Source organism: Parus major, chromosome 2 (assembly GCF_001522545.3).
Source record: "Parus major isolate Abel chromosome 2, Parus_major1.1, whole genome shotgun sequence".
NCBI lineage: Eukaryota > Metazoa > Chordata > Aves > Passeriformes > Paridae > Parus > Parus major.
In genome coordinates, this window is record NC_031769.1 from 116871558 (window position 1) to 116942408 (window position 70851).

Sequence of the window (70851 nt, forward strand, 5' to 3'; positions counted from 1 at the left end):
AAAGACCCAAAACTCTACAGCCTTCTTTGCCCCAAAGAAAAACGGCACTCTGCAAGAACGTCCAAACTCTGTCTGGTCACCTCCCAGTAAAGAAAGCAAGCAAACAGTACATCATTAAGCACATATACGCACATACTGTGACATGTATTGCTATTGTTCACACTGAAGAGATAAAGGAAAGGGAGAAAGGGAAAGGGAGAGCAATGATGAAATTGTTTAATTATCTATGGATTTTAAGTGCCCAGAATTAGCTGTTGTCAAGTCCTATAGCTGAGCACAACCCACAGGCAGTCTGTGAAATGTGATATTTGATATGCCAAAAGGAAAACAGGAGCCCAAGAACAGAGATAATCAAAATTAATAAACACTTCTAAAAAATAATTATTTTTAAAATTGCTGGAAAAGTCTTTTTAAAAAGCTGAATTAAACATGAGATAATAAAAAACATTAATTTCCTAAAAGCTGTTTCTATAACTGAACATTGGTATTACCCTTTCATCTTTTAGAAAGCCCAGATTTACGGAAGTACACACACAGCTATTCCCTTAACAGAAGCCATGTACCTGTCTAAAATCCCCAGCCCTAAACTGGGAGTACAAGCTCAAAGCATGGCTATGATTACTACAGCAAGCTCAGAAGCCCCTCCTCAGAATGGGACAGTTTCCCAAAATATCCATGACTATTTTTATATAAATATATATAAATATATGTAAATATATATATATAACTATTTCTAAATTTCTGTTTACAAATCTTTTCCAAAATTCTTCCAACTACTACCTTCCCAGCCACACTGTGAAATCACAAACTGCAAACGCCAAAAGCAGGGTCATGCTCTGAGGTGCAGATTCTTGGAATACACAAAAAGGCTGGAAATCAGATCAACACAGCTGTTTCCAGAAAGTAATTTTTACCTTCTGAGATTCTTCTACATGTTTTCAGGTAAAACAAGATCAATTTCTGGCATGCACTCCTTCTGCTATTCCAGTGTTGATCATTAACAGTACAAGCAACTTTGGAAGTGCAATTGATATTACCAATCATGTCCTCTCAGCCCAACCTGAAGCATTCTAGACTTTGTACAAATACAGACCAAAGGAACTCAGAGAGGCAGCTGCATAAGGATACAGGAGGGTACCTAGAGATCAGCGTAGAGGTATTAACCAGACTGCCAAAACAGTGGACTTTCCAGTTCAAAAGCTTAAATTTATGCCTAAATCTAGATAGCGCCTATGCACCTCTTCAAAGAACTGTCTTTAAAATTAATTTTATCTGCAATTCCAGATGAAAGTATGAGCTTTCAAGACAAGGTACAAAATATTATCCAATGCCACCTTGTGGTAAACAAGAAAATAGTCCATGCCAACCAGATTTTATTTAAATACACAGGGATTCTGTTGCTCCATAGTATACAAATAATGCTCAAAATGGCTCATTTGGGAAAAATAAATTTCCTGGTTAGACTGTGGGAAAGTTGTGTTATGCTAGTCATTAGAATTTGAGAATCAGTTATTTGTTCTATCTTACATACACAACATTTTGTTTCATTTTGACAATACTGCTGTGGCATTACACTCAGAATAATTTCCATGACTCCAAAACTAATGTAAAGGCAAAGATGAGATAATAACTTACAAGAGAACTATACCTTATATAAAAATACCTATCAATTCCCTCCAATACAGCTAAGTGCTATCATGAGCTTGTTTTTTGGGCACCAGGGATCAGCTCAAAATATCATGGCCACATAAGCCAAATCACTGTATAGCTATAAAAGGATTCTTCTGTAGCCCATTTGTTTAAAAATAGCATGGAGGTATCTTTGACCCAGCTGACCTTTGGGAGCACACCATATCACCCCAATCACCTCACTTATAATTATGTCTGTTGAGACATCTGCCAGATGATACTGCTTCCCAAATGCTGCTCCTCCCCTCCTTCTCTGCAGGGAGATTTACCCACAACACCTGTCTCAGACTCGGTGGAGTTGCAATACAGCACTTGAATTTTGATCCTGCAAGGAGCACTTAGTGGGACTATTCTACAGCAAGGTGCATCAGAAAGAATCATATGCTTAAAAACACACACACCAGGAAAAAAAAACAACAACAAACAAACCACCAAACATGGGAAAAGTATGTTCCTGTGTCACAGTCTCAGTGTTTGGATGCCATGGCAAGTCCCTAGAGCAGGTAAAGGCAAGGGAAGCTGCAGGGCCCCATTGACTCTACGATGGTTCTACCTCTCTGCTTTTGGCATTTGCCTCCCCTCATGTGCTGACTCTTCCCACAGAGTTTCCACCTCAGCACCACTCATGGTGGCAGCAAGAGGCAGATTTGGGGCCACCCTGAACCCCACACAAGCCGAGCCTGGGAGTCACTGGGGATTTCATCAGTATCACTGGTGATCATCAGTATCAGAGGTGAAGGGTCCAGAAGGTGAAGTCCCATGAGGAATGACCAAGGGAGTTGTTTTGCCTGGAGAAGAGGCTCAAGGGTGATATTATCCTTTTCTACAACTAGGTGAAAAGAGGTTGTAGCCAGGTGGGGTTTGGCCTCTTCCGCCAGGCAACTAGTGACAGGACAAGAGGATGTAACCTTAAACCCCACCCGAGGAGGTTCAGGTTGAGTATTAGAAAGACTTTCTCCACAGAAAGGGTGATTAAACACTGTAATGGGCTGCCAGCGGAGGTGGTGGAGTCACTGTCCCTAAAGGTTTTTAATGAAAGACTGGACATGGCTCTCAGTGCCCTGGTCTAGTCGACCAGTGATGTCTGGTCACAGCTTGGACTTGATGTCCTCAGAGGGTTTTCCGAGCCTAATTGATTCTGTGATTCTGGGACTGGAAGTGTATGCCCACAAGCCACGGCGGCAGGTCCGCTGGCAGAGGAGCTGAGGCGCGGTGGCACCACAGCGGCGCCCCTGCAGGTCTCCGAGGAGCCACGGCTCCCTCTGGCGGGCGGGCAGGCGGGACTACATTACCCGGCGAGCATTGCGCCCGCCCTGCCCCAAGGACTCGGCGCTTCCGGGCGCGGCGCTTCCGGCGCGCTGACCCGGCGGAGCTTTGCCGCACTCCCGGGGCAGCGGCGGCGCCGTTCGCACGTGGAGCCGCTGCCATGGCGGCCGTGCGGGTGGAGACGGTGCTGGCGGCCGCCGAGGAGCAGGAGGCGGAGAAGCGGCGGAGCATCACGGTGGAAAAGGAGCTGGAGCTGGAGTACGATCTGGGCAATTTGCTGGCGGTGGACCGCAACCCCCCGCCGGCGGCGGCGCTTCGCGGGGCCGGCCCTCGGCGGGAGGCTCTGCTGCGGGCGCTGGCCCGCGACAACACGCAGCTGCTCGTGTCTCAGCTTTGGGAGCTGCCGGCCGAGCGCGCCGGCGGCGCCGGGGGCCCGCTGGTGGCGCAGCTGCCCGAGCCCACGTTCCGCCTGCCACGGGAGAAGCCGCCGCCGAAGCCGCGGCCACCGACGCGCTGGGAGCAGTTCGCGCGGCTGAAGGGCATCCGCCGCAAGAAGAAAACCTCGCTGGTGTGGGACGAGCAGGCCAAGGAGTGGCGGCGGCGCTGGGGCTACCGGCGGGCGGGCGGAGACCCGTCCCGCGCCTGGCTGGCGGAGGTGCCTGCGGGCGCCGACCCCGAGGAGGACCAGTTCGCCCGGCTGCGGCGGGAGAAGCGGGAGCGGGTGGCGCGCAACGAGCTGAACCGGCTGCGCAACCTGGCCCGAGCCCACCGCGCCGGGAGCGCCGTGCCCGCCGCGCCCCTGCACCCCACCGGCCACCAGGACCGCGACGAGCTGCGCCGGGTCGCCCGCGTCGCCCGCACCTCCACCGCCTCGCTCGGCCGCTTCCAGCCGCGCCTGCCGAAGGAACCGGCGGAGCCGCCTTCCCGCAGCGGCGGCAAGAAGCGCCGCTTCGAGCCGCTGCTGGGCAACCTGGCGGCCGAGCGCAGCCGGCAGCTGGAGCTGCTGCGGGACATGGGCAGCAAGAAGCCGGTGCTCGACATCACCCGCGCCGTCAACAAGCAGCTGCGGCAGGAGGAAGCCGAGGCGGCCGCTGCCAACAAGGGCAAGAAGCAGTCGAAGCGGGGCAAGCGCGGCCGGCGGCAGCAGCGGCCTGGGCGCAGCGGCAAGAAGAGCGGAGCCCGGCGGCAGCCACAACAGAAGCCTGCGGGCGGTGGCACCGGCGGGGGCAGGAGGAAGAAGGCGTGAGGGACAGTGTGCAGCACGGGCTGGGGATGCCCACCGAGGCGTGGGAAGGGACTGTCACTGCCAGCCTCCTGCCCGGCGCTCTATTCACACACGTATCTGTCAATAAATGCGTTCTGACCTTTCTAAAACATCCTGCGTTTGGCTCTTAGCTGGTAGAAAGAGTGCCGTGTTCTCCATCCAAGGGAAATTGATGTCCTGTTAAGGGGGTCGGTAGCCCCAGTTCTCCCCACGGATGGGGGTTTCACAGGAACTTGTTTCACAGGTAATGTTGCTTCTAAGTTAGCCTGCAGCATTTCTGCCAGGACAAAAGCTGAGCAAAGCTGTCTCGGTTTTAGGTAGCTGGGACTGGCACTGGATGTGACCTGGAGTTTTGATGGAGTAGCAGCCGCAGGTCCATTTAAAGGATGTGGCTGCTGCTCTCTCCCTTAGGCAAGTGGCCTGACGATGGAGCTCTTGCTCTGTAAGTCAGCTAATGCCGTTCAGCTCTATGGTATTCAGGTTCAGTTGCAAAAGGAATGTGTAAACTTAGTGTAAGATTTACTGCAGGGCCTAAGAAATTGTACAGATTTTCTAGAGCATTTTGTTGATGAAAAAAGGAAGTCAAAAATTGCTTACCAGCCATTGAGTTCAGCAGAAAAATGTTTGTATTGTACAGGTTAGAACCTATACAATAAATCTGTCCCTGTAGTAGCAGTAATGCATCGTTTTATACAAATAATCTTACAGTGTTTACCTAGCAGTTTGAGAGCAGGTAGTAGAAATTCTCTCAGACTTCTTCCCGTTACTCTTTTGAACTTTTGTAGTGTCACATGTACACTTGAAAGAGAAAATCTGCTGTCTCGGATGTGTGGCTTAGCTACAGGGAAGATGTTCCATGGTAAGAAAGTTAGTAAAACAAGTTTCAGTAATCTCAATTAAATTAGGTTTTTAAACTCTGAGGTTTTTGAGTGGTTGATGATATTGTAATGCCTCGCTGCAAGTGAGTTTTTGAAAAAGCTGGGTGACTTTAGCAGTTCTCTTATCTCGTTCTGTAGCACTTCAGTTAGGATGGCAGCTTTGGTAAAAAAGCATCAGAAAGCAAAAACCTTTGTGTAGGGGAGCTGCTGTGGGCAGAAGGGGTATGTACACCTTGGAGCTTGGGTGGCAATGATAGACTGACCACTGCCCAACCTATGGGCCTTGCATAAGGTGCGTGCTTTGGACTTGTCAGTGGCTGGAATGATCTTGTGGGCACAACTCTCTGTTAGCAACCTTTGAGTGTAAGTATCAAGGCAAAGCAGGGGCAACAGACATTTGGACAGGTGGAAAAGGTGGTTACAGAGACATTCCAGACCTCTGATCTTCCAGGCATTTCCATAGGGCACGTCTTGTATGTGCTCAGCCAGAGAGAAGGGCTCTTTTCCCTTACATATCCACGCCTGATGAGAATTCTGTGCTGCTCACAAGGCTTCTGGTCAGTTTTCTCCACCAAAATCCCATCAAGTGGGTTCATCTCCAGCAGCAAAGTGGTTACCTGAGCAGAGGTGCAGATGCTCCTGTGATGTTGTCACTTTCTGGCTCTCACAAGTGGATAAACATTTTGCGGCTTCATGTGGGGGCCTGAGCAGGCCACTAACCTGCTTTCCCAAGCTCAATAGCTTGCAAAATTTTGAGTTTTAGACTCATCTGATCTGCTTATAGTCATTGAATGGTATGAGTTGGAAGGGACCTTAAAGATCATCTAGTAAGACATAAAGACTATGCAAAGGCAAAATACTTTTATCTGTTACAATAGAAAAACAACACTTTTTTTGTCAGAATCCAATGTTTCCTTTGCTTAATATTGATATACTACTTGGCTGGCAGCAAAGCAGCATATCTTACAGTTTAAAAATTTGGTTAGAAAATTTTGATCCATCCTGCGCTGTGATTTACTGTGATTCCATAGAATTACAGAATTTTTATGCTTGGAAGAGACCTCTGGAAATCATCTCATCCAAGGCCCCTGCTAAGGCAGGGTCGTCTAGAGCAGGTGACACAGGAACGTGTCTGAGTTGATTTTGAATGTCTCCAGAGAGGGAGACTCCACTGCCTCCCTGGGCAGCCTGTTCCAGTGCTCTGCTGCCCTCAGTGTGAAGAAATTCCTCATGCTGAAGTGAAGCTTCTTGTGTTTCAGTTTATGAACATTCCTCCTTGTCCTGTCACCGGGCACAACTGAAGAGTCAGAAAAGTATTTCACCAAATTTCAGGACCATGGGGTTTTTTTTATTATTTTCACTTTGCGATTCCATTACTTTCAATATTTTTCTGTGCCAAATACACGACACGGGCTGGGTCCTGATTAGATTTTAGTCGCTCTTCATCGGCATTCTGTGCTTTATATTTCAGCAACCAGGTTTTGCTTGCCTTAAAACAGGCGTGAGTTGGGTTTTGACACGGCTGACCGTAGTACCGTGGGCTGAAGGCGGACCCCTCAGTTTGGGTCAGCCGTGTGCGGGGCCTGGCAGCGGCGCTGTCCCGGGAGGAGGCGCTGCCGCCAGCCCGGCCCCGGCCCGGGCCGTGCCCAGATCCGGGCCATGGCGGCGGGGCGGGCGCGGGTGTCCCGCCTGCTGCGGCAGCTGGAGCGGGCAGCGTGAGTGCGGCGGGAGGGGGCATGGGGGTCCCCCCGGGTCCCTCCCGGGGCAGCCCGGGGGCCGCGGCTGGAAAGGGAAAAGCGAAAAGCGGCGGCCGCTCCGCCCCTGCGAAGCCCCCGCCGTGCCCGCTCCCGCTGCACACCGCCCTTGGAATGGGTGCTTACAAGGAGACTTTCGTTTTTCTGCTTTAGTTTCCCCCTTTTAACCATACCTTTTTTTTTTTTTTTTTTTTTTTTTTTTTTTAACATTTTAACTAGTTGTCGGTGCCCGAGCCATGGCCACACTTACTCCCAAGGTAAGACTTAATTTGTGTCTACAGAATAGTTCTGTAGGAGACCATGGCCCCGCAAAGGGCTGTATGTATCCATGTAACCTGGGCAGAGGGTGCAGGTAACAGGTGGGAAGGAACAATCTGAAGGAGAAGGTAAAGAGCCTGTTATTTTGCACCTGTACAACGGTAGTGGTTATTGTTGGAGTCACTGTTGCCACATAAAGCACAGCTACTGCCTCCTGTCCCCTCCCTCCCCATACCATGTTGATCTGAACTTTGCTCTGGCTGTCATCACCTGAACCAGCTCAACTTCAGATCTGCTTTAGGATACACACCTGTTACGTCAGAAAATAAACAGGGAGCTGTATGGATAAAAAGTAGCCTTTCACAAAGGTGTGTGTTGACCTGGGGAATAAAATCTCCGTAGGGTTTTTATACAGTCAGTCCCAAGAATGCAGCTCACTTGTGCCAGTTGTGGACTTTGATTAGGGGAGCTGCGCTGAGTAACCCAAGTCACCCTGGGAGGAGTTTCTGTTTGCTTGGTCTGTAGGGTGGCTAGGAGAATAACTATCTGTCAGCCTCTAGGTAGTTGGTCAGTCTCCAGATCCACTAAAAACTGATGTTTTGGGCAATAATTTCAGTAATGTGTAACTCCAAGTATCATGCGTAGAACACTTAGTAAAGAATTGGCGTTGTCATTTTACATGCAGAAAAGCTATTTATATGTTCAGATACTTGTTTTACCCAAGACCATCGTACAGCAAGACAATAGTGCAGCTGAGAAATAGAATTTCATTCTTTCATTTGTCTGCTTGATAACCTACTCAGTCAATTCAAGCTAAACTCTTGCTAAACTGAAGCCTGAATTAAGAACCCTCTCTGAAAGTTTTAGGCAGCAATAGAGTCTATAGTGTAGCAAGATGATAGCAGTTCAGTAGATCTCTAAATAGTGGGAATTGATTGAACACTGACTAGAACTGGGGAAAAAAAAAAAAAAAAGTTATTTGTGTTTCTTGGCAGTGTTCAAGGAAATAGTGGAATTTTTGAATGCAGTAAAATTTGCCCTGGAAGTTAAGTTTGGTTCGAGAATGCAACGGCAGGGCACCTATTATACTATCAGAAAGCAAGAGAGTAAATGGTTTGGACATGTCCTTAGCCTGACAAATTAATGACTGAAAGTACAGTAGACTCCAGCTCCAGGAGAGGTCAAACATGTACAGCCTGGCAAGAGGTGGCAATGAAAGAGCTGATAGCAGCTGGCCTGTGTTTGAATAGAAAGTACGTAATGGGTTTTAATGTATCTATCTGTTACTGGTGTGGGTCAGTGCTTCAGTGCACCCCAGCATGTCTAAGACTCATTGTCATGGCTTCACTCGTTGGATTGGAATCCAAATTACATATTTTCAATTAATGTAGCAAGGCATGTCTTCAACAGGAAGAGCAGAATGCTTCACCTGATCTTTTCTTGGAGAATAATGGGCAATTTCAGTTGATGTTGTTTGCTTCACTCTGTGGAAAAATCAGAATATGCCAGAAATTGAGTTTTATGATAATTCATGCAAAAAATGACACGGCAGAGAGAAGCTGTGACTGAAATACTCTCCTTATAAATATATTCTAATTGAAGTTAAGAGTAACACATTGATTCTTATTTATAATTAGCAGTGCATGCGGTAATTTTCTAGCAAATAATTCAGTTTCACCTGCAAGTTCAGGACTACGCAGAAGTAAAAAGAAGTGTAAACACCTTTTAGTATTGTTCCTATGCATGCATAAGGTGTTCTCTATTCAGGTGCATAAAGAAGATGTCTCACAAATTTCTCTTAAACATTGTTTTGAAGGTTATCATGTAGCCCCTACACATTTCTAGCACCTCTTAGCTTGTAGGTAGCAGTTTGAGTGTTCTACACATGCTCAGTTCTACGTTTTATGTGCTGTTCTTGTCTTTGTAGACTGCAAACAAATTCTTATGCAACCTTCCTGCTAATTTATTCATCTTTTATAATAAATACTTCATTCTTGAAAGAACTTGAAGAAACTCACTTGTTTTGTTGAATTATATGTGTGAAATCAAGTACATGGATCATTTAATCTCATAAACAGCAAAGGATGAAATGGGTAACTGTTATCCAGACAAGATGAGATGAGCTGTGGAAATTAGTGATTCTAAAGTGTGTGAAGTGTGTGAAAATTAGTGATTCTAAAAGCAAAGGAATCTATCAACTCTAGAGCTGAGAAACAAATTTAAATAACTTATTGTTCCCTAATTCTGCTGTTTTATTTCCATTACAGTCCCTGAACGGTCCACCCCGGGGAGTACAGACTATGCATTTGAGGTAGATTTAATGATAAAATATATTTCATTTAAAATTTGTATAAGCAATACTTCTTGACCAATATGGCATTTAACAAATATTGACATTATTAAATATTTATGTTTCACTTTGGGCCAGTAGGGCCAGATGCCTTTTTTGTTGAGAAAAATAAATGTGGGTTGTTTTTTTTTCTTTATAGATGGCCATTTCAAACATCCGATATGGAGAAGGAGTTACAAAAGAGATTGGCATGGTAAGCTGCTGTGGTGTAAGTCCATCACTGGTGAAAAGCTGTTTTCTAAAGGGCTGCCGGTGCTATCAATCCACTTAATAAAGGAAAGCTTATAAATTATGTGGTCCTATGTATCAGTGTGAGAAGGCTGGAGCATAATTTTTGGTTGAAGAAAACCAAAATGGTGCATCAGTGCTGCTGTGATATATGAAATGCAGCTCAGGGGACAATTTGGTTATTGATAACTTGCTAGAATTACACAACAATGTTTTTTCTCTGGCAGGGAATTTAATTCAGAAAGTTTTGAATCCTGGTGACTCACCAGGATTTTCTCAAGATCACTTTCATCTTTCTAGCGCTCATTAAAATGAATCAGAGACTTTCTTTAAATTATCTAGATATTAATTCAGCTCTCAGTTTGCCCTGTGTAAGTGCAGAGTTTTTGTTTCAGCAGTATGTGATGGTTCACCTAAATACATTGTTCTGGTATGCTTTTATCACTGTTTTTTTCATGTATAATTTTTCCTCCATTTTGGCATTACTGGCATTAATAAATCTCTTTTTTATATGAAAATTTGTGAAGTAAAATTATATAGTAAATTAAATTAGACAGAACCTATCTTTAAACAGCACTAGAATAATTTATATGTACTGTATAGCTATAGTGACAATTCACTTAGCAAAGGTTAGGATGTAGAATTATTTTTTTTTTCCTTTTGCCACCTCATTTTGATTTTTCATCAGTAAGTTAATATTCAGTATTACATTTTCATGATTTTAATTCTGTGCTTTGGTAGGTAGTGTAGACAACCTCTAAAAAAGCTTTTTTCATTCTCACAGGAACTGAGGAAAAATATTTTAAACAATGTTTTATATTTTACTATAGTTTAAAGTGGTTCCATGTGGTTCAACAACTTTAGTTTTCTGCTGTCATAGGATTTCAGTTATATAAATTTGGCAGCCTTAAACTTAATTCTGCTTTCTGTATTCTACATGTGTGTGGCTAATGCTCTTTTTCTTCAACTGGTTTTAAATTTAATGGTTTTAAAAATTTTACAATAGCCAACTAGTTTTAAGCCAGGGTTTTATTATTATCAAATGGTCCCATTTATTTGGATTAGTGTTAAACGGTGAAGTGTATGATTTTATACCGGTTGTTTGGTTTTTTGATTTGTTACTGTAGGACCTGCAGAATCTTGGTGCTAGAAGAGTTTGTTTGATGACAGATAAAAACCTCTCCAAACTGCCTCCTGTAAATGCAGTATTGAATTCCTTGGCAAAATATGGTATAAACTTTCAAATATATGATAATGTCCGTGTGGAGCCAACAGACCAAAGGTACAATTTCTTTCTGATAGTGCACTTCTCCAGGTAGTGCCTAGGCCTTTACAGGGTTCCATATGGCTTTTTAAACACCTCCTTGTGGCCTGTATGCTGGTCTTAATACTTAGTTTCCCTGTGTACTGGTTTTATCCTGACTAATTGGAAAATCTTGCTTGTGTTCTAAGTTTCCTGGATGCCATTCAATTTGCTAAAAAGGGAGAGTTTGATGCCTACGTTGCTGTTGGAGGTGGGTCTGTAATAGACACCTGTAAAGCTGCCAACCTGTATGCAGCCAGCCCTTCATCAGAATTCCTGGATTATGTCAATGCTCCTATTGGGAAAGGGAAGCCTGTCACTGTGCCCCTCAAGCCACTTATTGCAGGTAAAGCATGAGGAGAGTGTGCGAAGAGTTTGGGCAAAGGGAAGGTGGGTCATTCTACTCTCTCTGATATTTCTGCTGGAATCAGTTTACTGTGACTGTTTCAGCTTCCTTTGGGTTTACTTCTCCTCCAGTTGTATTCAGCAGTCATTTTGCTGTTTAATTCAGTGGAGGTAAAATCAGAGGTTTTATCATTACTTTGTTTTGTTTAGCTCAGTTAGAGTCCTTGATTGACAAAAGAGATCAAAGTAGAAGTTTCCCTTTGATCTGGTGGCTTTTGATCAGGGATACCCCCAAGATTTCCTGGGTCCTGTATTTTGGATGGTGTTACTATTGTGGTTTTATTATTTATTTTGCAGTATTATATATTTATTATTTGTTGTTATCCCCATTCTTCCCTTTCAGTTCCTACGACATCTGGCACTGGAAGTGAAACTACTGGCGTTGCCATTTTTGACTTCAAAGAACTAAAAGTTAAAACGGGTGAGGTTTTGGTGCTTTTTGGCGGGTTTTGTTTGTTTTGTGGGGGTTTTTGTGTATTATTCAAGACAATTGCTTTTCCAATGTCTTTGTTATTTCCCTGCCTTGAAAGGAAGGAATACTGCATGTCGTTTCAGGTGTCATTTTGTTTGATTCAACTGCCACAGGCAAATTTTAAAAGCTTAAAGGTTTCCTCCTTGAATTAAATTTATAACATATTAACATAATGAAATACCTATGTAATACGGTGGATTATAGTTTGAAGGCAAAACAGGAAACTAAAATCTTTCAAGTCCTTAAATGGCAGAAAATGTTAATTTGCAAAGGAAATTTCTACTTATATTCAAGTTCAACCAACTGTTCCTTATTTCCTCTGTATTTTTCTTTCTACTTTTAAGATTTCTGCTTCTTTATTGTGTAATTGCAACCAAATGTTCCTCTTCCTGACTTTGGAAACCTCAGGCCTGGGATGCTTTGCAAGTGAGGGACACTATCTTCCTTTGGCCTTTTCATCCCTGGCAAATAGAGATTAAGGCTAAAATGTCATCTTGAGCTTCAAACTGTTTTAAGTTTTGCTTCTCAACATGTGGATTTTATATGCCACACAGTCTGCAGAACTTGGGACCCAGATGGGTGTGCTAAGGAGGTTTAACAATAGCTCAGGAGTTTTCTAGTCTATACGTAGTCAATCTGTCTGTCTGTCTCAAAGCTACATCTTTGCAGCCTTAACCAAAATACAAGGACATCTGGTTATTACAGATTCTGAAGACAGCAATTGGCAGTAGCAATTGATAGTAGATACAAACCAGTTTTTGCATCTTACATCCACAGAAGATGCAAATCTAAGAATACTGCAGATGCCACAGATGTCTTACAAGGTTGCAAACAGAGAGAACATTGTCTGGTATAATTCACTTCAGGCAAAAGTCTCAAATCATATAAGTCTTCTAGAGAGACTTCATCATCAGTCTTATATTCATAAATAGTCTCTACCCTCCCTTCTCTCTCTTTGGGTTCATGTTCATGGTTTCAAATATTTTTTCCCTTCTCATTGTCATGTTCTGATCATTAAGCTTATCTTGTCCTATTTTGTTGCAAACCATCTTTGACTGATTTTCCTCCCTTTACACATTGCAGGTATTGCTTCAAGAGCCATTAAGCCAACATTAGGCATCATTGATCCTTTACACACGCTGTCTATGCCTGAACGAATAGTGGCCAACAGTGGCTTTGATGTGCTTTGGTGAGTTTTCTGCATAGGCTGCTACTTGATGTTATTTTCACTATAATGATTGTAGTAAAAATGTATTTTGAGAGCACTAGAAGATGGTCTTTTTTTCTCTGTTTGCTGTTCTTGTTAAGGTGAGCTCTTGCAGACTTTCCTCATCGTTACTTTCACTGCCTCCCTCAGAAAGTACGGAAACAAATCCTGCATTTGCAGAAATTATAATTTTTTTGCAGTGCACTGGAGAAACTGTTTGCTTCCAGAATAGCCATTGTCAGGAAAGAGTCCAAATGCCCCTTTTTAAGGGATCATGGAGATAGATGATTAATCACAACTGTAATAGCATTTATCATGAATTACAGACATGGCAGGAAATAGAGAACAAGAATTTTCTAACAAAAGCCATGATGTGTCAATAAAAATTTGTAAAACTTGTGAGATACTAGCAGAACTTCACCCAGATATGGTCACCTTTGGAACCAGTCTCATACTTTGCTTTTCACTTGGCACAAAATTTTATTTGTCTTAAACCAACAGCTTAACTGCACAAAATGCATTGGCATTTCTATTTGGAGAGCCAGAGCTTACTTTGCTTCTGGGTGCTATGTATATTAAAGTAATAGATATGTGATGAAACTGTGACTTCTCAACTGTGGTGAAGGACCCTGGCCTGCAATGTCTGTAATGAAAAAAAAGGCATTTGTTCATCAATGAAATTGATTTGTCTGTAGTTTTGTTCATCTTAGTGGAGCCATCTTAGTAGGCAGTGCCCTTTTAAGTGGTCAGGCTCATGAGTATCTGGGAGATGAGACTACTGGCAGTTCCACTTAGGTTAAATATTATACCCATAATTTTTTCAGTACTTCTAAAAGAAAAGTACCTTATGAAGTTTCCAGTGCTTTAAAGCTTTTTAAAGCTTCTTACGATTCCTGTCCTACAGAAAGGAAATGCACTCATTGCACACATACAGCCCTCTTCAGTAGAAAATTCTACAAGTGCTGGTGCATCCAACCAGGCTTTTAGCATGGTGTGAACTGATAGAAGGGGACTGAGTTTAGATTGCCTTCTGTGTGTTTGTTGGAGAGGAAGTGCTCTGGAGGTGCTGGCCCAGCATTCTTCCAGTTGTCTGTGAGATTGTATTTCTTGTTTCAGCAACTCTTAGACACCAGAAATAAATAAGAACCTGCAGTCAAAGGGCAGCAGGGCGGTAAAATGGATCTCTCCCCATTAAATAATTAATTTTTTAATCTTTCTGTTAGCCATGCCCTGGAATCATACACTGCTCTCCCTTACAACAAGCGCAGTCCCTGCCCTTCCAATCCCATCAACCGCCCAGCCTACCAAGGCAGCAACCCCGTCAGCGATGTCTGGGCTCTGCACGCTCTGCGTATTGTCGCTAAATATCTGAAAAGGTAACACATTTAGCAGCCATCTCCCATGCAGTGTGCTCAGTCACCAGTGCCCTAAAAGACATGCTTGCAAGAATGTAAATTTTGGGCTAGAATGAGGCAAGCTTCAAGATTAAGCTTTTGTTTTCTACCCTGGATTTTTTGTAAATAAAGGAAAATATTTTTCAAATAAAATTCAAAATAAACTTGGGATTTCTAGTTTGTCATAAGGAGGCAGCTTTTTAATGCCTCTGTGAATCTATTTTAGAAGTCCTCAGTTAAAGGTATTTCAAGCTGTTCAGTTAATATGGGAGCAGCATTTACCTATTTTTTTCAAGAAACTCCTTTCTATGACAGTACAAGGGGAATATGTAACAAACAGAATAAAATACTGCTAGTGTTATTTCTGTGGCCTCCAGTGTAAATTAAGATACCTGCACATCCATCAAGAAGGTAATGACATGCACTTATGGATGTGCAAAATTATGCATTTATTGCAAACCTGCTCATTCTTAAGAGACCTTCAGTTTAGAATAGGTATTGACTTAGCTGGGAGTTGGTTTTGATCCCTGTCAATACCATTTTGGCCTCTTTACCGCTTTTGCATACCATGTGCACTTCTATTAAAGATCAGTGTGGGGGTTTTTAGTAAAATCTTTTCACAGTACCTAGTGAGTCAAAATAGTTGGCTTTTGTTCCTTTAGAATCTATTCATGAGATGTTTTCTTCTTACTGTCAAACTACACAAGGATCAGAAGGCACAGGGAGGCAGGGAATCCTGTCTTCTTCCCACACTGGTGGTGGGGTCTAGAGCACCACCTAATGAGGTGGTGAGAAAGCTGAAGTGATACTGGAGCCATGCATGGAAATACCAGAGATTCTAAGTAGAATGTTTTAATTCACCACTGAATTGAATATGGTTAAAGTCACTCTTTTTTTGAAAAATGAAAGGAAGCTTGCCCTTCACTGAACCAGTATGATCTACTTAAGTGATCCAGATGCAAGATTGTTCTTTCACCGAAGTGTGACTTGATTCTGTTTCCATCATTTTTATCTCAGCTTATTTTTTAGATTTTTTGTATATCTCTCCATAAAGATGCCTTCTCTCCCTTCTCCCTCCTGAATCACCTGTCTGTCTGTGAATTCATTGGTACCATTTGCCTCCATGGTGCACAGAGCCATTAGAAACCCTGAAGACCGTGAAGCAAGAGCCAACATGCACCTGGCAAGTGCTTTTGCTGGTATTGGCTTTGGCAATGCTGGTGTTCATCTCTGGTGAGTACAGAGAAATAGCAACCCCATGTGAGGTTAGCTTATAGCTAGTGTTTGTTTCAGATTGTCAAAGATGTTGCTGCCCTTGTTGCTGAATGTAGGGTGATTGTAGCCTGACCCGTGATACTGAAGGACCTGTGTGTTGTGACAAACAGATGGGCTCTTGTGATTTATGTGTATAAGGATTATGTATTCTGGGTTGTGATACTCAGAACCAATTTCATGAAAATTACAAAACACAGCCTTCTTTACCTTCCTTGATAGTAAAAACAAGAGTAAAAAAGACAACAACATTTCGAGTGTTGGGTTTCATGCCAGCCGTTCCACAGTGAGACAGTAATCTTGAGTTTTACCTGAACTGATGCAATTATTTGTAAGTTTGTCTGTGGGATAGGCAATCATCAGTCTGAAATGAGCTGTAATTAATATTGCAAGGCGATATAGTTTCATTTGGATGAAAATCTCCACAAAGCAAAGCCTCAAAGTGAATTGTGTGCAGAAGTTATTAGCAGTCATTCTCTTCAGAGACCTTCCTTTCATTCCTTTTCTTTGAGCAAGCCTACTCTTTTAATTATATCTTAAAATTAAAGTTTATTTTTCTCAGAGAGTGTGAACACATAGGTATGCAGAGTATGATATTTTTGGCATATCTACATTACTTTAGGAACTGAACATCTTTCAGTCCAGTCAGTAAAGTAATAAAACTTCACACTCACAAAGTAAGGAGGTACTGTTTCTTACAGCTAGGTTCCTGAGGTGCAGAGGGATGAGGGTTGTCTGTACCTAGTATCCACACCATACCTGTCAGTACCTTCTGAGTATCTGTACTGAAGAGACTTATATACTGAAAACTGACCACGAAAGGGACTGAACACAAATTTTCCAAATACCGGGAGAGCTGCCCTAACCACTCTCTCTCTGCTCTCTGTTCCAGCCATGGAATGTCTTACCCTATTTCTGGTTTGGTGAAAACTTATAAACCAAAGGATTATAATGTGGATCACTCTTTAGTGGTAAAACTTGTTTATTTTTGGGTTTTTATTATACATTTCAAATATCTGTTGTCTGTCATTAATGAGCAATTAAAGTCCATTGAAGTTAAAAGTACATGTCTTGTTGATGTGTTTTATTATTTTTTTTCTTTTTTTTTTCCCCCCAGCCACATGGTCTTTCTGTGGTGCTGACATCCCCAGCAGTGTTTGCTTTCACAGCACAGATACATCCTGAGCGGCATTTAGAAGCTGCAGAGATTCTAGGTAGGAATATCTGTGGGTACAGTACTCGTGTACAAATGGAATTCTTTCCAAAATGACATTTTGGGATTGAAAAAAATTGTGTGCAATGAATTGTCATTGATTGTTGGGGAGGGGTTAAGTTTAAAAGAACAAGATTCTGGAATTAGATGTAATGCAAATTAGATAGAATAATGCTGATTTTTGATACTGAATTATGTGATTAGAGGAGCAAGCTGGAGAAATCTGATTCCTGGCCAGAAAAGTGGATGGCAGAAATTAATCTGTTGCAAATCAAACAAGAGTAGCTGTGATTGGCAGAACTCTTGGTGCTTTATGAAGAGTAGTTACCATAAAGTGAACCACTACTCAGAGGCATTTGTCAGCTAAAAAGAAGGATTTTGCTTACCAAATTCCCTGCTATGACAGTGAATTAGAACAGTGATATTCTGAATCACTCCTGCTCTTTTTTCACACAGCTGTGGGTTTTGGTCTTCCTAACGTAGGCCTAAGCTTGTTCGTAGGTGTTGGAATTTCTCAGTGGCTTATGTCAAGGGAAAGTTTTTCCTGGAGTAGCTCTTCTGTGGACACATATATAATGACTATGAAGAGATTAATGAACAAAATGTCCCTTTGCTTTTTAGCAGAAAAAAAAAGAGGTGAATGCTGCAAGCTGACAGCTCATTTAAAGGTTATTTTCTCATACAGTGCCTTTTTATGTGTGCAGTCCATCACCAAAGGGTATCCTGAGAGAAAGGATAGCTCTTTATTATACCTCCAGTGTGACTATGTGTAATAAAGCAGCTTCCAGTGATGTAATCTCAGAGCTGTTAGCAGTCTAGCTGTGACAGCATGGCTCTGCACTGAGCTAATTTATATCTAACATCAGGGTCTTTGCCTGCACTAGGTTTTGTGTCATGGCTACACTGCTGCTAATAGCCATGCTGGCTAAGGAGCAGTCATAGCCACATGCACAGAAGTGCAGGGAGTGGAGAAAAAGTGGTTAGGCCACCTGTCCTGGTATTTGGAAAATTTGTGTTCAGTCCCTTGTATGGTCAGCCTTTTGTATGCAAGTCACAGCAATCCAGTCATGTATACGACTTGCTTGTGTAAGTAATCTCAAAGCATTGGGCTTCTCAAGGAAGAATGGGACTTTTATATAGACAATGAAAATACCACCGTATTTTATAGAGGGTGTAAAACAACATGGTCAGAAAACTGCATTGGGTGAAAGTTCTGTGTATTTCATAAACGTCCTGTAAGGTTGTTCAGGCTTCCTCTGACAGTATGCTGTCCTGCCTATTGTCAAAACCAAAATACAAACCTAGCTGGAATCATACACTAAGCAATATCTGTGTTCCTACAGCAATAGCTTACAACTAAAACTAGATGAAGAAAATGTGCCTGGATAACTGGTCAGCACATCATACCAGAAAATTTCAGCTCTGGCTCTTGATTTTAAAACAAATGACTGAAAAGCAGTTCCTTTAGGTTTTGTGGTATTAACTTTGCCATAAATTCTGTCTCTAAAAGTTCTGTTAATTTTCTCAGTAGAAATTTTAACTACGTCATTGTGTGCCTTGCTGGAAAGGGATTCTGCCAAAAACATGTCACATGTAATTGAATTTACTAGTTCCCATCTGGGGTGTTTACTTCTGAGTCCACTCCAGAGTCCAACTGACTACAGTAGCTGATTCAAATCTGTCATGTTGCCAAATGCAGTGGCTAAAAAGGTATTTTATGACATGAAGCAGATTACTAAATAGTTATGTTGTGGGTATGTACAGCTGTGTATTTGGGTACAACCAGAAAAAGCTTGATACCTCCCTGGGTGTATTCTTAAATAGTTGAAATAGGTGTGCACGTGGCCAGAAATTTTCTAAGTGCAGTCAAAGACTGATGAATCTTTTAGGTTGAGCAAAAAGAAAGTACTAGAACTATAGCAATATTTTAAAACTGCCAATCACGTTTACTGTCATGTTTTATCCTCCTCCCTTTCCCTTTTACTTTACCGTCTGAAGATAGTATGTTTATGTTCTAGTTACCCCTCCACAGCAAAACCCAGGATGAACGCAGACTTCATGGCATAGCCCAAATAGCACAAGATTTCCTACAAGACTGTCATATCTTATTGATCAGTTTTTCCCAGACATTATTTGCTAGATTACTGCCAGTCTTACTACCTGAATATCTGAACTCTTCAAGTGGGCTTGTAGGTCTCCTGTTCACTTAACTCCCTTTGAATGTTACACTGAGCTGCGTGAGTATCACAGAAGATGTTTCTCCTGTAGCTGTGTATTGCTCTTACTCATCTCACAGTATGGCACTTGGACCTAACATAGTTCTGTTGTAACATCACTGAGGTTACACCAGAAGCAATTGAGCTCGGGCTACTTTGAAATAAGTCATATGGAGGAGCTTGGGTCTCCTGTCTGAACATGCTCTTATTATTAATTTTATCTAAGTCCTGAACATTCATTGAAGAACAGAACGCAAGCTATTCTGTAAGAAATATTTGTAATCTTTCCTTTTATATTGGTGTTTTCATTACTGTTCAATAGATGTTTCAAAGAGAGCAGTTCCTCCTCTCTGGTTCTACAGTACCCTACACAAGTCAGCACATATTCAAACAGCAATAAATTTAGAATTTACTCAACCCGCTGAACACTGCCCTGCTGTCTCCTGCCTTTTTCAGACTGCATGCTGTAGTCCTCTCTGTGAATGTGTAATTGAAGGGAGCAGTCCTCTAGATGTCAGCAAACTCAAGGCCTTAAATGAAGATAGCATTTGGCATGATGTCCATACAAATAAATACCAGTGACGTTCATGCGCTAGCTTCTTTCCGCCCAGCAGTTAGTCAGGCTGAAAAGTGCTTCTCCCTGTAAGCACAGAGGGAACGGAAGTTAACCTCATGTGGCAGTTAGTCTTTTTGGCAGTAGTTAACCTGCTTCTGATCTTGTTTTATTTCACCTTTCACAAACTGTTCCAACTGTAAAATGAGGACTGATTCTTCTTTTTACTTCATGCTGCTTTTAGGGCAGTGGCTGTTATGTATGGATATGTATTCAGCTGATATTATGATTAAATTAAGTCCAGGACAGGCTTCCTCTGCTCTCTCCACCCTACAGTCAAGGCATTATGTCTTATTTTAGGAGCTGACATCCGCACTGCCAGAATCAAAGATGCAGGGCTTATTTTGGCAGACACACTCCGGAAATTCCTATTTGATCTGAATGTTGATGATGGCTTGGCTGCAATTGGTTATTCCAAAGCAGACATCCCTGCATTAGTCAAAGGCACTCTGCCTCAGGTAAGACACAGAGCAAAACAGTTTTTCTTGTCAAATGAAATACAGCAGATTTTGGCAAAAACAGAAGTGCTTCTTTTCCAGCAAGTTTTATTTCTGTTCCTACATGAAGACTATTTAAATGGAGAAAATTATGGGTAGTCAACTGTATTTTGTTTCACTCCACAGCTTAGGTTTTTCTTTTCAGTGGGATGGAGTGAATGCTGCAGTTTTCACATGGATTCAGAAAAAAGGGCTAAGTGTTTGGGTTTGGGGTTTTAATGTTATAGTTTTTTAAAAGAGGATGTTTTTCATAGGCCTGAGATCTTTGTAGTAGATACTGCTTTTTCATAACTACCTCTCTTAATAATGTGTGCAGGTGGTCTGTAGATAAAGCCTTAATACCAAGTGCTATCTGGTAAGAACGACCAAACTCACTTTGCATTTAACTTTCCATATTGAGAAGTTGCATTTTTCTTCGCAGATGGCTTTTTTGTTCCATTGACCCCCATCAGAATTTGAAATAAGGTCCCCTGGGATGATATAGATTAAACTTGTAATACCCTTTATTGTTTCAGTGCCCACAAAGACACTGCAAAAAGCAACACACCACTCTTAAAGCAAAATCCAGAGTCTTCCTTGTAAAAAGAGAGTTTGATTCACATGCTATGGACCTAGTATTTGTTTCCACCAAGTTTCAAGGGAAATACATACTTTGGAGAAAATGAAAATTTTTTAGGCCAAAACATTCACTTTTTACAGCAGATCCTGTATAGTTCTTCTCACTCATAAATCTCAGAGCACCTTAGAACAGTTACATTAACAGTAAATATTAATGTTTCTGTTTTATACCTGAGAAGGTGACACAAAGGTGCAACTACTTAGGATCACATACAACAGAGCAGTGGCAAAGCCAGGGAGAAAACTAAGGTCTCTGAGCACCCCTTAGGTAGGTTATGCATGTACATTGTTATGAGGCATTTGGAGAGTTTGTTTTGATAAACATGTTTCTTTAAAACAATCATTGAATGCAAGTTTTGCATATCTGGAGGGGAGTTCTTCACCAAAAGATGTTGAAAGGTTCTTCTGTGTTCTTATGGCATCAATGATTAATTGTACTGTGTAAAATGAGATGATTTAACAGTTTCTCAGGCCTTATTTTTTCATATGAGATGTAATATGATGTAAACATAGCAGTGTTCCTTAACAGTCTGTTAGTAACCGTGGGTTAATCCATACATTCATTTTTTGGTATAATTTTTTTTTGCTTTTCATCTTGCAGTGGGTTTGCTTTGTAATACAGCAATGGCCCATTCACATCAGAAAGCTAATGTGGTGTAATGGTGATAGCACTAAAAATTTTGCCAAGTATATTCCATGCACTGCAGTGTAGGCTGCAGGGAAAAACTTAATCTGACTGCTGGGATTTGGTGTGGGACCTCTGTTGGGACAGACATCAGTGCTTGAAGTTAAAACAGAATTTTATTTCCCTTCCTAAGTGAGTCTATTGAAATTGATCTTATTTACAGATAGCAGTTACTCTAGTGAAGAAGATGCTGTCTCAAAGTTCAAGGTGGCTGGGTGGTGGTGTTTGAGAGGAGATGGGGGCACTGGAAATCAGAGATTGTGGAAAGGCTTTTCTCTGTCCACCAACCCCCTGCAGACATCCTGGAGGCAGCCACAATGGGGCTGAGGCAGTGATGAGTCCAGAGCTGCTTGGTTTGGCACGAGACCAGAGTGCATTGAGTCCGACTGAGGGAGCCAGGGCCTTGCTGTCTGGGCACCAGCAAATATCAGCAAGCTTGTGCAGAGGTAATGATGGTGCCTCTGTGTCGAGCATACGGGAGGAGCACCCGTTTGCAGCCTTCTGTTGACAGAGCTGGGAAATGCTCCAGTCTGTCAGGCTGTCAGGCTGGCTGTCTCCTGTCACCCAGTGTGATTTTACAGATAACTTTGGACATCTCAGTGCACAGAGCTGCAATACTGGCTTTGGCCCAGATGGTCCTAATACGATGAATTTATGAATACTTGAGCACTGTGTTGTTATATTTTGCATATTATGAGTCTGAAAAAAACAACACACTGTTGCCCTAGTGCTATTTGAATTTTCCATTTGGTTTCAAAACTACACAGAAGAATCTTAGTCTTCTCTTTGGCTGTATCTCTGTGTAGCAGCACCAGTGTCAGGAATGGGGAAAGAGGTACCATTTGATTTCTACTTATGCACAAGTAAAGCTTCTTCTGTAGGTAAAATTACAGACGCAGAGCTGCACTTCTCAGGCTTCTCACAAACCATGCTAACCATGATTATGAGCTGTGAATACCTCACAGGTGACTTCTCACCATGCTAGACCACTGTTTCACGTTGTTTTGGCAGTGCAGTGGCCTCATGTGCTGTGTAACCACATCCAGCCTGCCCGCAAGTGGCATCTGTGCAGCCTTGTGCTGTGGCATCGCCCTGGGCAGTGGGGTGTGCTCTGCTCCCAGGGGCTCAGCTGAGCCTCCTGCCCATGCAGGGCACTGGCAGAGCCCCTTCCCCTGCATCCCACTCTGAGCCTGAGGCAAGGACCTCAGCAAATCCACTGTCTCATATGTGAAAAAATGAGGGAATTTTAAAGCTGGAGGGCAACATCTTCCACAAGGGAGATGTTGCAACAGGTTGCAGCAGAAGAAACTCTTGCCAAAACACACCTCATCTGAAAATAATGTGTTCCTAGTGTAGGCCTGTCTTTGCAGACATCTCTAACTCTCCCCAGCATTTCAATAAATGTAAAATCATTGGTTGTTGAGAACATGAAAGTTCTAATCATAACCAGTATGAGTACACTGATGTTAGGCCCTTTCAGCTGAATGTTTCTGCAGTAACTGGGTACCTACACTAATGCAGCTCCTCATTCTCAGCAGCACAGGGCTTTTCTGAATTTCAGCCCCTGCCCTTGTGGTTATTTTGTCAAGCAGAGCACTAAAGCACATACCTGAGTTTCATTTCAGTCAGTGGGACTATAGCACCTGAACATTCTGTTGAATCAGTGTACAAATGAAGACTTTGTACAGCTCCTTTGTATTCTGACTCCAAGGTGTGGGGCTGTTTATTAAGCAGTTTCATACTGTCCCTTGCTGTGTCTCTTTTTTGGAGTCTGACTTGCAAGTGCTGTTTATTCTCCCCATTTACAGCAGCTCCTGGGCCTTGAGAGATGTAGTATTTTGAAAGTCCTGGTCCCTAAAACTCTTAACTCCTAGTTCGGGGCTGGCAAATTAATTTAAAAATGAACTATATTCTCAGGATAATGTCCTCAGTGTACTGACATCTGTGATGGAGAAGGCCCATGTTTGCTATGCTTGACTCTGAGGATGAACAGCATTCTGATCTTGCTTCTGTGTATTTAATTACATTAAATTTAATTTTAGCTTATGTATTCTTGAAAGTACTGTACAGTTGATGATGCTTCAACTTTAATTATTTGATTACTTATTTTGCAAAACCTTGTTATTCACTATGAAGTATGTTGGTACAGAGACACATAGTTCACCTACTGGTAGGTAGGTATTACAAATAATTTTGTTGGTCTCCATTTATAATACAGTTTTTCTTTCATCTTGCAGGAGAGAGTCACTAAACTATCACCACGTCCCCAAACAGAAGAAGACTTATCTGCTCTCTTTGAGGCTTCCATGAAACTTTATTAGCTTAAGCATGTTGTTCTGGAGAGTGTGGTCTGTTCTAACACAGAGGTAGTTTCTCATAGATACGGGACTGGACTTGTTTAGAGCATGGAAGAATTTGGGTACCTTTGACTTCTGTTCCATTGTACACTGCCAAAAGGTCACGTAATTCATCTTTAACTAAACGGTGCTTTGAAGTGTCGACTTGACTGTGGTTTCTTTCTTGCTCACTAGTCAGTGGCATTGACTTGCATAAAAGAGCAGATTTCTTGCATTACTGAAGGATTTTTTTGTGCTTTAGAGGTAGTCAAAGGTGAAAAATTTGTTCTAAGGGATATTTCAAACCATTTTGCAAATTCTGTTTCTATTTAAATTATCCATAATTTTGTTATAAAAAGTCATGCTAGTTAAGAAATAATGAAGGTAATTTTTAATTAGGGAGAGGAAGTCCCTTGCAGAAAATGTCAGCTTACTGTATTCTGTTCTGCTTTATCATCTTTTTACCATCTGGCTTTGCTAAGAAGGCTGTTGAACTGGGGTGTTTTTTCATTGTTTGGTTAAGAAAAATATACATCATAGCTGCTTGAAAATTTGGTTTGGTTTAAAATTCTGACATATATTGTCATATATTTATCTTTCCTCTTGTAATCTCTATAATTGTTATATATTTGTCCTTCCTTTTATGCTGTATGTGAGGTGTTCATCAGAGGAGCAAAACCAGGGTAAAACATGGTCACATACTCAACAGGAACCATGTAACAGCAAGACAGCATCCATCGTGGTCATTTTGTCTCTCTGAAGGCAACATCTCACTTTTCCTGCTGTGTTCTGTGGAAGGAAGCTCTCAACTGTATCTTGCTTTGCTGTAAATCAATTGCTTCTGCTGAGCCCCTGCAGGTGCTGTCCCTCAGAGCGCAGCCACCAGCCTGAGGAAGTGGCTGTGTGCTGTGGTTCAATATTAAAAAGTGGTGGTGAAGCATTTGGCTGCACGGTGCCCCACAGGGAGCACTGGTTAAATGTGGGAACGAGCGTGCACCTTCCGAGCAGTTAACCAGCTGGTTGACTGTCAGCTGAGAAAGGGAAGTGAGGAAAGGAGAAAGGAAACTAAAATTTTAATATTATTTTCCTTTATTTAAAAAGTTCACGTGGTTGTGTATACAGTTTGTTTAAATCAGATTCTGCTTCATGTTGGACTCTTGGAGCATCTGATTCATGCTGCAGCATGACAGCACAAGACAAATGAGAGAAAAACCTCATGACTTCTGGTGTGTGTATTTCTTTCTGCTGGGGAGGGAGCACTTTTCAGTCACCCTGTTGAAGGCTCTGTGCTTACACCTTTTCATTTGTGTGTTTGTCTGATCAAACTAGTGCTGCCCTAGAACCTGAGGACAGATGTGTACTGGATATTGGCACTGCATGTGTTTCTGTGCTGTTAAAACAGCTGGATGGATACTGGTTGAGGACTGGTTTTTAGAATCAGAACGGGTTTGGCAGCCATAGGACTGCACTGCCACTGTGTAACACACATGAGATTTCCATGTCCTTCTGAACCTTCCCCTCACTGGAATTGCCTACAAGTACCTCTGTCATGCAGGGTGATGTAATAGCAGGGGATTCACTTCATTATATTGTGCAAAGATGACATGTTTGGAAAAAAACATCTTTTTGTCAAAACCTTTTGTCCAGCCCTGTTGTTCAAAGTCAGGCTGGATGAGGCTCTGAGCCCCGTCTAGTGAAAGGTGTTCCTGCCCATGGCAGGGAGGCTAGAACTGGATCTTTAAGATCCCTTCCAGCCAAACCATTCTGTGGTTCTCTATAAACTTTTGGCCTGTTTTGTCTTTCTACTTCTGTCTTTCTGCAGTCTGTGGCTGCAGTACAGATTCATGGAGACAATCTTTTTGTCCAGAGCCTAATTCATGGCAGTCATGCTGTGCAGAGGGGGAATATACTCTCTGGGGAACTGAGCAGCATGTGATTTCATCACTGCAGCAGAGCACTTTGATGGGCTGCTTAGGAAGGTAGCATTACTTCTTCCAGCACACTTTTTATCTGCCTTTTATGCCAGTATGGCTGTTATTGGCAGGCTGCATTTTCAACTGACAGAACCTCATGCTTATACCAGGTAACCTGCAGCTTCTGATGATCCATAAAATAAACCTTATATCTCTTTTGATACTCTTATTTTACAGATGAGACAAAGGGGTTTATGTAATACCTAACTTAACATAAGCAGATGGTGCTGTAAGAAAGGACATTTCAGTTTTTCACACCTCTTTGGCTGCATCAAGGTCTTCAGCTGGCTTAAATTGGTTGTGGAATCTCTCCCACAGACGTCAGCTAGTGAAAAGCTCTCTCACGGACTTCAGTCTCCACTGCCAATTATTAGTTACTGGTTGAGATTTTCTGAGGAAAAATCCAGGGAGCTCGAGTTGCCCCAGAATGCTGTCTTTCAAATAATGATGTGACAGGGTGTCACATCCTGGCTCCTGGGCAGTGGTAGTTTTATTCTCAACTGAAGAGCTATGTGGGGTTTTTCATGTATTATCTCACTAAATGACTCTATGCTGGTATTTCTGTGGGGAGCTGGGATAACACTGTGAGTGCCCAGTGGTGGCTGGGCATGTGTGTGAAATATGGGAGGCTTGTTCTTGTGGCTCCTTTTAGTGCTGTGTTATTCAAACCCCCTGTGATGGATCTGTTTTAGATTATGCTGAAATGCAAATAACAAAAATAAACTTAAGCTTGTTTGAGAGTGTTTGAGAGCAGCATCTAATTCTGTATTCTCTGAGCTCTGTGCAGGTAAACACAACCCAAAACCTGGCCCATGTGATCACTCTGTCCATTTACATTGATTAGATTAGCTGTGGGGAGCAAGTATGAACAAGTGCTATGTAGTGCTGGTGAAAATACCAGCAGGTATTGTTTTATATGGAGTACCAAATGAAAAACTCACTTCACAAGGTAGAGCCTGCAGGATTGCTGCTTGGGATTTACAGATACGAGACCAGCTGGTACAGTAGTTTGTCCATCCTCTAATTTCCCTTGCCTCTTTCCATACCAGTACTGCTTTTTCTCAGCAGTTAGGAAAAGAATGAAGCAAAAAATGTGTACCTAACATGCCTAAGTCTTCAAAAAATCTCACCCTCATCCTGTTTGAATAAACTTGGAAGAAACTACACCTAGTTTAGTGTATATGCTCATTCCTGTTGAACTGTCTTGAGCTGTGGCTGTCACCTTCTGTCTTGTGGTTGGCTTTCCATCTCCCTGAGGTCTGAAAAAGTGGATGAGAAAGAGCAGTGGTTAAGGGACATAGCCAAGCTCTGTCTAGGCCCTTTCTGTAACCCCTGAGTAAATCTGCTTAAGCATCGCTGTGCTTTAGGACATGTGCAGTGTGCCTTGGAGTCAAAAGTTCCAACCAAATAAACCCATCACTGCATTAAGTGTGTCTGTGCAGAGGGGACAAGGGCAGCCTGATACAAAGCAGCAGAAGGCCCAAAGGTAGGGTCTCTATTTTTCTTCAGACCATCCCTGTGTCCTTCCTGAATAAAAATGAACTTAATTTAAATCCAAGCACCAGCTAGTGAATGCAGAAAGTGATGCCACCATTTTCCTGATGTCTGCAGCAGCCATAGCTCACGCAGCATCACACAAGCTGCTTGTCTGCTGCAGTGTCGGCCCTGAGCAGTGAGAAGAGAGTCTTCCACACCTATCCATCTCTGCTAATCCTGCTTCTAGGTCTGATTTACTCTTTGACATACCACCTAGCCACCCGTAGAAGAAATTTCTCTGAGCAGTGGTGTGGCGAGACTGTCAGTGACCAAATTTGCAGAGGTCTCAGCTCACTTTGCACATGCATATTTTTCAACCTTTCTGTTTACCTGCAGTGTATGTATGAGAAATCACACAGGGTCAGTTTGTCATAAAATGTTTAGTGCATAATTTTTAGGCGAGAAGAAGCAGAAGCTTCTGCTCTTTGCTCTGATTTTCTCAAAGAAAGTGAGACCAAAAAAAAGCCCCATGATAACCTCAGTTATCATTAGGAAGGCTACAGTTCCCTTAGATGCAATATTCCTGAATGCAGTTTTATACTTTGCCTGTTCTAGTCTTCCATTAACTCACTAAAATGCCATTCTGTTTCTTTTTTCCCCCCATAATACTGAAACAGCTGCCATGAGTGAGTTGGTAGAAAATGTTGTCCAGCCAAAAAATAAGAGGAAGAACCATTTGACACAGCTCAATGGAGTGTTAATCAGGTTCTTAAGTTAACTGCTTTCCTAGTAATAGGAGAGGAAGGTGAAAAAAATACTTTTAGTCTTTGGTTTCTATTGAAAAATTACATGTACCCCATTTTCAGAGAATGCTAAGTACAACAAATGGCAGCAGATATTTTCATTATTTCTCTGAACATGGGAATTAAAGGGGAAAATTAATTTACATCCATGTGGTGGCACAATTAAGTGAAGGCAGAGGAAATGGGACTTGTGTCCTTTGGAGATAATTAATGTGTTAATTTGTGTCACCCTGTAGAGCCACAGAGCTAGGTTCCTCAGCCACAAACACGGGCAGCACATACACCCTCAAAGTCAACTGAGCAGCAAAGGAATATTGGTTGTGCTGACACTGTAGTCTGAGCTCTCATTAAATATTTAATTTAATCTGGTATTACCTTATAATGAAATATATCTCTCATAGCCCAAAATGGTTTATTGATGGGGAACTTTTCCTCTGTGTTACCTGACTTGCAGTGACTTTGACCTACTTTAGCAGTGCACTTGTGCTTTTTCTGGGTGTTTGTCCATAGAGCCTTAAATTAGCAAGTTGACATTGAAATGCTGATTTACACCTGCAGTCAAATGGATAACACATGTTAAAGACTGATTGTCAGCAGCTCCAATACGTTATCGCTTCATTCTCTGGCATTGTTTCTTGCCTTTGTGGGATTTAAGGACAACATTGTGTGGCATTGTTGTTATGGCTATGGACACAGCTGTGGGGGACTGACACTGTGTATGGTCGTTGTCATTTATCTAAAAGCTGACATCACTTTCAAAAACTGACTGTGAAAGTTTGGGTGTTTGTGTCTTGCTGTATGTTTTAAGACAGCGATGGGAATCAAAAAGCTTTTTTTGCTGGCATAAAAAAAACCCCAAAACTGTTAACATTGAATAACTTGCTCTTCTGACCTTTTCACCTTAAGTAAGATTAATGGTGGTTTAGATCAGAACATCCCCCCTGATCAGGGTCTGAATGCCTCAGGGATTCAGACTGACAAAGAAAGTCATTTCACCCCTAGGTCACCAGCACAGACCTGTGGTGTCTCACTAGTGACCACTGGATGATTGCTCAGTAGTTTATGTGCAAGAGTTGGTGGTCATAATCCATTTTCCAATGGACAGGTGTCTGCCTCTTGAAAGCTGTCACCATGTTCTTATCCAAGCAGCAAGAAATGGGAATTAACATGAACATCCTGCATTGTATTTGCCTTGCACTGCTAAAATCTCAGAGCCTCTGTGTTTCAGTGGATCAGTCTCTTCCCCAGGAAGGGTTGAAGCCGTGCTGGTGCTGTTCTGTGAGCAGTGGGACCTCGATGTTCCCTTCTGGAGGACTGCAGCCTCTGCCCCTGCCTCTGGAGCACACAGGTCTCATTCAGGCACACTCAGAGTGTCACCACCTGCATTTAGGACATCCTGGAATGTCATGTCCCACAGCTTTCATGTAGCCATCTCCCTGGTTTAGTTCTTGGTGTGGTCAAGCTGGCGTACTTCATACCTGCTGTACTTGCATTTTAAATGGGAGACCTAAAGTTAGGTCTCTCAGTTGGTAAAACTGAGCAGAGAGCTGGCGGGCAGGTTTTGATTGTAAAGTAACTCTTTGTGACTTCTCGTGTCAAAAATTGTAATGTCACCAATCATAAAGCCCAATCGGGGGCCTACCCAACAGAGCTGAGCTAAAAACACCGGGGTGCCCAAAAAGGGCAGCCCAGGGTTGGCTGACAGGCACTAAAGGTCTGAGCGTGTCCTTCACCAGGGACATCTGCATGCACACAGCAAGCCAGGCTTTGGGGAAAACTGGCAGACATGTGAGTACAGCTGTTCACAGCTGAGATGTTGAGCCTGAGTATATAACATGGTTACATGCATGGCTACAGAGAGAAAACGTTGGAGTGTCAGGATCTAGGAGGCTAAGAGTTGAGAGGATCAGAGTTCAGGGGGACATCTAAGATGAGAATATGCATTTTAAAAATATTGTAAAAACCTGGAGGATGAGGAATCTAGACTTACATAGTTATTAGGTGCTGTGTCCATAGCAAGGCTACAAAAACTTTCTGTTCTCTTTTGTTTTTTTTTTTTCTCCCAGGGTTAGCTCTGTAAAGTACTTTCCTAGTAGTGGACAGAGCAATGGGACAGATTACAGGTAGAACTGAAGTAATAAAGGCAAATGCTTAAGTGTAAAGGCTAACAGGATAAAGGAAAAGGACAAGTAAAGATCATGAGTTCTGCGAAAATCAGAGATCTCAGAGGCTGCTGCGTGACTTTAAAAGTACTGACCTCTATGTAGCTTATAAGCTTGAAAATCCTCTCCTATGTATTTGCAGCATTAATTCCTCTTGTTATCTGAGGTGATCTACTTTAATCAGATTCCTACAAACAAGTCAAGTGCTTACAGCAGGAGATCTTTGACACCCCTACTAGCAGCGCCAGTGGAGAGGACAGACCAAACCAGCAGGAAGATGAGATACATCACCTCATCTCAGCAAAAACTATTTTAGGATAATTGGCATCAGAGTTTCCCCACTCCAGGCTCTTACCTGTATGCTCTATGGTTATTTGATGTACTGGTTGCACAAAAGATACCTCAAAACAATCACATTTCAAAGACACAGCAATCCTGAAGCCTGCTCTGTCACAGTGCCAACTCCTGTGCTACCTTGCTTCTTCACACAGGCCACGTAACCTGAGTCTGGATCAAAAGAGGACTCATGAATTTGATCCTACTTTTGTGCCTTTAGTGCAGCTTCTACTTCCTGTGTTCGCAGTTGCTAGCCCCATGGTCTCTGAGTCCAAATAATGATGGTCCCTGTTTTAAATTTAATCTCATTTTCACACAGAGCTTAAGCCAGAGGAGGCAATGCCATCTGATACACTCCAAAGACCTTTCATCCCCATTGGAGCACATGTATTGCATGTGGCAAAAGGAGCTTGATGGCTATGTGAGGACACAAGAGATATGTAAGGTGACAGTTCAGGTTACCTTACTCTTTAGACTTATCCATCGGAGAAATCCTAAGTATTTTGTGCCTGGTTACCCAAGAGTAGATTTTACTGCATATGGTGCAAGACTCAGGATGCAGTTGCAGTAAGAGGGCTACCACTGCCTAAATCCAGGAACCACAGGACAAGCTTTAATGTGCTTGTTTTCCCAAAAATGGTTATGTTTATAGCAAGAGCCAATAGTTGAAATAATCTTAAAATGTTGTAAAGGAAAAAATTGGGTGTGAAAAAACCCTATCTGAAAAAATCATCCTGGTTTATCAGGGGAATTAAAGACCTTACTGATCAATTAGCTTGAAAAATTAAGAAATCCAGGACAAATGTAGTTGAAGATTAGCATCTTAATGAACTATTGTTGTTGCAGCCCGGTTTGGACATATCGCTCCTTTGTTGACATTTTTAATGCTTTCTGTGGATTACCAGTACATGACCAGTATATGAAAGCTTGTTAAGCCTCCACGTGCTCAACCTGGCCCTAGCTTTAATACTGGCTTAGTGCAATCCCTGCTGTTGGCACAAGCTCTGTGGGACTGGAACCTTGTGGTGCTGGGCATTGTGTTTCTACCTAATCATCATATGGACCTACTCAAGTGTGTTTTACAAGCTTAGGGCAAATTTGTGAATGCCCAATTATCTATATGTAACTTTTATAAGAGAAGCCAGCCAGGGTTTGGGGTTTTTTTTTACTTTTTTTTCTTTTTCTTCTTCTTTTCAGAATTCTGCAGTATCTTTCTGTAATTAGTGGGGAGATGCTTTCAGCCTGGCTTCCAGGTCTGGCTGGTATTTCCTTTCCTGATTAGCAGAGAAGCCTGTGCACTCGTCTTTTCAAACTACACTGCTCTTGCATCTCTCTCTTCTGGTTCCCTGTAGAGAATTTAAAGTCCAAAGCGTTTTTGAATGCCTCAATCTTATTCCCATTCAGGAAAAAGATGTTACAGCAGCTTCTAGGCAGATGCAAATTCAGGTTTACTTTTGAAAATTCTTCACTTATTTACAGACCTTTCAGCCATGCAGTGCTACTTCAGTTTTAAACTAGTTTTGCTGTCTGCTACAAGTGTGAGGTGAAGTTACTGATAGTGTATCTGTCTCTCCATTCCTTTCATTCAGAGAAAAACAACAGATGATGTATAAGAAACTCACTTTATAATTTGCTTTTTTGGTGTGTTTTCCTTTTCATTTGTTTGCAGTTGCAATTCTTTGGCCCTAAATTGAAACAAAGCGATTTTCCTTCCACAAAAAAAATGCTGCTGTCATTGCATCAGGCAGAAGTGGTTTAGAGTAGATGCCTGCAGTATGCATGTGCAGTTTTATCCCATCTTATTTTTAAATGGTCATCTGTGCATCCCTCTGGTTCACAATCCTTTTCCAAAAATACCTGGGGTTTATCCTTATCATATTGCCCAGCTAACTGTAAGAAATAGGCTCAAGTGGCTCAGTACAGATTAGATTTGCCTCTTATGCAACAAGGTACAAGATCCAGGGAGGAGCCAGGGACCTGCCTTGGGAAGAGCTTTGTCCTTCGTGGGCCAGGGAATCCCTTGGCAATACCCCTTGCACATGTTGAGAGTATCAGGTTGCTTCCCAGCAACTTCACTGGAAGAATACTGCACTGAAAAGGGATTCATTTGTTCACAGAGGCCAGGATAAACATGGTTCAGAGGTTTCTGATTCTTGTCTTAAATAACTCTAAGTTTTAATTACAGTTTTTGTAGCCACATTATTTTTTTAAATTTGATTCCTTTCAAGTTTACCAGCTCTGGCATACTTGGTAAATAGGATAAGCATCTACATTTGTTTCTTCAAAATAGGTCCTAACAGATTCAGGCTTTGGAAAAAACACCTTTGCCAACTCCCCAGAGGGAAATTTCACCAGTTTATGGGATTTTTCTGCCATTTTTACAAGGTTTGCTGAGACTTCTGCTGTTTTCAATTTTTTTTTTTTCCTTTCAGCCTCAGCAAACATTTCTTCTTATCTGCCTTTCCCTCCTTTCTACCCACATTCCCAAGAATCGAATACTTTCCATGTCCCAGACCTGCAGATAAGGTTAGATGTGTGTTTTTGTCAGAGGGCATATATCTGTTCTCATGTCCGGAGCTCTCCTCCTCTTTCTCCACCTCCTCTTCCTTCTCAGTTGTCCCCATTCACCTTTGTTAGCCTCATTCTGGCACCAGGAAATGTTTTGATCCTTTTGCTATCAACACCAAGAGTGGGTATTTGGTGAACTTCGTTTTCACAGCTTACACAGGGAGGAATTTGGATTCAACATGTTCCCTTGGGAGTCTTAGGTCAAAGATGCAACCCAGGGCAAAAACTTCTTAAGGTCTTCTCATGGCTGCAGTTGCACTGTGTGAGTTAAGTTCATAGCTTATTCTTCGCCTGGTTTCTAGGCATTTTATGTAATTTGGAGATAAAAAAAAAAAAAAGATTCATAGAGTCAAAAACTGGTTTTCTCCTCCCACCACAGACTGGACTCTTGTTAGTGAGTAGGGAGCTGGAAGGAGATATCATGTGAGATTGTCTGATGTGCCTCTGCAATTCCTAGGTTGGACATTGTGGAGAGTTTCTTCTCCAAATCAAAAATTGCTGCCTATACTTTATCAGGTAGCATGCTGTAGAGCTTTTGCAGTACACTTCCTGCAGATATAATTACACCTATTTCATAACTAAACCCAACATTGGACATTTGCCCAAAATATCTCCCACATGGGTAGAAAAAAGTAGCCCACAATATGTGCAGTTCTTCTCTTCAAGCCACATTAAGATTTCATGCAAAACCCTGAGCATTCATAGTGATCAACTACTCTGCAAGACCTGGACAAAATGAAGATGCAAACTCCTTTTCGTGGACAGGGGAGAACGCATTACCAAATGAGGAACTCAGATGAGTTATATTATATCTGTCCTCCTGAGCCCTATTTTTCTGTCTGAAAGTGATGTGCCTTTCATCAGCTCTCTGCACAGTGATTTGTCCCCAGAGCATCCTGTGCCTTGTAAAGATGTGTCCAAAGCCTATCTATCTGCCTTGTAACGGAGTGAATGCCAGCTGGTGAACAGCTCTAGAGTCTCACTTCAGTTTCCACATCCCACCAACCCTCAAAGAATGAAGAATCCAATACTTGTTCTAATGTAAAACTCCACCTATAATTTGAAAATATCTGTAGGTCATACCTAAAATTAGGAAAACAATGACTTAGGTCCAAAAGTGCCCCTCTTCTCATAGGACTCTGAATATCTGAAGCTTAAATAAAGGGTGGGTTAGATTTGTTATAGCTTTTTTTTTTTTTTTAATCGACTATTCAGTGTTGGTCTTCATTATTTTTTTTTTATCCTTTTGAAAGCTTTTAGAGCCTCCTGCATAACCGCCTCTGCCCCATTCAGTGCTGAATGGACAGTGCGCTGATCTTTTTCTCGGTGGGTAATGGATTTGGGTTGATTGCTTGACACAGGGACAATAGGGGGGTAAACAATTGCCTTCGCACCCGTGCAGCTCCCCATCTGTTGAGTGCGTGCGCCTTCAGAGGCAGCCGGGCAGGGACAGATGAATGCGCCAGCCGAGCCTGATGTTAATGACATCAGTCATACAAGCAGAACATGTGGCGCAATAAATCAAAAACTAATTGAACTTTTGGTTGATTATATCGCCGTCCCACTGCCTGCTCCAAGCACGGCGCGGTTCCCTGGGACAATGCCCCCCGCCCGCAAAGGCTTTGCTGCCCCTGGACAGCAGGAGCCTGCCCTGGGAGGTGACAAGTGACAACAGCTTCTCTTTGCTCACTGCTTTCCTGAAATAGCGACACCTTCCACTTGACCAAAATGCTTCCAGGCTCAGGACGTCTATTTGACCAATATTTATTATTTCAAATAAGAAACATTCATCAATATGACAGTGACAGCCCATGTTCACTGGCACTTTCCATCTGGGACTGTTGGTGGCAGACATCTATAGGAGAGGACAGCGCTTGTTTTTGTGTTAATTAGACACACACGTGGTAGTAATGAAGGCTATTCATTAGACTGATATAATTTAATATCATTATTCACACTTGAAAGTGCTCCAACTGCATCAGTTGTTGGAGCCTGCAAGCCAGAATTTTCTGTCTTGGGTGTCCATGGCAGCATTAAGTCATCAAAAGTTGAGGGGGCTGATATTTATAGAGATGCAAAGGAACAATTTCTGATGGGAGTATTAAGAAATGAAAAGCTTTGCCAAGAAGACCCTTTATTGAAGTCCCTAAATGTGGAATTAGGCCCCAGAGTCATCAAGTCAGGAACCCATCTATGACTGAGCCACCTTTCCTTCCCTTGCAATCACAGACGTGTAGGGGGCATGGAGGATCTATGCACATCTGCCCTTCTTAGACATTTGCATTTGTAATTTTATGCTTTTTGAATTTTACTTTGAAAAACCCAGGATTCCAGTGTTTGTTTATGAAATGAAAAGGTAAAGCACAAAACGCTTTTCTTAACACACCTAGAATCATCTCCTCATTATATGTAAGGAGCAAATCTTTATGGTAATTGTGTTAAAGTACACACTTAACCAAATTTATTTAAAATATCTTTGCAGTACTTCTGTAAACATTTGCCAATAGATTAGACTTTAATTATTAGCTATTAATTGCAGAGGACTCTCCACACTGGTAAAAGAAAATGTAAAATAAAATGCTCCTATCTTAGTAGAGGCTTAAGTAAGAGCTAAATTAAATCTTTGTGTTAATATTATTCATAGAAAGGCAGATGGGAGCAGAAAATGTTGCAATGAAGAATATGGAATGAGATGAGATCACAGCATCAGTCTGTCCTTTGTAGATCTGGACAATGATCACAGAGCCAGATTGGATTAGTGAAACCTATTTACCAGAAGTTCAGAGCGGTTGCATGAAGCTGAAAGGCAGTCAGTAGGGAGAGGCAGAAAATGCACCAGATTTACAGCTGCAGCGATGAAAATTTAGAAGTTTTCACCACTGTGATTTCTTCCAAATGTGAGTACATCAAAATCTAACAACAGCTACCGTGTTGTCTTTTAGAGGGATGGGATGTTTAGCAGCGGGGAAATATTTGAGGAGAGCAGCTCATCTGTTCTGCTGTGCCGTGCTCTGCCTGCAGCCCAGCCCTCGCTGCTGCTTTCTCGACCTAATCCGTGCAGGTGCTTCAATATTGTGGCTCTGTAAAATCTTTGCTTTGGCAAAACTGGAAGATCTGGAAGCGGTGTTGCTGTACCTATGAGGTAACTGCTAAAGTGACAGCTTGCAACTGTGTGGCTTTTCTGTGTAATAGAAAAGAGAATGAAGTTCTGCGAGCAGTTAGAAGTGGGTGAAGTGCATGAATGTTGAATTTAAGTCTGCTGGCTCAATAAGTGGAACATTTCCAAAGCCATGCCCTGGAAATGAATGCATGATTAACATTAATTGCTTCTAATGAAGAGTAAGAACCGGACAAAGCCCAGCCTGCATTTGATTGAACAAATTAGTTTAAACTCAATGGCTGCATATTTCAGCAACAAGAAAGCAGGGAAAAGCAGGGAAAACAAATTGTGGGGCCAGATCAGATCTTTACGTGCAAGCTGCGAGCATGAGCTCTCAGCTGCTTAATTTTGGAATATAAGTGGAAATGACAAAGTGAACCATCACTGTAATTGTATTTGTTGCCCAAAATCTGGGCTGTGCATACAAACATCCTTTTGCAGGCAAATCCACATACATCATCTGCAAGGATTTGTTCCTCTCTTCCTTCTCTAGTGCTCTGCAGAAGTTTGTGTTTGCAGGGACAGCCTGGCAGCCCCAGTGTTTGCACTGCTGCCATTGTATTCCCACGCAAGTGGGTCACTTCTGGCTACCTCTGTGATTCACCCTTCTTTCAATGCCTATTCAAGTAATTGCATGTTTGCTGGTGCTGTGACTTCCCTTTCATGCCTTGCCTTTCTTCAGCCCCTGTAAGCCTTTTGCCACTCATTCTGGCAGACAACAGGGGATGAGGGATCATAGGTACTCTGAAAGTAGGTAAATTTATTACTGTTAGGCAGATTTATGTGTTGTTCCTTTTGCACTAGCCTGGGTAGCAGATATGACAGCACAAGGGCACTTGCTTCTGGTAGAAATCTCTAAAAAACTGTACTCCTTACACTGTGTGGTAAAATACCTAAAACACCAGAGAGAAGAAGGTAATTCCTTGCATCACTGAACTTTTCTGCAGTTGAGGGTTTTGCTTATGAGCAATTAGTTTAGTCCTCCCACAGTGAAATTCCAGAAGTAAAGGTGATGGAAGCAGCTTCAAAAACAACTTACAGTCTATTCCTAGGTTTAAAAAAAAAACTAACCACCTTCATTATGTTTGTCTGGTTTTCATCCCCCACTCACCATGGTTTAAAATATAAAATGTGTCCTGCAGGAGAAGACAGTAAGGATCCCTGAGGATATCACACTGTGCAGAACTGTAATCACACTGACAGCTTAGCACACTCTAGGCAGGCAGATAACTTACTTGTGACAAGCTCAGTGTGGAAGTGCCCTGTGCTGCAACAGGATGCTCATAAGGACCTTCCCATTTTCCTGTCCTGTTGCACAGGCCAGAATTTCCTCTCCAGTGGGCTCCTAATGCTCAGGACTTATATCCTCACTGGGGTGTGGAGGGATGGCTGTTAGACACACACAAGCTGTCTAGGAAGAGTGACTTTGGTCTCGCTGCCAGCTCTGCTTGCACCAGAGCCCTGGAAAGCCCAGTCGCTTGTTATTCCTGCCATCTGAGGAGTTTGGCTGCAGTAACGAGCAGCCTTGGATGACCTCCAGCTGCTTCCACAGCTCCACAACTCTGCAAGCAGTAATATACAGCAGCTATAAGCACTGCAAGCTAAATATGTGCCAACAAGGTAAAGGAAAGCTTACCTGGGAAGTAGAAGTCACCCACCATCCTGTAACAAACCTTCCTGGCTCTTCAAAGCCTTTGGATTATACATGGAGCCTGAATAGGAAACCCCCATTCACGTGCCTTGCCCCCAGGGTCAGCCTTTAGAATTGAAGTTAATTCTCCACATTTGGCAGCTTTCTGCAAGCCTGTTTCTGTCACTGGTGGCTAAATCCTGTAGTTCTGGTAGCCTGCAGGGTAAGTAAGATAAGAAGAGAGGGAGAGCTGGGAGTATCACAGAGTCTTGCAGGCCAGTTTTAAGTCTAAGTCAAACAACAAGAGTTTAAAGATCCTTCACTCAGTCCAGTAAAACCATCATTCAAAACCAATTGATTCAGTCCAGACAAAAGCTTGGCTTTTGGCCCTGGCATCCTGTGTGTCTATTGGCCAGTGGTTCTATGATTTTGGTGTCTTTGTGGGTCTATGAAATAAAAGTGAGAAACAGACTTTAAGCAAAATGTCCCAAGCTAAAGAACTGAACAGGTCATTTTGAGGATTGAAAAAGAAAAGATTAGGCTTAGTGCAAACATTGTGCTTTGGACATCATGCAGTGAAAGTGAAATAATGTCATGAGGGAGTTTGAGCTTATTGACAAAGGCCCTAGAATTTATCTAGTTAAAATTGATAAATTTTAACTAGATAAAATCATAATAGTCTCCAAGTTAATGTATACATTACTGATTTCCTACTGAAATGCTGTCAGGTGGGAGGCCAGGTGAAAACTGAGAAAGGAGAAGGAGTGTTCCTCCTGGAAGCCAATGGGAGAGGTGCAGAAACTTGGGAAGGGCTGTGGCCCAGTGGCCACAGATTTCTGTATTGTACAGCTAGAGCATGGTCTCTGAGATCACATCAAAAGGGACTTTCTTTTGGATTGGTTCAGCTGGAATCTTCCTCAAACCCTTTATTCTTCCCCCTCTTCCCACCATGCCCCCAGTGAATTCTTACAGAGGCATATGACCGCCTCCACAGCATCCTGACCACATTCCTGTTCTTTTTGCAGCATGTAGTCCTGCCCGAAGACGAGCCAAAGCTACGCAGCACATCCTAACAAAGAGTGTAAGAAAACTCTCCTTTCCTTTCTCTATTTTTTTTTTTTTATTTTTTATATTCCAGTTGGTTATGCATACCCTCAAAAGGGCTGTGGGTAAATGGGAAGCAGATCTTCTAGGGTAAAGGAGAGCATCTGTGTCTGATGCAGGGAGCAGGGTGGGAAACAGGAGGGGGAGTTTCTGTAGAAAGCTGCAGTTTCTTTACAGAAGTGCTTTGCAACAAAAAAACAAAATGTGGTCTTGCCATGCAGAGCCAGTCAAAATGAACATAGTGGTTTATCAACACTGTCCATCTGAGGGAATCACAGACTTATTTATTGTCCACAGAGCCTTCACAATAAGTCCAGAGAGACGTGCAGGAATGGAAAGTCAGAAAATCATACCAAATCATGTCAGTGTTAATCAAGTAATAATAATAATAATAATAATAATCATGTTAATCAAGTAGCCAGTATCCTAGGGAATTTGGGAGAAAAACACCAAGCAATGGACTGTAACTTTGACCCTAAAAGTTGGCACTGAGAAGCCCAGGGAGAATGTTTGTCCCCTGATCCCAGCAGTGCTTGCCTGTCCTTGCCTCAGCCTTGGTGCAGAGGGCACAGAGGAAGCTTTACCCACTCCCTGTAGACAAGGTACCCCCCGAATTAAAATAACTGAACATTTTTCATGCTCTGAGTAAATGTCTTGCAAGTTCAGGTGCTTTCACACATGGGTGTGAGGTTTCTTGACTTCAGAGACAGTTTTCCCTCCTTAAATCCACTTGACCCATTCACAACCCCTTCCACAATCCTTTTAGGTGATTTGCAGGAATGAGTCTCCTCTGCACATCAAAACACTTCTTACAAGTTTGAGACTCTTCTGCTGAAGCATTTCTTCTCACCACAGACCTGTCACTCCTCTAGCACTTTGCTGAAGTATTTTGCTCCCTTTTTCAATGCCCCTTCCTACTTCCCAGATCCATCCTCATTTTCAGAGAGCCTTTTCTTTGTATTCCTGATTCCCTGATCTCCACACAGAGCTGTAGGTCCTCCTGTTTACCACACTTACATGTGCACTGGGAAAAAGCCTCATCACATTCATTCCCACCCACTCTTTTGGTTATTAAAGCAGGTCACAGGATCCCAAAATGTCACAGGACACCTGAAGTGGTCCCCAGGAAGAGCCAGTAACATGTCTGTCATTTTTTGGGTAGAAACTATGCATTTAAATATTTTCCCAAATTGTGACAGTCTCGGTTTGGTTGGTTTTGTCCCATAGCTCAGGCTGAGATTTCAAAATTACTCTTCATTCCAAAGGAAGATGAGTCAGACTCTGCTGAAGTGTTATTCAAACTTGTTGAGTGTTACACAGTGGGGTATTTTGAGATACCCCACTTTTATTTATTAAACCTTTGATATATTTTTTTTCCATGCAATATAAAAAACAGCAGAAAAGTCCAAACCAAAAGTCAACTATTCTGACTTGATGAAACAAAACGCTCAGATAATTTATCTCCCTTTTTTTTTTTTTTTGACAATATTTCTCATAGAACTATTCAGCTGAAAAATTTCAGCTGGCCTACATCAAAATCAAGGGGAACTCTATGTCTGTTATCTTGTTCCAAATCTCAGTAGATAGTTGTTTCTACTAAATGGAAGCATCTAATATTTAATTTGGATTGCATCATCTGCTGTGACACCACTGTACTCATAAAGGCCTAAGAAAATAAGATAAGAAAGTCCCTGTTTTGTTGCTGTATTTTAAGAGGATTGGGGTTTATTTTCCTTTGGGGCTTTCCTGACCCCAATTAAGGATGTCCTTTGATTGGCTCTTAGTCATGATGCAGACAGCCTCATATTAGCAGTGGGAACACCAAGCCTGAGGAATGGTCTGCAGCTCCAGCTACAAAAACAAGGATGGCTCTCAAACCAAAATGACAGGCACAGTCAGCTCTTAGACATTCCCCTTCTTCAGTGGGATGCAGCTGCTCACAGCTCGTAAGCAAGCATTGAACTAATTGCACATACTGGAATAAACATGCCTGTGAGGAGGCTGTGATTGCCAATTTCTAGACCCACAGAGGAGTTGCAGAATGATTGTTTATTTTTCACTTTTACATCTGCACCTGCAGTCAGAGCCGTAAAAATGCCTCAGCCAACATAAAATCTTCTGCTCTGGTGATTGCAGTGGATGCACAACTTTAATCCTCAGCAAGGACAAAAATAGCAACCAACGTGGACATCTGCCAGACCTTTTTTTTTTTCACAGCAGAAATACTCAAGCAGTGTAGCATTAAGTGATTTAACATTCAAATTACTGACTGTGGGGGGTAACTTCCATCACATACAAGAACTCATCCCAAAAGCGTGATAATGACTGTGGAAGGGTGACAGAAAGGAGGAAGCACCGTTTTTTTAAAGCTGAGCATTCCACCAATATGTATATTTGCAGTTCCTATTGCCCTGTTATTTCCAGTGATAGTAGATCCTTCCCTTTTCTTCTTCTAGCCCCAAAATCCCTTGGGTAGAACTGTCTGGACACCAGTACCTGTCTACTTTGCAATAAAGTGGAAAATACCCCTGTACATGCTTGAGCTGCCACATTAAAAATTAGCTCAGCATTAAGCCATCAAAATAACTTAACTCTACAGATCTGGAATTTTCTCTACTAACAGGCACATTGTTGTTCAGACTCTAACCTTCAGAGTTTTATCCAAAGCCAGATATTTAATTGTCACCTTTTCTGGAAAGCTGTTGGTTGGCAGTAGGATTTTAAGTCCAGGATGGTAGGAACAGCCTCTGTGACCATCCTGTGTCCTCTTAACACAGCTAATTCCATCAGTGGGTATGCCAGGCCTCAGTGCTCTCATGTGCATGGCAAAGTCCATAAAAAGAGAGTTTGCTGAGCTCTGATTTCAGAGTTGGTGTCCTGCAAACAGACTGGGCTGGTAAAAGGATTTACAGGTTCTAAAAAGAGTAAGTTTTTAGAGAGCAGTTTGCTAATTCTGCATAGTTTAGCTGACTCTTCCATCTGCACTGATTTAAATTTCCTGGTATGTCTAGAAAAGAAAAGTGACTCCCAGTTGATCCTTCTGCCTTACCCTAGGTACCCTAGAGAAATGTCAGCTCCACTTTAGATCAAAACCCAGCTACAGCAGGTTTAGTTTCCTGACCTAGATAAGTCTTTACATATTACAGTAATGGGTGAGGTAGCCAAAGTCACTGTGAAATCTTGAATTAGGAGATAAGGAGCTCCCAAAGTGTGCACAATCAAATGCTGCAAAGAAGTTCACTGAAAATATATTATAGAGATTGCACTGTTGTCTCCAGCTGTAATGGAAAATGGCACTGCAACTTATTTATACAGGTTCTGCTGCTTGAAGACATTTTGGCACTACTGACATCATATGTAACAAGGAATCTCAAAAACATATACAATGTGCCTATATAATCGTTGCTATTAATCAAGATAAAAATCCTCTTCTTTTCCCCAAACTTTTCCCCTATTTCATCCTGTGAGACACGTAGGCAGAATGTTAAGTTTCAAGCCCATGGTGGTTTACACTGATCAAATAAGCCACTTTCAGGATTAGAGGAGACTGCAGCCAGCATCCTACTTACCAAAAATGCTCTTTTCATGACAATGCAAAATAAGTGACCTCAGGTGTCTCAGTAGCAGAGTTGATGACATTTTCTGTCACACACCAGCAAAGACTGAGTGTGACCAAGAGTACAGGACGTTTTTTCCAGAGATGGCAGGAAAAGCTGGGCTTTGTGTCCTTGCAAGCTGGAAGAGCTCAGTTCACACGAGGCAGGCTCCAAGGGCTGTCATTAGGGACCCCTGCCAGCCACAGTCTGGTCACATTAGTCCTGAAGACAGATGTGGCCACTGGTGTCACCGTGGTGAAGTGGGTGCTGCCCTGGTGAGCAGCTTGTAAGGCACGTGTGGACACAGGAGCCTGCAGCCTGCAAGGAGCTGCTGCAGAGGGATGTGGAGGTGCTGGAACTGCTCCAGGGGCAGCAGGGAGGGAGCCAATGCCAACAGCTTAAGTAGCAACAGGAGGTCTCTCATAACCAGCATCACCCTCCTTCTGAAACATCAGAGCAATGCTGAGGTGCAGCTCCTTTGGCAGCTCCAAATTTGTGATCAGCAGAGCTGGGAGCCAGCTGCAGCCTCCTTTAGCATCTGCTTGTCTTCAAGGACACCAGCAGTCCCTTTAAGTGAACATTGGGCTTTAAGTAGTTTACAGCACATGGAGTGTGTTAGGCTGTGTGTCAAAACCCATAGAAATAGGGGAAAACCCCTATTCAGCCTTGGATTAGGCTTTGGTTGCCTTACCTGCCTTTTCCAGAAGTATTTTTGCCTGTTGTTGGGCAGTTTCCTGCTCCTCATCCTACTAGTCAGTAGGATTTAGGTAATGTGGCCTTGTCCAGACTCCTGAGGGTACATGGAGACAAAAGAATTAAAAGAGGTTAGGTTGGGATTTTTCTTCTTTCCTGTTTTGGAAAACATGGGTTTGCATGTGTTGTTATGCCTGTGTAAAAAAATCACACACACAGAATATTGTGGATTAACGGCAAACTGAATTAAAACTTAATTAGAGGAAATGGACAATTTGGTGTGAGGGGACATGTTTGAATAGGGTCTTGTTTTTATCTTGAGTGTGTGTTAGAAGGCAGAACAATAGACAGAATTAAGGCTTTTTCTATGCCAATAGCTGGCTGGCCAGTTGTTGAGACAAAATAACTATATTTATATTTAAAACATGTAGACAGCAACTACCAGCCATCAGTTAGATGCAACTAGCTGCTTTTCTCATAATCTTCCAACATAAGTAAGTCTAATAGGAAATAGTCTGAATAGTTGCCACATGTCTTGTTTCCTTGCTGGTTTGGATCTTTACCCTGTTTAAGTGGTTCTCTGTATGACAGCAGCAAGGCTTTAGGGAAGAATGAAAAAACCCCAACAAAGTATGAAACACTCTGTCCCTGCTGTTGGAACTTTGATCTTCATGAGAAAACTCTTTCCAGACTATCCTGGATAACAGTCCTGATGAATTCATTTCTTGGAGGTGTATCCCTGTTTTTCCAAACTCACATTAGCTCTAGCCTTCCCAGTTGCCTGTGGCACTACAGTGAGTGCCATGGCTTAGTCATAATTGATTAGAAAATAACTTGATTTTGTTCATGCTTGTTTTCAGGGACTGTTGGAGATACCAGGGGGGCTGATGCTCAAAGTTGCAGCTGTCACTGAGTTTGTCTGTGTGAGCTAATGTTTGTAAAAATTAATCTCTAGGAGTACAATTCCTCTCTGCCTCATATTCTCTGTAGTCATTTATGAGGTACAATATGTAATTAAGTACAAAAGACAGGAGAGACTATAAGGAAACAGCGTTTGTAATTCGCACTGCATGAGTTTGACTGATTGCCCAGGACGTGATGCAGTAAGAAAATAAATCTGAGCTGTCTCAGAGGCATATCCTATTCAGAGAGCTTGGAAAGGAGCACATTTCAGTCTCCTGAGTCAGAATACAGAAAGGTGCAACTAAGTAGCTGGGTCCCAGAAAGACCCAGCAGGATTTTCCCCTACTTCCATACACCGCACAGAAGCTGGAGCCAAACAAAATCCCACAAATCCCACAGTCCTCACCTGACAAAATCCCCTTTGGATGACAGCAAAGCAGTAGGAAGAACAAGCAGCCTTTCAGCTCCCCCGTGACCTCGACAGACCACCTAATCCCCAGGGCCGGGTGTAACGGGGTGGTTTGCCTCTCCCTGTAGGTGGTTGCCATATCTGACCGCCGGCCCCACCAGGGTGACCTCCTGCACGTGCTGTACGAGGCCAGGGGCGAGGAGGAGGCACGGGGAGTGGGCTGTCTGCAGGGCGGCCAGCGCGGAGCCTGCCCCACCAAGGGCGCTGCCCAGCACGGTAAGTCCGCAATTAAAGCCCCTGATTCCTCCCTGGTAGTGATGCCTTGAGAGGGCTGACCTAGAATGGAGACTAGACAGCTAAAGGATAAAGTAGGTATTTATTGAAAGGCCTTAAAGGATCCACCTTGGGCAGTGCAAGAGCCTGGCCAGGGCTACACCCAAGATGGACCCAAAACGGTCACAAAATGGATGACAGGTCACGAGGTCTCACACTTTTATGAGCTTTGGTCCATTTGCTTATTTGGGTTAATTGTCCAACTATAGCCTCAGGTTATGAAGTTACATCCTCCTTGTTTTCTCTTTTCCATTGTTTATACTTTGGGGGCCTGGAGCTTATAATCGTTGTCCTTGATCTCAAGCTGGAAAAGGATTGTTTTGTCTTCCTACCCTGTGAAGAGAACTCGCAAATACCTAATACAAAGCTCAGAGTTATAACACCAAAGCAGCACAGAATCTGGAAAATATGAAAGCTAAAACTTAGGCATCATTCCCCAACATTTTTAGATATTGTAGTCTTGCAGTTTGCAGCAAAGCAGGCACTTTATTATGTTCCTGGAGGATAATTCCATGCTTAAAATATCCAGTGGAATTAATGAGATAATGACCGTGGCGTTGCTCAATTTATTCAGTCATAAACACTCCCTAACAATATTTTAGAGATGATAAATTCTAAGTTACTGAGTTTGCCTGAGTCATCTTCTTATATAAGATCCCTGTTCAATTGCTTAGAATTAGCCAGAAAGTAAACACTTGGGACGAATTTTCAGGTTCTGGACAACAGCCACAGACCTGATTTTTTGGCAACTAAAGCTTGTTCAGCATATTTGTGAGAAACCGTGAAGGAAAAATAGAGCTTGCCAATACAAAACCAAGGAGATGAATAAACATAAACAGAGTGGCCATTCAGCTCCTCTAGCACTGGTGTGTTATGTTTGGAAGACTGATGCTGGAGCAGGGTTGTGCAGTTTCACATGGGATGGCCTTTTAATCAAAAGCACATCTTTTGCACTCCTATGAAGAATCACCCAGATGCAGTCAAGTCATATGCCTTTAAAGAAATCCCACATGGCATGTTTATCCAAGAGGAATTGGACATTTGGATGTTCAAAGGTGCAAAATCTCTAGAGTAGGTCCATGAAGGTGTATGTTCCTCACATCACCGATCTGCAACCACACTGCACATAAGCCATCCCATCAAGAGCACAAACCAGACAAGAGCAGGGCCTGGGAAACTGGAAAGGAAGAAACTGAGCCCGGGACCATAGGAAAAGATCTCAAAAAGATCTCAAGACTAGAGCCAAGATGTGGCTGAAAAAAAGAACTGGAGCTCCAGGACCGGAGCAGGGACAGGAAGAGGAGTGGCTGGGATTGGCTATAGGGTAAAGGATGCCAGAGAGGCAGAAAGGAGGGTCTCTGCTGTTAGGGGAGATGAGAGGTGAACCATGACAGATAGGTACAAACAAGAGACAAGCTGTAGGAATCTGAAAAGAAGAGCAGAAAAAGGGTGAACAGGTCTCATAGGGGGAGAAAGGGAAATGAGTATTCAGAACTTGGAAATTAAGTTTATATTAGAACAAAAACCAAACAAGCAAACAAAAGAACACAGATGAGGTGGTTAGCATGTTTGTTGCTACCATCACAAATCCTGCAAAAGTAGCAAAGCTGAAGGACAGTCCACTCCAGCATGTGAGAAGGCACTACTGGAATTCACACTGCAGCCAGCCACCACTGCCCTGAGGGGAGCAACTACAAACCTGAAGCCATGAGGACTTCCTTTTGCTTAGATGTTTTGCTAAAAGTTTGCAAGAACATTTTCTGTATCTAATAAGAGGGACAGGCTGAAGAGAAGAATCAGACAAAATCAGAGAAAACAAAACCAAATAAAAAGAAAAAATACAGGCATTAGCTGAAGCACAGATGATCCACTTGCTGCATACTGTTAGTACCTAATATGCAAGATGAGAGGAGGTAATTGCATTAACTTTGACGTGAGGGATACAGTAAGGTACCTAATGGAATTACTGGAGGGGGGTGGAGCGGGAAGCTGGTTCGGATATTTATCGTAGTCAAATATTGCCCCCAGAAGGAGGAGACAGTTCCAACTGCTAAGTCATGCTGGAGACAGCTCTGTAAGCAGCACCCTGGCTATTTCTGTATTTGCTGTCATTATTTATATTCCACTGGTCACAGCAGTAGAGAGGTCCACATTCCCACAGCCAAATAGGAGGATTTGGCCTCATGAAAAAGTCTGGCATCCCTCACTCATTTATTTTCTTGGCACAGTGAGCAGGAATGTCAATGAGCATTTATCCATGGATAAGTTATTGGATGAGCAATTACTTGAAACTGAAGGGTAGCTTTCAGTGTTGAGGACAGCAGAGAGAGAGATGTCACTCAGCCAGAGGCAGAAAGGTGGAAATCCCTCCCTGTGACCGGGTAGACACAGCATACATCTCTGCACAGGTAAAAATAACTCTCCAGAGCAATAGAAAGGAGAGAATGATCTCCTAGGCAGGACAAACCTGCAGTGGGGGCTGAGGAGCAACATTTGGGCTCTTTTCATGTAGAGATATGTAAGTGTTTACAGAAGGGGCAAGGTCTGCTAAGCTTGGTCTGCTAAGGGCAGCTCATCATCTTATTTGAAAAGTCCAGGAGCAAGCTGAGAGACTTTCCAGAGTGACTTAAGCAGTTCTACAATCACTTATTTTGACATCACAATAGATGATCATTCTGCTCTTTTGGCTATAATCAAATCTGGTGGGACTATAACCTGTATTTGGGCTCTGTCCATATCTGGGTTTTACTGCACAGAAGGAAGTTTTTCATACAAGCTGTGCCAATGGGATAATTGACCCTAATATCATGCTTCTTATGCTTTGCAGCAGGAATTACTGAACAAGAGTCATCCAAGTCCCATAATCATCTGTTGGATGGAAAATCTTTGGTAAGCAAATAGAGCCAGACCAACTACCAATGTGTCTTAAAACCTTGTACCTGTCAGCATGTCCCACAGTAACATCATGTCAGTCTGTTGCAGCACCTGCAGATTTCACAGCCTTTGTTAAAGCTTGAAACATAATTCATGCCATAGGATCCCTTAGCTGGGAGCAGAAACTGGCATAGGACAGAAAACAGCCCCGCAGGAGCCAGGAAGAGTGGTGGGACAGAAACAGGCAGGCTCCTGCTCTGGATGCTCAGGCACCTGCAAGAGCTGGAAGAAATTAGCCTCTTGTCTCTCAGGGAATTTCACAAATTGGGAAAAAATATAATTTCTTAAGGGGAACAAGCATCAAGTAATTTGTTTTCTGCAGAATGCCAACCTGTCACAATAATCTCCAAAGTCATAAACATCAGTAAAGAGTTGATGAGAAAATTATCATACAACCCCCCAAATGTGCTCTCTAATAGACAGAAAAAATATTTTGGTTAAAAATTACTCACCTTTACTAAAATATTCTCCCTCCCTTTGTCTTATGATGCCCCCTAATTTTCAAAGCCCCTACATTTAATAAAAACTTTTTCTAAGAGAAAAAAAAAATAAATTTAATAGTTTCTGGCCAGCACCAGGCCATGCTGTTGAAACTTTATGGTTTCAGAGGCTGTTTTGGATGGCTGAAGCATGTTTGCTAGCTGTTAGCTCAGCTGGACTTAAGAAAAATGACAGTACAATATTAAGGATGGTTAAAATGTTATTCAGTGTAATGAATCTAATTGAACCTACCAATAACTAACATAGTTAAATTTCAAAGGATGCTTGCAAAAGTGATTTCAAACATCTCTAAGTCCTAGGATACTTGAAAACACACCTAAATGTACCCAGTCTCAGATTAATCCTAGGAGAAATAGAAAGTTTAAGACCAGTTATGCGAGTGTCAATAATATGAACATTTTTTTCAGGATTGCCAGTAAAATCAATAAGTGTGTTTATTGCCTAAAATAATGAGATCACCTCATACCATTTGACATTTTTTTTCTGTTTCTGGGCAACTCACACTTTAACTTACCATCTTGGAGGATGTGCTATTCTCAGAGACCTGTTTATGGGAAAGCGTGACTCAGTTCTGGCAGGCAATTTATGATCAAAGAAGACAAGGAGGAAGTGGATGCTCAGGCACTTGTGGGGCCATGGCAGAACTGGAGCATAACCAGGGTGCCCCCACACCACAGAGCAGCATAAAACAAAACAGGGAAACATCTCTGAATGCTCAAGGAGCTGTGCTGGCTGAGACAGCTGCTTCCCAGGCAGCTGCAGAGGTGGGGAGCTGCAAGAGGCAGGCTGCTCATTCTGCACAAAACCTCACTGCCTCAGGAAACTAAATGCAAAAACCAGGGAATAAAAAGTTCTGCAAGTGTCCCTTCTTTGATGAAAGGTGTAACTCTTGCTCCTACAAGCCCTGTGCTGAGCTCAGTGAGAATATTCACGTGAGCAGCTGGTAATTGTGTGGGTGAGAGTTGGGCAGTCAAATCCTTAACCTGCTTTCTCTTGTTAAGAGATTTGCAGCATTTATTGGTTTTCTTAAAACAGCCTCTTTCCTCAGATGAACCGGTGTCCCCACTCATCAGTGGCATTTCCTAATGATGTGCTTTATCCTCCCACAGATTCCTCCATCTCCAGTTGCCCATATCACAGTGAAAGCTGTGGCTGTCACGGGCTCGCCCACACGCGACCGCACTTCTACGGAAGAGTAAGTCCCTTCCCAGCCTCCAGCCGTGCCTCTTGTTTCCCAAAGGCAGGAAGAGATTGGTAAAGGTTATGCTGAATTTATTATCAGTCATGGCCATTTATACAGCTACCCCAGTGCCCATTACAGCTCTACTTTATCACTAGGAAAAAATCATCATAATTTAAAATAAAAGTATTTTCCCCCTAAGAAGTCTGTAATATTTGCCCTGAAGTGTAATTAGAAAAGGTAATTAAAGAAAAAAAATGTATGTATTGAAGTCTAATTAAGGAACAGTCTGAGTGCAGTACAAATGCACTCATCACCAGGCAGTTAACCCAGACACAGATCTGGGTGGGATTTGAGGTGCCACCATTGTCACCTGAGGGTAACTCATTGTTGCAGTGTCCTCCACACTCCATACACAGAGAGGTAAGTTCCCCTCAGCCACTGGAGCTCACTGCTGCTTGGTCCCTGGGGCTTTGGTGGGAGGGCCCAGCTCTCTCCTTGGGCAATCACCCCACTCCTTGCTGGGTGGCAATGGCTTGAGAGGATGCACTTAGAGTGGTCCCACCTGCAGATGCACTTAGAGTGGTCCCACCTGCAGCCCAACCCCTTGTGTGAGAGTCCCCTCTGACAGGGAGGGATCAAGGGCACCAAGCTGAGTGGTGGCAGCTGCAGCATCCTGGCCCCTGACCCACAGAGCCCTTGCTCATTCCAGACTTACTGATCCCAGGGCTGGGCCAGGCACGGGCACACCTTTTCAGCCAGGCAGCTCTTGGTTCTGAGTAAGGAAGCAGGGAAGAAGGGCCAGGGAGAAGCATTCTGTACACACCTCCTGTTTTATTTGTTAGCCACAGGCAGCGCTGGAGGAAGACAACAGAGTATGACCTGGCCCTGCCACCAGCAGCAGAAGCTTCCCTACCACTGACAGGAGGCAACCTGTGTGGGACACCCAGCCTCCTGAGGAAGATGTGGATGAAGCACAAGAAGAAGTCAGAGTACCTAGGGGCAACAAACAGTGCCTTTGAGGCGGACTGATAAGGCTCAGCATCCCTTGGAAAGGCAGAAGGTCCTTTAGCAGGACAAGATGCTTTAGGATCAATGAGGGAACAGACACAGCACAGCTCATCCAGGAAAATTCTATCTTTTTTATTACTTGATGCCATTTCCTCAGAACAGTGGGAGAAAGGCTAACAAAGGTAAAAACAGTGAATATGATGCAACTCAATGGCATTTCCTTGTTGCATTACACTAAAATCCCAACTATCCCACTAGATTTGCATCTTGACTCGATGCTGAGACTACTGCTGACCCATTCACCATTTTCTATGTCCTGTTTAAATGAGCTCGGACTTGCAACAAGAGAAGCCTATGAAGAGGTTTGTGTATTCCTGCAAGGCAACAGATTGATTACAGAGTGCCATTAAATCCCAGGACCTACTTGTTGTGCACCACTGCTTGTCATCTTTCCCCGCTCATATCATGAGATAAAAATCTCATCTTGCGATATGCTTGGCTGAATGACACATGCTAAACAACTCTTTTCCTTCAGTTTTGGTGAAAAGGGAGGAGTAAAAGAAGCAAAAATTCTAAAACAGTGGGCCTAAACTGAGCAAGTTTGCAAACATATGTACCAAACTTTGCTATGTGAAAAGTGTTGTGTGTTTTAAGGTGTCCTGCCAGATCAAACTATGAGCAACAGGGTAACCTCGAGGGATACTTTCTGCCATAGAACCTGCTTATAAATGAAATGGTAGTCAGCAATTTACCCTCTACCCATCTGGTAGAGGATATTACATTAAGTGCACAAAATACTAGGAGGAAGGAAAGTATGTAAATGGTGCAACTGGGTGACTAAGTATGAGATATTTGCATGTAAGAGACCTGTGCTTATGAACAGATGGATTTAATGGAATTTGCTTTAACATTTTTTTCTCTTTTTTTCTTTTTTCTTATTTTTTTTTCAATTTAGAAATTGCTGGTCAGGTTCCCTTTGGTTTTTCTCTCAAAAAAGAACAAATAAGTTTTATAAAAAAAAGTTTTCACCACTGTTATAGACCATATTATATTAGTCATGAGCAGTACTTGCCTTCTGTGAGTGCTCTCCTCGTTACTATAAAAAAACACTGGTTTCCCTAAATACAGAACTTTAAATATAAAGTTGTAGGAGGCGTATCTCCTGTTGTTTATAGTAATGATGACCTCTAATCTAACCGCCAGTGCACCAAAGCGTAAATTAAAAATAAACTGACTCTGTGACAGCAGCAGAGGGAAGGAGCTCCCATCTGAAACTTGCTTGCCTGCAGCCAGTGCAGTGAAATGCACTGAGATGCCATCACAGACAGTGCCATGGTAGTGAGGGGCAGCTGGCCCTGGTCAGGGGTCACCAGCTTAGGAGTACCAAGGGACCACCTGGATGGGAGGGAAAGACAGCCAGGACTTCTGGCTTTGAGTGGAGCAGGGTGGAGCAGCACACAGGAGAGGTTTTGCAGCTTCACAGCCTGAGCAACCAAAGTTCATGGGATGGGAAAACAAATGGAGCGGGCCAGTAGCTTTACAGAGCCTGTGGTCCTGATGGCTGCAAGAAGGGCAACAGGGAAAGCCTATTTGGGGCTGGACATGGTGGGAATGGTAGTAGGGAGAGGATGGAAGTTCTTACTTAAAAAGGTACTGTGGCTTTTCATGCTGCTAGAGACAAGTCAGTCCAGAGTCTGCCAAGGAGAGAGAGGCACTACACTTTCATGAAATACCTCTGTCAGCCCTCCTCTTCAGCTGTCCATCATTGCTTCAGTCACAGGCTCCTCCTTCAGAAGTGCTCAGCTGGTCAGAGGACAACTTTGCACCTCAAAACCACACAGACTCTCCCTCCTCATTACCAAAGGTACAAGTCCTTCTCTGGCCCAGCAGCCTGAGACAGGGATGATCTGCTCTCCAGTTTTTATTTCTTGCTCCTGGGGAAGAAGGAGAATACAGTTCCTTATGAACAACATACTGGCACTGGTGACCCAGTATCGACCATGTGTTCTATGCCCTGGCATGAGAGCAATGCTAACACCCAGTGAAGGCTGCACACCTGAACAGTTCCCTGTGAGAGGCTTCTCACAGGGGTCCAAGCCCACCTTTAAATTAGAGCCTGGCACACTGATCCTGCACAATAGTCTGAGCACCCTCACCCTGACAACATCAGGTTCTCTATGACTGAACCAAGCTGGAGTCAAGAGTTTCCTGAAACACTTTCTACAAATATCACTAACCACACTTCAGCCCCCTCCTCAGCCTATAGAACTCCTGCCAGAAACCCATGCATGTATTTTCACACATGTAGGTAAACCTAGTGAATTCAGTGGGACTGCTCCCTTGCATAGCAATACATACATTCAAAAAGCAAGGAAAAGACCAACCACCGCTTCTCTTCTTTGGTCTCATTTCCTAAACAAAGGAAAAATAATTATGAGGGACAGACACTGGGAAAAGTCCATTTACTGAATTAGGTGTAATTAAGAGAGTGAAAATTTGTGGTACCTGCCCTTGTAGATAACATGGCCCAAGTACTGAAACACAGTCCAGGGCAACAAGAGTTTCACTTGTTGAGGAAGTTGCATTGTAGTAGTAGTAGTATTTAATTTGTTAATTAATAGCTTTGATCAGTATGAGGATGGAGGCAGAGATGATTAATATTTCTTCTTAATAATTGCTGTAACTTGACATATGTATTTATGCTTTTCTTATTTATTTATTTATTTATAATTTGGATCTACAAGAGAAGGAACTATTTACAAGAAGCATATTTAATTTCCTTGTATTCCAGGAACTTCTGTGGACATTTTTGTATTGTAGTAGATATTTATTTTATTGATTTTAAAGTATGTTCTATTCTTAAAAAAAAAAAAAGCAAACAACAGAATAAACAAGTAGCATGTGGTTACATACAGGTCTCAGAGACTTAAGAGTTTTTGGGAAGCATTTAGCAGTGAGTAAAGGAGGATGTATGGTACTGAAAAAAGGTGAACCCATGCTAGCAACGAACATGAACTTTATTCTCCACAGCCTGAAAGTGTATTTGTGAGCAGCTCCAGTATTGCACAGGTGATAGAACCATTTTGATATCAGATGTGCAGAGAAAAACCCTGATACTGTCAGCAGTCAGAAATCAGATACACCTATACACACCTGACCTCAAGTACATCCCAGACACAACATTTGCATCATCTCTTTCCCATCAAACAAGTCCCAAGACAGAGACTCCTGAATGGGATTTAAGGCTCTGGTAGAGAATAAAGCCGACTGAGTTGTCAGCAAAGTTAGTGAACTTACCTTGAGCACAATGCTGACTTTGGAGAGCCTCTGCTGAACCACAGCCCAGCCTGAGGTGGATGGCACAGGACCAAAGGAACCCAGCCTAGGGAAGGTGACTCAGGACTGCAAGTGGAAAGAATTCAGGATACAAGGAAAAAAGGCATATGGTGTGGGCATGGTTCACTAACCCAGACTTCATAGCTCTCCACTAGAGGATGACTTACTCCCTGCCTGCCACACTGCCCATAGTCACATAGCTCTGGTGAAAAGTTGGCACATTTCTGGCTCTTCCATTACAGACACCATCTACGTTTAGTATGAGCAGCCAGGGAGTGTCCTCTTGGTGAGTGTCCACACCACAGGAGCTGGCACAGGTTTTTTCCAGGACCTCTGCTAGGAACTCATCTGTCAGTACCTGAACTTTAGCTGTGCATTAAAAATACCAGCATGAGTATGGAAGAGGATGTGGATGTGCAATGTGTTTTCCAGATGAAGTTGTACAGAAAGCTGCATTAGGTTGACTCCAGCACGCCCTCAGAAAAATGTGAAATAGTGATTACAAAAATAAGTGAATTTTACCATTTTTCCATCAAAGACAGAAGTTGTTAACCGTGCATTCAAAAGTATTGACTCTGGCACTACCAGCCACAAGCCTGTTGTCATAATTTATAACATCTCTGAGATGATGCATTTCTCAGATATGTTTCATGTCAATTTATAATTTGGTGTTCCCCAGAACTAGAGACTGATTAGGGCACTGACAGAAGGAGAGTGCATGATGACAGTCCATCCCACTTACAGTAATTTATAATTAATTTCCCCTCAAAAAAGTTTTCTAATTTCTGCTCACCATTTCAAAACCATCTTTGTGATAGAGCTACTCACTAAAATATGCATAATTATTTTGCATACCACTTTATTTAAATAAACTGTCGTGAATTTAGGCTAGGCTAATATATAAAATAATTCCTACTGATGCATGAAAAAAACCACCTCAGATATGCCTTGCCTGTCTTTCTTCCCCTTTTGCTCTCACTTTACAGGTCCTGTAGCAAACAGGGCTGCCAGAAGAGTTAATCACAGACACATCACTGTTTGAGGGAATATCACACACTTTATACAGAAAATATTTAAACTCAAACATTGACATCAGCAGAATAATTTTACTTCTGTAAATTACCCAGCCAGAAAAGTTGCAGTGTCAGAAATTGCACACACAAAAATTGAAACAAGCCGGATTTCTCAGATGAGACCCCTGATAAGAAATTCTACAAACAATACAGATGTCAAATAGACACAATTATCTATGCAAAATTTTTAGAATCTCAGCATTAACTCTAGAGAGGATTCACAAGTGAGCAGCTAAACCCTAAACCTTCAAGGTGTGTAATGATATTACTCTGGGTAGTCCTAATCTCCCCCTTATGATTACCTCCTGTGAGTATATCATCAATGTACTGGTAAACTTTCACTCCCTATTCCACTGGTATCTTTTCCAATTATTTTGCCAACACACAGTGAGCTAAGGTGGGTAAATGCTTGTACCCCTGAGGAAGCCCTGTAAAGTTATATGGTTGCCCCCATACACAAAGGCAAACTGATGCTGATCCCTGCAATGGCACCATACTAAACATGTTTTTAATATCAGTAGTGGTCATGACCCTGCATGCCTGCTCTTGGACGGTGGCTGTGAGCTCAGTGATGTTTGGTACAGCTGCTGTTAAGGGGTCTGTGTCAGCACTGAAGCAGCTGTAGTCTACAGCTAATCTCCACTTACCATTTGGTTTTCACATTGGCCATTCTGGGGAACTGGAAGCTGAGTGAATGAGGATAACAATTTCCCATTTTCTCAAGTCCTCTAGTCTGGGTCCAGGCCCCCAAGGGCAGTGGATAGGGTTTGGCATTTTTTAAGTTAGAAGGGGGAAGATCTGGGGCCATCAGCAACAGCCTAACTTGGTGGTTGGTGGTTCCAAAGGACCACTGGCACCCCAGATTGTCATGCCAAGTTCTCCCTTTCAAAACATCCAGTCCCGGTAAATTTAAAGGTTTAAACTTAAAGGCTGTCATGGTAACAGTTATGGTAGCTTCCTCTCCCAGCAACATAAGCCTAATTGCAGTGGTAGTTACTGGTTCTGGCACATTCACTACAAGCAAGAGCCTTTGGGATGGGACAGCCCCTCAAGCAGTGGCATCTTGTTTAATCAGGGCTGACATCTGAGCCCCAGTGTCCACTAAAAATGTTAGTAATTTCTTCTTGGGTCCAGGAGCTCCCATCAGTAGATGTCTCCATTTCCATTATCAGTGAACTGACCAACATAAATCAAGCTGCTCCTCCCCTTCACACCTAAAGGGAATGGAGCTTTCAGTTTCCCTGCTTTGTTTAGCACGCTTTCTCCCCCGCCTATATCAATTAAAGGAGGTGTGCTCAGGCTCTTCTACACTTCTCTGTCCTTGGTTTCTCAGACATTTTGTCCAGCCACACTAATACCACCTCTTCTAACTTGTCCAGGGGAAAACATCCATTAGTTTTCAGAGATTCTCTTCTGCCAACCTTGTCACCAAAGTGCTTCTTGTGAGTGGGAAGGCGGTCCCTCCACACCTGACTGGCACAGGGAAGAACTCTGTGTGAAATCCTCAGAATAAATCAGGTGGTCCAGATTAGAAAGACATAAAGCAGCAATTTTGAGGTACTGCTGTGAGCACCTTGGCATGCCTTTTCCAGCCCCAGCTCCTGGAGCTGTAGGCTCCTTCACTCTCTCAACCCTAACCCTAAGCCTAACCTTGATGGCAATTTGACACCGGGCCAGAGGTCCTCATTGCCATAGTTGGCACTGACTAAAGAGTGGAGCTGGCAATGGTGGCACCCTGCCCTGATGCCCTTGTAACACTTTTTTGAGTGTCAGTGTGCCTGGAGCTGTAGGCTCTGTAGATCTCTGAAGCCTAAACCTAACCCTCTGGGCACCAGGGCTGAGGTCCCCATCCCCACAGGTGGTCCAGGTTAGAAAGGTGTAGGAGCAACAATATTGGGGCCCTGCTGGGATCACCTTGACATGCCCCTTCCAGTCCCAGTGTTCCTGGAGCCGTAGGCTCTTTGACTCTCTCAAATCTAATCTTAAGCTACATGTTACTCAAAACTTTTTTTAAGTGGCAGAACTCTTATTTAAATATATGGGCACAAAAATCACTAATATAAAAACTGAAGTATTTAGAAGGAAAAAAAGGAGTTGAATATTTAATTCAGTGAGATGAAAGCCCAGAAAACCTCAGGAGTTTAGATCAAAGGGGACAATTCAGGATGATATGGAAGCAGTGTGAATGCCATCAGGTTGGGGTCCCCACTAAAAGAGACATCATATTTAACAGCCTTTAATTAATAAGCCCTGTAGTGTAGTACAGGGCCTCAGAGCTGGCCCAAAGGTGGCAGATCAGTTCAGACACTCACTGGCAGCCCCCAGTCCCAGCCAGGTGTTTCACCACATCAGACCTCCTGTTCTGTAGATTCACCTGCCTAACATTTGACTCTGCTTTATTTTAGACTGACATTTCCCTACTGAGCCGTCACGTTTTGCATAGCAGTGAAACAGCAAGAGGTAGCCCACAATCTATTTGTCTAATGCTCCCTTTTTTTGGGAGGATGGGGTTCATTAGACCATAAAGCAGAAGAGACATGCAAAGGCCCCTGCAGCATACAGAGTTCTTCACCCCTGTGTCTGACAAGGCACTTTTGGGTGAAGTGAGCCCTGGGCACAGCCACATCAGGAGATGATGCTGTGAAACCAGACACTCTGCCTGTGATGTGCCAGCACAAGCAAAGGTGGGGCTCAGGAAACAACAGTCTCTTCAGCAAAGGTGTTGCCTTAGTAACAAGGACCACAGTACACATAGCAAAAACTTCAGAAGTTAAAGCCCACTTTGGCAGAAACCTTAAAGATCATCTAGTCACAATCCCCTGTCACGGCCAGGGGCTTCCACTAGACCAGCTTGCTAAAAATCAGCCTGACTGCACTCTTCCAGGGATGGGATATCCACATCCTCTCTGGGCAACCTGTTCAGTGCCTCACTACCCCCACAGTAAATATTTTCTTCCAAATATCTAACCTAAAGCTACTCTATTTCAGTTTAAAGTCATTCCCCATTGTTCTATCTGTACATGCCCTTGCCCAAAGCCCATCTCCAGCTCTCCTGTAGCTCCCTTTAGGCACTGGAATGCTGCTCTAAGTTTTCCCAGGAGCCTTTGTTTCTCCAGGCTGAGCAGCCCCAACTCTCTCAGCCTCTCTCCACAGGAGAGGTGCTCCAGCCTTGTGAGTATCTTCATGACCCTCCTCTAGACTTGCTCCAGCACATCCAAATCTTTCTTACCTTGCAGGGCCTCAGAACTGGACTCTATAGCCTGGATCAGGTTTCACATTACTTATCTATAATGAACTCTTATAAATGGTCTTCATAAACATTCAGACTCCTATAATGTCTATTCATTTAGTCTCAATTACAATATATAAAAATCCAAGCCTGGCCAACAATTTTTTTAAATAATTTACAAATAGAAATATCAAGTTATTTAGCTGACAACAACATACTGGAAGTGGGTCATCCCATTAGCTGAAGAGACACAAATATTCTAGGGGGAAAAAAACCCCAAACAAATAAGAAGTAAGCCTCAAATAATTTTCCTCCATGGACAAACCCTTTGACATGGACATTTCCAGCAGCTGACATGCTGGGCTTCTGTGCCTCAGGGCACCAGCCACATGCAGCAAAGACAAAGGTCTGTACAAAGCTGATGTGGGGCAGGCAAGGCTGTGAATGAAGGTTGCTGTCATCCATCCTGCGAGGTTGCAAGGGGATCCCTTTTTTGTGACTGTTGCACACTCCTCAGCTGATACCTGATGCACTCTGTCTGTCAGGCTGTTTTGGAGCCAGGCACAAGGCTCTCACCAGACACAGGGTCTCCATGTGGAAAGCAGAGATGCTCAGTGGCTGTGCAGTGCCTCAGGTAATGCCCTTCCTTCCCCAGTCTTCACCACAGAAAGAAATGAGATAGTGTGACAGAGGAGTTACCCCAGCTGTGCAAAACAGCTACAGACTGGTTGCCACCACTCCAGGGCCTGTCTTGCCCACATCAGTCCTCTCTGTGGGTGAGGAATGGGAAACAGCCATGCAGTCCCTTCCCCAGGGATCCTGTGGAGCAGAAGGACTCAGCCCATTCTGCCTTCCTCTGTGGTTCACGACATTCCCAGCCATGCCACAGCCAGCCCCCCACATCTCCTCATGCAAGGGAAGGCAGATCAATGCCATGCTTGCACATCTGTTGTAGCAAACCTATGGAACAGGGTCTAACCCCATTTGCAGACCAGCCACAGCAGCTGGACACATCGAGGGCCTCTCTGCAGCCCATGCCCTCAGCTTAAGCTGCCAGGGCTAAAAATACCTTCCTACTGCTGGGCTGGAGGCACTCATGTAATGAAAACTTAACCAGCATGATCAGTAGGGGTGGAAACACTGTGAACCCAAGCATTGTGGGGGTCAGCAGCCTCAGCCCCTTCAATAAAGGGTCAGATAAACCATTCCTCACCCAGTCCAGTCGCTAAAGCTGGCACCAGAAGCTCCGTGCAGATAGCAGGGTAAAGAGGAAGACTGCACATTCCAGCTGATAACAGCCTTTGTGTAAAAGCAAGAGAAACAGCTTATTGACACAACTCTTGTTTTTAGCCATGAACAGCTGGCTTACAGCAGCTTTGACACCACACAACAGCCCCCAGCAGGCATCTGGAGTATTGTCTGAATTACCAGGGCACACATCAAACACCAGCATCATCCTGGCACAGAGCACAGCTCTGACACTAAGTCAGCTTCACAGATTTTCTCAGCCTTCAGGTCATCCCACTGAACACTGGGTTGCCCAAGTCCATAACCAGGTTTTGGGGGTGCATCACCCTTCAGAAACCCTGCAGAGATGTGGGAGGGTGGTACATGCTCTTTCCCAGAGGGTGGGAAATCCTTGCCTTTCCTTTCTGGGTATCCTCTGATGGAGAAGAGAGGCAGGCAGGCAACCACCCAGGTGTGCAGAGGTAAATGCTGCTTTTTTCAGGCACAGGTTCCATCTTCACATCTCTCCCTGTGTCACCAGCTAAGCTGGCTGGCACCATTATCTTCTGACTCCTAGGTGCCTGCATTTCTCTCAGGAGAGTGTTAGTATTAAAAAGCTTGCAAATTGCTGCTCTGCAAGATATTTAAAGGCTCTGTAAAAGCAGACATCAACAAAATAAAAATCGACTTCAGTTAATCCAAGTGCCTAAAAGTAGGGTACAAAACTGCTCTGCTGTGATTAACCTACATATATCTATAAAGTCACAGAATTGTATCACAGCCACCGAGCTGAAAACTTCAACAATGACTGCCATATAAGATGGGGAAAAGTAAGTTTCAAAATTCAGACAGAACAGGCATAAAATTAACACACAGTTCCTGACAGCCCATGGACTGCTCAGTTTTCAGTAGCTTACCTGTAATACAAAGCCAGCATGTGATGCAGTCATCAGAATGCTGAAGGAGCCTCTGACCAGTCCTAACCTCTGGGACTGTGCCCTGCTGCCACGGAAGCCCTCTCCACAGGCTCCAGAGGAGGGGGCTCGCTTCATACCAGAGGAATGCTTTCACAAAAGGGACCCAGCAGTGCAAACTTCAGCACAGTCTGTGTTTAGTTGCTCACAGTTCTGGACATGATGCTTTCCATGAGGAGCAATATTTTTGGAAAGAACTCAAGGCAACCTGAACACTTCCTTTTTCCAGGGTCTGACAAATGCTAAAAATCACTCTGCCCTCTAATCTCTTTTTATATGCACCATAATAGACTATTTAACAGATGTTTGGTGTGAAGTTAGAGATAAATGTGATTATGGAGCTAGTTTTATGCAATAGTCAGGTCACCCATTTACAGCAATAACTTTTGCCCGTAGAAATCATGAGGTCAGCACCAAAACCCCTTTAGTAGTTCTGCCACAGAACCCACAACAGAAGGAAAAGTCCCAAGTCACCTCCTCAGCATCTAGTTGTGCTGCCAGCTGGAGGGCTGTTAGTTTAAGTAGATTATTTCAGAGAGAAAGTAGCACATGCATGAGTCCTGCAACAGCCCACTGCCACACAGCACACGACAGCTGCCGCGCCAAGAAACACATGATCAAGGAGATCCCACACTATGCAGCCTCACACTTGCTGCATAGAGGGTAGGTGCTGTACAAAACCACCCACTGACACACACACTTTCCCCTGTGGCTCAACACACACACTTTCCCCTGTGGCTCAACACCTGCTCCCAAATGACAGTGCAGCGGTGTCCTGCTGGGGTGCCAAGCCAGGGGACATCCAGCTTCACCCTCTCCCAGCCAGCAACCCCTACCACAAACCACTGCAAAAGCAGCTGCTTTATTTCATTTCCCATGAGGAAATAGCACAAAGTCAATCAGGGCAAATGCACACAGCTATTATCCAAGTTCCTGCATCTTGATAACCACAGAGTCCTGGCTGATATCACACACTGGGAAACAAAAGGACTTCCATCCTATGTTGGACACAGTTATGCAAAGTTATTCTATTGTTGTTCCATAAACATCCAGGATAGCTGGACATGTGTCACCTTAGGCAGCACACAGCTGAACAAGAGGCTGCCTGTCACCAAGGCCCCAGCCTGGTTGTGCACTGTGACCCATGGGCAGCACTGCACCTCAGGATACTGGGGATTGTTGTGTACCACATGTTGCAGGGCAGGGACAGCACACCAAAAACAGCCCTTGTGTCTGCACCCTTGTGTACAGCCAGCTCTGAGTCTCTGACTATGTTTTATTTAGGTGGCACAAACCTCAGCTTGTCCTGGTGCGTGATCTGGTTATGAAAATTCCTCTCAGAAAACATTTCACACAGCACAGTATGATAAGAAAAATATTCCCACAAATGGTTCAACATCTTCCAGTGCTATGAGGCATCCAGGTGTGGATTTAAATCACTTTTAAAAGTAAAAACTAAATATTTTTGTGTTTCCTTGTTCACATGGGAAGGGGAAAAATCAAAAATATGGCTTCACATGGCTTCAGGCCATGTCTATCAGAGCAACTGTGTGCCCCTGAGCACTGCAAGGACAGACCGAGCAACACAGTCAGGGCAGTGCCTGCATCCCTCACCTCCCCTGTTCATTTCAAACCTTTACCAGACTTTCAGAATCAAACCCCTCCTTTTTCACTCAAACCCAAACAGAGATTTTAGCATCACCAGCTGACTGCTGCTGGGTATGAGGTCACGGCAAGGAAATAAGTCCGACAACTAACCCAGCAAATGAAGGTCACTGCTATAGAGTAAAGCTATTGAGGTGTCTGAAGTTCTTTCTTCCTCCAAGATCTGTGTTCTGCCTGCTTTGCAGCTGTTATACTGCTTAAGTAAATCAATAGCCAATAGCTTAATTCATGTTCTGTAAATAGCCAGAAAGACTTTTGTTCAGGATTATGCACAGAAGAAAAACTGCGGTCCATAACTATTATGTTACAATGTAGCTACTTCTATCCTGCCATCACAGTCTTTGTGAAGCAAAGAATTGCAAAAAACTCTGCTTGAAAATATTTTGTACCCAGTCATTATACATAAAAACATCTTCCAAATGATCTCTCATGTTTTGAACTAAACATGAAATAAAATTAAAAAAATTAAATTGAAAAGACAAAAATAAATTCTAATGGGAAAAAAAGTTACCAGGGTACAATGAAAAGTGTCCAGCCACCACCTGAACTTCAGGGGTGTGTGCATGTGGGTTCAGCTCCAAACTTCACGACATCTAATATCAACACTCAGTAGACACACAGATATGCTGGCACTCTAGGTGGTCCTGCTCACTTAGCTCTACAGATTTTAACTAAAACAGCATTACCTTTTTCCCCTATCCTGCCACAGTCAGACCTTGCACAGTCATGGTGAATTTTTTCAACATTTTTAATTATTTGCATTTTTGGCTGTTTAAGCAGAGCTGGCACCATGCACCTTTGCAGAGCATGCCTTTGCTATGAATGCAAGCAGTCTCTAGCAATAGAGTTTGAAGGACATAAAAGGATGAGGTAGACAAGGACTGATACTGACAGCCAGATCCAGTGCCTGCCCACCTGCAGAGCTGAGCTGCTATGGGGCAGGGACCTGGGCTGGAACTGGGGTGGTTCACACTTCCCCTATCCCAGAGCCCAGCACCAAACCTTGGGAAAGATGAACAGGAATAGTGGCTGCAGGTGCTTCTTCCCTGAAATTGCACTTGCAACCACCAATTCTCTTCAAGGTGACATTTCTCATCTTGCTGTTACCTGTTCATTTGAACCTGGAGAGAAGCATGGATGCCTTCTCCTGCCTTCTCCAAGGGCAAGGAACACAATGCAAACCCATTCAGGGCCAGGTTGGGTTATCAACACAGACCCCGATGACTCCTGGGCTTTGTTTAGCAGCAGGAAACATTACAGAGCTGCTATAGAATATGCTGAGTTTAAAAGGTCCCACAGGGAACTTTGATTCCGACTTTCAGCCCTACACAGGACTACCCATAAAACTGACAGTGACAGTGTCTGTCATGAACTGAACTGAGGCACTGGGCCTAAAAGCTATACTGAACATGATTTCCAGAGGATTCAAATTCTGCAGCTATTTACAGACACATGGAAGAGGGCCACTCACTGTATGTGTGAGATGGGAGCACTTCAGGTGAAGAGAAATCCCCCCTGATAAGTTGTTAATAGCCATGTTTGCTCCTGAGCCATTGCTGAGGGAGGGAGTCAGATGCCACACGTTGTCACCAAGCTCCTCAGGAGCTCTGCAGAGAGAGAGGCATCTGCCACCAGCCAGCCACAGCTCTCCTCTCTGGGGCCAGGACCAACGGAGCCCCTGTGCCTGCTCAGACTTTGGCCGCCTCCACTGCGCCCTGAAAAGGGTGACCTCAGGTGACCCAAGCCATGTTTGCCATTTTCCCCCAGCCAGCCAGACAAAAGCAATGGAAGATGTAATATGTTTTGCACATTTGCCCAATGCAATTAGCAACAGGCTCTTAGCCGAGGGGCTGCATTGTCACACTCAGCTGGAGCCAGCTAAGCTGATTTGTCCGTGTTCGCAAAACTCCCCTTTCACAGGCCAGTGACTATGGTCAAAGGACAAACCAATGAGGTCCCATGTTGGCCCCAGCTGCCAAAAGGTCCAGCCCCTCCACCTGGCCCTACAGGGAGATTGGAAATTCCTCTCTTACTGTTGGACAGCCAGGTCCATGCTGCAGGGACTTCCAGGCTCCCTCATTCTCCTGTTCTGCACTGGAACTCTTCTACCCCAGCTTGGCTGGCCGAGTGGCTAAAACACCCATGCCAGCACTGCAGGCCAGTATTTGCAAACCACACAATGTACAAACACAAGCATAACCATCGCTTACTTGGCCCAGGGGAAAATGCTTGCGCTCCAGAGTGCTCACCACAAGGCACAAAAGGAACATCAGCTCAGCAAGCACAGGATGCTCCATACCCAGTCACTGAAAGTTTGCTAAAGGAGATGCTGTATTAACAATAACCAAAAAAAAAAACCCAAAAACCAACCAAACAAAAAGAACCAAAAAAACCCCAAAAACTAAAAAAACCACAACAACAACAAGGCGGGGGGCGGGGGTGCAGGGGAAAGGAAAAAAAAAACCTCTCCTCTTCCCGCCAAAAATTATGCAGCAGCAGGTCCACAGAGAGTCTGCCAGATGACCCGCTTGTCACACTCATAATTGCTTCCCATCTGGTGTCTGGAGCACACAAAGCCTGGCCGTTTGCCAGCGCAGGACGACGCACAAACTGGCCTACTTCTGGTGACACGGGCCCTCCAGACACCGCTGATCCCCTGTTTCCGTATGGCTGAGGAGAACGTGGCATTCATTTGTAAATTGCCGGCGGCTGATTTATCCGGCTATTCGCCCCGCTCAGCCCAGCTCACGCTTCCCCTTCGCTGCGCAGCCCCAGCCCCGGCGGCGGGGCGAGTCCTCTCGGACAGCGAGTTGCCACAAACACTCGCTTGGCAGCGTGAGAAGCGGGCGAGCAAGGACGCTGTCTGCCCGCGCACCGCTCAGCTTTGAGATGAGCGCAAGCCAACTCATCCCTGCATATACGTGGAAGCACAAATTCAGACACTCGGGTGTACAAAGCCGATTCCTTTTCCAAACTCGTTCTTTCCACCTAATGTGTGGGCATAGGTCGTGCTGCTCAGACACTTCCTACAAAGGCTTTTGAGATATTTTGTGTCGCTGCAGAAGAGCACCTGCAATAAGCACTTTTCTCTGACTTTTCTTTGTCTGCTCTACTGGTATGTCCTACTGGTATTTTTTTAATTTTTTTTTTTTTTTATTTAATGCCTGCTGGTGTAAGAAACTGACAGCCTTAGAAAGCTAAGCAAATATTCCTCAAACTATGGGACAAATCACTTTGAAGCACAGTGCACAACACTATAAGGGGTACTGCAAAGCTCTGATGGTTGTGCAACCACCAAACATCACTTTAACAAGGAGTAACTATGACCAAGTAACTGGTCAATGGTGAGCAAGGAAGTAAATGCTGAGTAAGCAGAATTCTCCCTCCCCCCAAAAGAGAAAAGCACCCCTCAAACAATGACACAGGACAGTCACACGTGTCCATCACTGCCAGCCAATACACAGCCCATTCCCATCTTGCTTGCACTGAGGCCATTAATATCTATGCTCTCTCTAATCAGAGGGTGTGATAACACAGGAAATCAGAGGTCAGGTAAATAATCCAGAGGACTCTAAAAATAAACCCAGATTGGAACCCAAAATTTCCATAAAACGTAGTAGAAGGTAGACAGAACTCCCATTGCAATAGCAACTGCATCACTGGGGTGATACAGCCCAACAGTGGGCACTGTCAGAGGGCTCCTTTCAGTTCTGTACCTCACAAAAAACACACACAGCAATGAAGCAGAAGAGAAAATTCAATTAGGAAAGGAAACCACACCACCACAGAAGCTGCAACTGAAGAATGCCATATTGTACATCTCTTACTGCAGATGCAAACACAAGCTGCACAACTACCGTTTCTTCATTAAGGTGATATAGTGACTATGAGCATTTGGATTGTTTCATACAAAAATGTAATACTGTGTATAAATGTCCAAAGCTTACCTGTTCTTCCAACACATCATGCTAGCGGAACTACAAGGATCCCATTGTTCCCTTCAGCTGCAGGGCAAGAATCCAACCCACTTGAGGGATAAGCTGGCTGTCTCCAGGAGTAGCCACACACACCAGTATTCTGCAGCTTCAAGAGGACCAATCTTTTGGCTCTGCTGGCTCAGAAATAGTAATCCATAGCTTCCTTATGAAAGTAAGCATTTAAGCCTGTAACGCTTCAGCTTATCCAATGTCAAGGAAACTTATGAAAAAAAATTAAATGAGGTCTAGCATTAGAAGGCATTAGTGTATTTTCTACCTAGGTACTGAACCTTTATCAGAATATTTGTCACAAAACCAAATGAAAGAATCAATTTCAGCTTCAAAATTTTTGCTGTTGGCATTGTGTGTCTTGGTCACATGTATGGTGCCACATTGGCCCATTAATATTAAGTGTTAAAACCCTTATTTCACAAAGCTTGATTCACTCACAGCATTGGATTGGTTTTAGTTTGATGCACAGCAAAATGACTCTAGTAGAGTCATTCTCATGTAAAATCTGATTAACAGCAGTAGGAACTGGGATTATTCTCACCAATCAATTCTTTAAAGACCATTTCTTCCAAGTAAAAGTCAGACCCATAAGAAAAGCTTCCAGTTTTCATATAATAAAACTTGGGATTGTAGTTCCTGCCAAACTGGCTGTCCATCTGCTCTACTTTGTTTCACTGAGGAAAGTCAATACAGAAAAAGGAACTTGCAACATCATTAGACTTTGCTTTCCTCTACCTACACTTTGCTCCCATTTCAGACATCAGGAGCCAACCATGAGACAAACAAAAGCTCTAGTCAGTCTACCTCACTTGTCCCAAGTGATGGAAAACTTCACAGTTGCAAACATACATGAGCATGTCTGCAGGTTGCTCATACGGTGGTCTGGCTATGACAGCCAAATCCCCAGCAAAGACCCTGTAATAGCAAACAGTTTGCTTATGAAGCTTAAAGCTAGATGATACAAATTACCAGGACCTATTTCCAAAGAACTGTCTCATCTAAGTCTCTCTAGTCCTTTTCCTTCAAGAGATTACCTTAATTGTAATTTATATTGCCACAAAACTGGGAAAGGAAATGGAAATTTTGCATTCTATCAAAATAAGAGAATTTAAACTTGACACTAACTCAAATTTATACATGTTTGTCCCAAAAATCCTAGCAAAACTTTGAAGGAAATCTGACACAACCTAAAACTTATCCAGGCAATAGAGAGAAACATGATGGAATTCACTCCTTACTACCTGAAGAACTCCTTATTCGACATTAGTTTTAGCAGTTCTTCATGCAGAGACACAGAGAGGTGACATCTAGCCCATACATGTTTGTGAGAACTACTTAGGGAAGGAAAAAAATAAAGTCATACTGCACTGCTTACACTTGCATTTACCTCCCAAGACTCAGGTACACATACTAAAATACTTCTACCCTACAAATGAAAGGAATGCTTTACACTATCAGTATTCATTCCTCAAATTGTCTTCTATACATAAAAATTTTGTTAAAGTTTTGAGAGACAAATACAAACTGATAATCAGATACAAGCAGGCTTACATCCACGTAAGGATTGAAGCAGGTACTGCCAAGGGACTCCATCCTTCTGTGTAACCCACTGATTTCCACATCTGCTGTGTGCCCAGTCCAGAAAACACAGGTCTCTTGCAGTTCCACAGGCACTCATACATACATGTTGCTTTAACAAGCACTAAGTGTTACAGTTTTCAAACAAAAGACACTTACAATAACCTGGTACATAGATGCTTTATTTCTGACATTAACGCGGTCTGTATTGTGAGATTCTCTTACATAAAAGAAACATTTGTAGTACAACAAAAACTAAGTTAAACAAGGCATTTGTTGCACGTTATGTCAAACTTTAGAACAAAAATATGGTAATATGTATTTAGGTTTCATGCAAGTTTGGCTGCTGCATGTACAATTGACCTATAAACTGAAAGAAATGCCAATGCACACAACATTCAAAAAGTAGTAAGATGCCTGACATATGAAAGATTAAAACCTTCCTGCTAAAGCAACAAAGTAGGAGTTAACTAAACGATCCAACCAATACCAACACAAATTATTACTACTTACCATAAATCTATGTTTAAACTTGGTATAGGTAGCTTTGATGATACCATTTCTACTTCAATATACCATCCAGATTCTAGATAGTCATTCTGTCTTAATGTTTGACTTCATTTTTGTGAATTAAATGCTGTCTCCAGCATTACATGTTGCTGTTAAATCCATTCAGGTAATGCACACCTAAATCTAGTGCTGCCAAGAATTCCTCTGAATTTTACTAGCCCACGAGTAATCCTGGCATGATGGGCATTTTCTGATCCCTTGCTTTATAATAGGATTCCCGCCCCCCTTAAAATTTTGATGTGAATTAAAAACTGCTAAAAATGTTTGTGCCTATTACTATCAGAGCCAATATCAAAAAGCTCATAGAAACAAGGATTGTATAAGCTTTGAGATGCTTTAAAAAAGTTGAAGAACCCATTACCTTCCTTGTGCCGCTCATCCCATGTTAAAATTCTCCATTAATTAATTCTTCTCTACCATCTTTGATATTAAAGTGTTAGGAACACTTTCCACGCCCTGCATAGTACTGGTTGATCTCATAAAGTTAACTAGAGAACCTGACATCATGTAATTTTACATACAGTGCATATGATGCTCGCTCTTTCCATCTCTCATAGCAGCAAGCCGATTCTGCCACGATCTGTAGCAGCACACCCGGGAGTGGAGAGGAAGAGTGTTTGAATTATAAATAACTAAAACTACAGTGTACAATTCTATTTACCTGTCAGTATCTGTTGAGAGCACTCCATTATAACTTGCTCGAAATTAACTACATAAAAATCTCTACAACAAAAGCAAACCAAAACATTCCTTCAAAACCAAAAATAAAGACATAAAATAAGTGCAAATACCTAAAATAGGCAACTAAAGCAAGTGTTGTGACCTGTATACCTTTAAATAAGGACAAAGACTTTTCATAAATAAAAGAACGTTCTCTTTGCTCTTCAAACATTTAGTCATATAATGGTCAAAGTTAAGTGCAGATACAATTGTTTTGAGATCAAAGGTGCCAAGTTTCTTTAAAAAAAAAAAGAATAAAATATATATATTGAAAATGCATTAGTTTTTAGTTCCTATGCAGGACAAAGTACTCCTCGGTCATGTATAAGACTCCACCATTTTTTTTTCTAAATATATTTAAACAAGGTACAGGAACAGTTGCTGTATAATACAGGAATACCTTGCAATTATGTTGTAGACCAACATGATTTTAGGGCTATAGTGCAATCTTCATGTAGATGTAACATACAGTATAGATTTTTTACTTCACCACTGTAATTCTTCTGCTATTTCATATATTTTGAACTTGTCCTTTTTTCATTTTAGCTGTTTTAACAGGAAACAACATTGGCCTCTAGACAACCTGCATACATATAAATATCTACATTTAAGCTCTGAAATGGAAATAAATTATAAAAACAGACTCCTTTCCAATTTACAAAATTTTGCTTGTTCCTACATACTGTACAATACATTCAACAATCATCTCATTTTGAGATTTATGAAGAAAATACTGATGCTTTACACTAAACTTAATTCACCCCCCTCTGCCTACTTCTAGTACCATTTGCAAATAAATATATTTAACACTGTAGTTAATTTCATTGTTTTGCAGCATACCAAAAAAAATTAGTAGTGCAACTTTCTATCCTTCCTTTGTACTCCTTTCCATTGTGTTTCTTTACATACTAGAAAAATGCTACATAAGCAAAAGCACATTCAGTCATGTATGTTGCTCATTTGGAAACCAGTAACAACCTATAAACCTACTCTATATTGAAAATGCTCTAACAGATAAAAAAGTGATGCAAGTCAAAAGAATAAATATGAAAAATAGACCTAAAAACTGTATGTTGTCAGTACTGCAATGCATTTTACCCTTCTTTATATTTTATGGGGTTACTCTTTTAATATCAAAAAGATTCATTGCAGAACTGTTTGCAGTATCCCTTTGTAAAGAATGCAAGAGCTTCATATCTGTTCGTTGTCAGTCAAAAGAAGAAAGGAAGCTTTAAGGTAGCTTTAAGGTTTCCCTTGGTAGACTCTCTCAAAGACTTAATTCCCAAGTATCACACCGGAATAGCCTTCAACACTCTTTCAGTTTCAATGGCAAGAGATGGTTGTCAGCTGCAGTGACCATCACAGTATCAGAGACCTTGAACTGCTGTTGGTAGCTGTATATGTGCTCAGATACCTTCTTGCTTGTTCTGTCATGATAAGCTGGTCTTCTGTTTTTCCATAAACAACTGCCTCCCAGTCACGATTTGGCTGCATAAAATAAGATTCTGTTATAAGGGTTCTTTTAACTAAAATACTTCAGCAATTGTCATACAATGTTTCAGAGTAATAATAAATTATTAAAGCCTAGCAATAGTATATCTTATTGAGAAGGATCCAGTTCTACAGTATAATACCTAAAACTTGTGCCAAAGCTCCCTCTCCACCCCTTAATCCAGTTCCCCAGCAGTGCATCTGGGTTATGCATCAAGTTCTAACACAAAGTGAGAAACACTTTTCAATAGAGTCTAACAAGTTCAACAACTAATACATAAAAGGGAAGCTAATTAAGTTCTCTTCTCT

The 70851-nt window shown here is 42.8% G+C and overlaps 4 protein-coding genes across 15 annotated transcripts in view; 3 read left to right on the forward strand and 1 right to left on the reverse strand.

Annotated features, from left to right (window-relative positions):
• Positions 1–3039: 3039 nt before the first annotated feature.
• Positions 3040–5139, forward strand: RRS1 (ribosome biogenesis regulator 1 homolog). Its single transcript, XM_015618815.2, has one exon. It carries the CDS (start codon positions 3116–3118, stop codon positions 4199–4201), a length of 1086 nt encoding a protein of 361 aa, XP_015474301.1. The 5' UTR covers positions 3040–3115; the 3' UTR covers positions 4202–5139.
• On the forward strand, positions 4374–26639 carry ADHFE1 (alcohol dehydrogenase iron containing 1). 2 transcript variants are annotated; one of them, XM_015618814.3, is made up of 14 exons: positions 4374–4463; positions 7071–7108; positions 9377–9420; positions 9599–9652; positions 10815–10969; positions 11140–11336; positions 11739–11816; positions 12951–13056; positions 14298–14450; positions 15603–15701; positions 16633–16711; positions 16858–16954; positions 20083–20240; positions 23820–26637. In XM_015618814.3, the coding sequence occupies exons 4-14, from the start codon at positions 9599–9601 to the stop codon at positions 23901–23903; spliced, it is 1260 nt and encodes a 419-aa protein (XP_015474300.1). In that variant the 5' UTR covers positions 4374–4463; positions 7071–7108; positions 9377–9420; the 3' UTR covers positions 23904–26637. The 2 variants fall into 2 exon arrangements, with proteins under 2 accessions (XP_015474300.1, XP_015474299.1); XM_015618813.3 differs by lacking the exon at positions 4374–4463 and adding an exon at positions 6719–6812 and having other exon boundaries at positions 23820–26639.
• A 517-nt stretch (positions 26640–27156) lies between these two features.
• On the forward strand, positions 27157–53600 carry VXN (vexin). 4 transcript variants are annotated; one of them, XM_033512274.1, is made up of 7 exons: positions 27157–34562; positions 35881–36133; positions 39052–39107; positions 44860–45007; positions 47892–47953; positions 49609–49694; positions 50525–53600. In XM_033512274.1, exons 2-7 carry the CDS (start codon positions 36067–36069, stop codon positions 50709–50711), a joined length of 606 nt encoding a protein of 201 aa, XP_033368165.1. In that variant the 5' UTR covers positions 27157–34562; positions 35881–36066; the 3' UTR covers positions 50712–53600. The 4 variants fall into 4 exon arrangements, with proteins under 4 accessions (XP_033368165.1, XP_033368166.1, XP_015474303.1 ...); XM_033512275.1 differs by having other exon boundaries at positions 35961–36133; XM_015618817.2 differs by having other exon boundaries at positions 27157–36133.
• A 14322-nt stretch (positions 53601–67922) lies between these two features.
• Positions 67923–70851, reverse strand: part of MYBL1 (MYB proto-oncogene like 1) — a 23867-nt gene continuing 20938 nt past the window's right edge. For all 8 annotated transcript variants that reach the window (XM_015619839.3, XM_015619838.3, XM_033512278.1 and 5 more), the window contains one exon: positions 67923–70539. In XM_015619839.3, coding sequence (XP_015475325.1) covers positions 70411–70539 — 129 coding nt within the window. In that variant the 3' untranslated portion in view covers positions 67923–70410. The remainder of the gene's footprint in view (positions 70540–70851) is intronic.

Bases quoted from the DNA above. Each gene is read 5' to 3' on its own strand.
- RRS1 (XM_015618815.2), top strand. From the start codon at position 3,116: ATGGCGGCCGTGCGGGTGGAGACGGTGCTGGCGGCCGCCGAGGAGCAG.
- ADHFE1 (XM_015618813.3), top strand. From the start codon at position 6,757: ATGGCGGCGGGGCGGGCGCGGGTGTCCCGCCTGCTGCGGCAGCTGGAG. The intron at 6,813-7,070 runs GTGAGTGCGGCG...CATTTTAACTAG, and splicing joins CGGCAGCTGGAGCGGGCAGC to TTGTCGGTGCCCGAGCCATG. The intron at 7,109-9,376 runs GTAAGACTTAAT...TTTCCATTACAG, and splicing joins TGGCCACACTTACTCCCAAG to TCCCTGAACGGTCCACCCCG.
- VXN (XM_015618817.2), top strand. From the start codon at position 36,067: ATGCACCAGATTTACAGCTGCAGCGATGAAAATTTAGAAGTTTTCACC. The intron at 36,134-39,051 runs GTGAGTACATCA...TTCTTTTTGCAG, and splicing joins CACTGTGATTTCTTCCAAAT to CATGTAGTCCTGCCCGAAGA. The intron at 45,008-47,891 runs GTAAGTCCGCAA...TATGCTTTGCAG, and splicing joins CAAGGGCGCTGCCCAGCACG to CAGGAATTACTGAACAAGAG.